The sequence below is a fragment of the Coffea arabica genome, chromosome 11e (genome assembly GCF_036785885.1).
Source record: "Coffea arabica cultivar ET-39 chromosome 11e, Coffea Arabica ET-39 HiFi, whole genome shotgun sequence".
Lineage (NCBI taxonomy): Eukaryota > Viridiplantae > Streptophyta > Magnoliopsida > Gentianales > Rubiaceae > Coffea > Coffea arabica.
This window is the reverse complement of record NC_092331.1, coordinates 39,208,747-39,280,835: the sequence shown is the minus strand read 5'-3', so window position 1 is coordinate 39,280,835 and position 72,089 is coordinate 39,208,747. Positions and strand designations below refer to the sequence as shown.

The 72,089-nt window shown below is 35.4% G+C and overlaps 2 protein-coding genes and 1 pseudogene across 2 annotated transcripts; all 3 read left to right on the top strand.

Moving 5' to 3' along the window:
* The first annotated feature begins 23,142 nt into the window (after positions 1 to 23,142).
* Positions 23,143 to 24,516, top strand: LOC113718242 (uncharacterized). The gene has a single exon (XM_027243157.1). It carries the CDS (start codon positions 23,143 to 23,145, stop codon positions 24,514 to 24,516), a length of 1,374 nt encoding a protein of 457 aa, XP_027098958.1.
* A 10,990-nt stretch (positions 24,517 to 35,506) lies between these two features.
* On the top strand, positions 35,507 to 55,500 carry LOC113718243 (cation/H(+) antiporter 20-like; annotated as a pseudogene).
* A 12,840-nt stretch (positions 55,501 to 68,340) lies between these two features.
* On the top strand, positions 68,341 to 69,264 carry LOC140021281 (uncharacterized). The gene is made up of 2 exons (XM_072072047.1): positions 68,341 to 68,517; positions 68,707 to 69,264. Exons 1-2 carry the CDS (start codon positions 68,341 to 68,343, stop codon positions 69,262 to 69,264), a joined length of 735 nt encoding a protein of 244 aa, XP_071928148.1.
* Positions 69,265 to 72,089: the final 2,825 nt, after the last annotated feature.

Genomic DNA, 72,089 nt, shown 5'->3' with positions numbered 1-72,089 from the left:
TCTTACAACCTCATCCACGTACAGTCGAGCCAATTTGTCCATTGAGTACTTCATGTTCACCGGCAAGAAATGGGCCGACTTGGTTAATCGATCAACGATCACCCAAACGGCATCGTGTCCTCTTTGTGTCCTCGGTAAACCGGAAACGAAGTCCATGGTGATGTTTTCCCACTTCCACTCGGGTATCTCCAAGGGTTGTAACAGACCCGATGGTTTTTGATGCTCTGCCTTCACTTGCTGGCAAATAAGACATTTCTGCACGTATTGAGCTATTTCCCTCTTCATATTATCCCACCAATAGGTCCCTTTCAGGTCCTGATACATCTTACTGCTACCCGGATGGATTGTATACTTAGACCTATGAGCTTCCTCCAGAATTTCTGCTTTCAATGCCTCATCCTTTGGTACCACCACTCGGTTTCGGTACTTTAAAATACCCTCAGGACTCAAATTGAAGTCCGTAGTTTCTCCCTTATCCACTTTCTCTTTCCATTTCTGTACCATCAAATCTTCTTTTTGTGCCTCTTTAATACGTTCCAGTAGAGTGGAGGTAACCCTAACATTGCCAAATATCACCTTATGGCTCCCTAGACAGGGTTTCCACTCGCACACGGATTCTAGCAAACCCCACTCCTTAATCATTAGCCCTGCTACTTGCACCTTACGACTCAAGGCATCTGCTACCACATTTGCCTTTCCCGGATGGTAATTGATCGTACAGTCGTAATCTTCCAGAAATTCCATCCACCTTCGTTGCCTCATGTTTAATTCCTTCTGGGAGAAAAGGTATCTAAGACTTTTGTGATCCGAAAACACTTCGAAGGTCACCCCGTATAGGTAATGCCTCCACTTTTTCAGAGCAAACACCACTGCGGCTAATTCTAGATCATGAGTCGGGTAGTTCTGCTCGTGAAGCTTCAATTTTCTAGAGGCGAAAGCAATCACATTCCGGTTCTGCATCAAAACGCATCCCAGTCCTTCTCGCGACGCATCCGCATATACTACAAACCCGTCCATTCCATTGGGCAAGACCAGTACTGGAGCCATGGTCAATCTTTTCTTTAATTCTTGAAAACTTGTTTCGCATCGGCCGTTCCAGATAAACTGGCCATGCTTCTTTGTCAAGTCAGTTAAAGGTCCTGCCAGTTTGGAAAAATCTTTAATAAACCGTCGGTAGTACCCAGCTAGCCCTAGAAAGCTGCGAATCTCCGTGGGAGTTTCTGGCCTTTTCCAATTTGTCACGGCCTCAACCTTCGCCGGATCCACCGAAATACCTTCGTGGGAGATCACGTGCCCTAGAAACGCTACTCTCTCCAACCAGAACTCGCATTTACTAAACTTGGCATACAGCTGATGTTCCCTCAATGTCTGCAATACCATTCTCAAATGCTTCTCATGCTCCTCGCGTGACTTAGAGTAGACCAAAATGTCATCAATGAACACAACGACAAAGCGGTCTAGATAGGGTTTGAAAACCCTATGCATTAGGTCCATGAAGGCGGCGGGAGCATTAGTCAATCCAAAGGGCATAACGGCAAACTCGTAATGCCCGTATCTCGAGTTGAAAGCAGTCTTCGGAATGTCCTCCTTCCTAATCAACAACTGGTAGTACCCCTGTCGGAGGTCCAACTTCGAGAAGACCACTGCTCCTTGCAGCTGGTCAAACAACTCGTCTATGTGAGGCAGTGGATACTTATTCTTGATGGTCACGTTGTTCAACCCCCTATAATCAATACACATCCTCAACGTTCCGTCCTTTTTCTTCACAAATAGGACCGGAGCTCCCCAAGGAGACTCACTCTCGTGAATGAATCCCCGCTCCAAAAGGTCTTGCAGTTGCAACTTAAGCTCCTTAAGTTCTGCAGGCGCCATTCGGTAAGGGGTTTTTGAGATAGGTGCAGTTCCAGGTAAAAGATCTATTCGGAATTCTATCTCTCTTTCCGGAGGTAAAGCCACTAACTCATCAGGGAAAACATCCGGAAAGTCCCTCACTATGGCTACATCTTCTACCTTTAACTTATCCGTAGGGGTATTAATTAAGAAGGCCAAAAATCCTTGTGCCCCTCTACTTATCAATTTCCTAGCTCGAATGCCCGAAATGAGAGCAGATGAGGCTAACCTACCCCTTATATCTAACCTTAAGGTTGCCTCGCCAGGAATGCGAAATTCAACTATTTTCGTTTTACAATCCAGTTGGGCGTTATATTTGGCTAACCAGTCCATACCCAAAATCACATCGTACCCCTTAATGGATAAGCTAATCAAGTCCCCTAAAAACCTCCTTTCACCTACCCATACGTCGCAATCCCTATAGACCATACTAGTCACCAAACGTTGATTCCCCGTAGGTGTACTAACCTCTAAGTCATATGGTAAGCTAGCAGGTTTTATATCGATGCCACACATGAAATCAGGGTTAACAAACGAATGAGTGGCACCGGGATCAATTAAAACTTTGGCAAAGCGGTGGAAAATAGGGATCGTACCTTCCACCACCTCGGAAGAATCTGGGACCTGATGGGGCTCTAAGGAATAAACCCTAGCTGGCACCTTAGGTTTGGATCCGTCTCCCTTGGCTGGTCCAGTGTTAGTCCTCGGCGGTAGCTGACTCCCCTTTCCATCTTGTTTCAGGACCGGACATGTAGCCAGCTGATGGTCCGCACTTCCACACCGCAGACATTTCCCCAGTTTCCTCCAGCAATTGTCCTCGGTGTGGTTTGTCTTTCCACAGTGCCCACAGGGACCACGAGGTGCCGATGCCGAGCCACTCTGGGTGTTCCCCCTCTGTCCTCGCCCAACTTGGCCGCCCCTGAACGGAGTCCCTCTGCCTGTTCCAGATTGTCGTCCACCCCCAGTTCCTCGTCCAAACTTGGAGGGAGTGCTCTTCTCACCTTGCCCAGATGTACTCCCAGGAAAACCACGCTTCTTAGCCTGGAAGTTTCGGACCTGAAGCCGTGCACTCTCGACCCGTTGGGCTTTTTCCATTGCCTCGCTAAAAGTAGTGATTTGAGCCGCTGCGAGATCTTTCTGGATCTCCACGTTCAAACCCTGAATAAAGCGCCTCACGCGTCGTTGTTCGGTCATAATTAGTTCAGGCGCGAATTTGGACAGGCGGGTAAACTGGCTCTCGTACTCCGCCACAGTCTGAGCCCCTTGCCGGAGCCGGATAAACTCGTCCTCCTTCCTTTCCTGGACTAGAGGAGGGAAAAACTTAGCATTAAATTCTCGGATGAAGTTCACCCAAGTCCTCTGTGTCTGCTCCCGCTCCCATTTCTGCCTAATTACGTTCCACCAGGAACGGGCAGCCCCCTCGAGTTGGAACACGGCAAAAGTCACCTGCCGTTCGTCCGGATAGTGTAAGGCCGCGAATATGTCTACCATCTTCTCCAGCCATTTCTCAGCAACATCAGGGTCGGGTCCCCCAATAAACTTTGGCGGGGAAAACTTTTGGAAACGTTCTAGTGCTCTATCTTCGCTCTCAATATGATGGCCAGGGTTTCCGGGGTTTCCAGGGTTAGGGTTTGGGTTTTGGCCCTGTTGTTGCACTACTTGTGCGAGTAGGTTTGTCATTTGCTGCATAGCGGCAGCTATTTGAGCATTGGGGTCTATTTGGGGTTCAGGAATTGGGCCAGTAGAAGCTTCCCCAGTTTCCCTAACCGGTGTGGGTTGCCTACCACGCCCACGTCCCCGTCCTCTCCGTGTTCCTTCCATTAGGTATACTTGGTCTAGGCAAAAGTACTAAACCAAAGCAATAACAAAGCATATAAGTAACACTTAAGTTTTTCACAAAAACACATTTATACAGTCCAAGCATACATGCCAAACACATATATACATGCCAAACACATATATACAAGCAGTCAGTCAGGTACGGCCAAAGCACGCACGTACACAAAAGATCCACCTGAGGATAGGCCTATCAAAAGAGATTTACACGTAGCTAACTCTACATCCAAAACGGTTAGCTAAAGCTCTATCCCTATCCCTATGTACATTCAAAAACCACCACTATCCAAAAGTGCCCTAAGATCAAGGCCTAATCAGTCGCTGGGGTCTGGGACCCAGGCGACGGGGTAGACTCCTCCCCAGCCTCGGCCCCAGCGCACGAGGCCTCATCACTAGACTCCTCGAGTCCGTCGTCGCACAAGTTAAGGATCGCCTCCGCACGACCCCTGACCTTGCGAGCGCGCTTAACCTCACGCTCGCGACCATCCCTCAGTTGATCACATAGGTCATTAACTCGGTCCTCCGCCTCATTCACGTCGTACTCTAGCTCCATGATACGTGCGGCTTGCTTCTCATTGGTTGCCCTAGCCTGAGTCACCTCAGCTTCCAACGCAGCAACCACAGCTTCAAGCTTAGTATTATCCTTAGCAAACTCCTCACGTTCCTTTGCCACCGCCAACACTAGAGTGTTTGGATAGGCGTAGTTGCTACGACACTTGCACTGTCGAACACGGCTGGCCGGGCTCCAACGCACCACGGCCCCCTTCTGCCTAAGTTGATACTTAATTGGCGGCAGCGGACTACGAGGACGATCTCCTGCCGGACGGTCACTCGGATCACCACTCGCATCCATCCTATAGCAAAGGAAGAAATAACATGATTACACTTAATAGGCATAAACAATAAACTCCTCAAATCGAGCACTTCTATTACACCCAGGCTAATTCAAACCTAGGCTCTGATACCACCTGTGACAGCCCCACCTTCCCCTAAGGCGAACCAAAGGGGTTAGCGGACTGCCTGCCCAGCTCTCGCCAGGACTAACGGTACGGTTTACGTCAATCTAAAACGTTCCGGAACATAACATCGCGCGCAAACAAGTCAAAACACAAAATAAAATAAAATAAAATAAAACGAAAACCGAAGCCGAAATTTATCTAAACCATAGCCAAGCATATATGTACAACGGAAAATAACATTTACAACCATAATGGCATGCCAAAACTATCCATTAAGGAGTACACATTCGATTTGCCTATCAAAAGGAAATGAACCCGTTATACATTAGGGTTTCACTTCAAGAGCTATACAAAAGACATTTACAAGCTCAGTATGGCAATTGACTATCCAGTCCATTTTCAAAAGCAATTATATCCCTGTAAGGAAAACAAATAACATGGAATGAGCCAAAGCCCAGTGGTATACTACCCAATAAGCAATCAAAGTCATATAAGAATGAACCTTCATTTAAAGTGCACAAATAAGCAATGAAGCAAACCGGTAAAAGGATACGGTCGGCTCTCAAGAGCCCCTTTCCACGCTTGCAATCTTGAACCAACCTCATTGACTCTCCGTCAATGTTAAAATACCAAACCGTAGACAACTCTTTACTTCCATTCCTTCCACCCAACATACCCCAACCGGGCCCGCACTCCATTTCAGTAGCTTTTGGTAATACTCGAGTTTACCGGAACCAAGGGTCTCATTACCACAAGGTTCCCCAATACAGTCCCCGTGGCAATTCAATGTTCACGACCAAGCCCTCGCCGGCTCGATCCAATTGACTACCAAACGGGGTTGAGCTCAGTAATGCAGTAAGGCCGTTGGACATCGTCCAAACGACATCAATTCAGTTTCCATGAAATGGAATTCACCAACCAATATATCAAGTTCAGTAATGCAATAAAACGGTAGCCAATCAATGACAATATCAAAAGAGGTGAGGGCGGTCAAGTACACCCTCACCTTAATCAATTCCAATATGCAAGTAAGCCATCAAGGCATCACATAACATTTAACAAAGCCACATAGTAACAATTTAGTGAGTGGTATACTCACCAAGCAAGTAAGTGGTTTTTCATGTACCACGATCACCAAGCCGTCGAGCACTACCTTCAAGCCCTAGAACATGTAACACATACAATGAGACTCGAGAACGAGTCACCAAACAATGCTAAACACAACCCCAATAGGGTTTCATATGCATAAATGAACACGATAGCAAACCAGAAATTAAAATTAGCAATAGTCTTGGCCCCGATTAGGAAAAACTGTTTTACACTTATTATGCGGTAATGACACAACTCTCACTACGAATATCGATTGGGGGTGTAAGACCCACCGTTTCGAAGCTATGGAACAGGGCTACAACAATGTAGAAGGTCACTCAATCCAGTTCCTAGCTTAACTAGGTCGAAAATACGAAATACTATACCAGAATTCCCAAAACAGGTTTGCAAAACGCAGAAAACTGTAATCGGTATATCTCAGTCCATACAAGTCCAAATGCCGAAATTCCAAAGGCATACGTTAGCTAAGACATTCAGCTACATTTCATCAGAAGACATCAACTTCAAAATCCAAACCAAAACCAGTCAAAATGGCCAATCACTATCGCAGTTTTCGCATTCTGTCCAAAGCAGAACAGCTACAGTAATTTCGTCATAACTCACTCCACACTAATCCAAATGCCCTGAAATTTTACAGGCATCTCCATCACATCAATACCTACAACTTTCATGTTTTGAGCAAAGTCAAATTCGGCCTCTAACCCAGTGATCAAAAACCGGACAGAATTGGGGAATTAAGAACCCTAACTTTTCAATTTCACACCAAATCCAAAATTAGTTGCATTTTCCTATCCAATACACCTCATAGAGTCATTATCAACCATTACAATTCATCATACAAGCCCCCAACATCAAGATCATATTAAACCAGAAAAATTCTCAATAAAATAAAAACTTCACCATAACAAGCCAAATCAAGAAACAAATCACATATTACTCCTCTCATGCCTCCATTAAGCACAAAATAAGCATCATTAGAGATAGTAGGGTGTTTCAAGCTTCACTTACCAAGAACCAAGAGAGAGAGGGATGTGGAGCACCTTAGTCTTTCAAACAAAGTTCACCAAAGCTCTCACTATCACTAAAAGGTGAGATTTTATGGAGCAAAAACTAAGTTAATCACTTGAGTTGGTGGATTTGGTCTTGTTAGAAGCTTGAATGTTGAAGAGTTTTGTCTTCCTTGAAGCTTGAGAGGGCCGGCTATGGTGGAGAGAAAAATGAAGAAATTTTAATGAATTTTGAGATATTTAACCTTTGGGTCAAAAGGTCAAAAAAATGTCAAAAGGTGAATAGTGATTCATAAAAGGTATCCAATAAGAAAGTGACATGTGTCACCCTATTAAATGCAATCTTATCATTCTTTTCTCTCTCACATCAATCACTCCACACACTCCACTTATCTCTTAACACCCGATAATTATACACAGTATTCGAAACTTAACCTTATTGGCCGACTTTTTCCGAACTTTTCGCACTAGTGGGTCCCACGTCCACTATTTACTCTTAATTTTCTAAAAATTCTCCAATGCTAGAAAAATCCTCTTAAAACTATAACTGCGCATAAAATCCTCTCAGAAAATATTTCTAAGCCAGAAAATGCAAAATTATGCAATTAAAGGGGAAATAACCCTAGGAAAAATATTAGGGTTTTTACGGGCTCTCACAATAACTCCAATGAAGAAGTATTTAGAAATACTTTCTAAAATACCTCCACTTATTGCTAAGAATTTCGAGTTATACTTCTACAAGTGGCTAGACATGAGATAACTCCTCTTCCATAAGGGGTGGTAAATCCTTATAAATTATTCACTACCTTTCCATATTTCAAATATATACTCATTTACTAATGATGTGAGCATTCTGTGTTACGGGAGCAATCATATAGTAAATAAAGTATAACCATTCATACTCAAGATTCCATGAGAACCTTAAGTCTAAGGATTGCTTACACAAACGTCACTTAGAGATCAGTCCTTTGGCACTTAAAGGACATCTTTATGCGGATCAATTTAGTGAATTTGATCATCCTATCAAACACCCATATACTAATTTTAGATGTTTCACGCACCATAGAAGATAAGGTCTATTACTTCTTAAATAGAAGTGGCATAGTATATGTTAGTTTAACCATATTAACAATGCCTTTTCTTATCTAGAGAAACTTAATAATGAACTTAACTATAATCGAATGAATCTTGCGATCATAATTCTTATGATTTTATTGATTAGATTTACTCTGGAGGCTTTATCATTTTTATACAAATATAAGCAATCAATATGATAAAGATGTCATTTATCATAACATTAATAGTTCAAGTGCATATTAAACTATAGAAGTTGATTGACTTTAGGGCATATGTACTTTCAAATGTTTCTATGTCTGCATAGGAAATAGCAATATATTGTCACTTGTTGCTAAGTGTGCACGTTAAGTGTTTTAAGTGTATTTTATTATTTAGTTTTGGTATATTTTATTTAGTTTTATAGCTAATTAACTAGGTTTTTAATGAATTATGCATTTTGTAGTTCAAAGTGTGAAAAATTGCATTCGTATGTGTTTAAATGGTGAAACTTGATGTTTTTATAGGTTTTAATGATTCAATCATCAAATGGAGTGAATTGGGAAGATATTTGGATGTGATGATTTGAAGTGATTTAAAGAGAATATGAAGAGTAAAATGTTTAAAAGATGAAATGCAATTAAGTTCTAAAGAATAAAAGTTTGACAATTTTGACACCTTTTAGAATTTTGACTATATCTTGAGTTACGAGTATTGAATTGAGGTGATTCATGAGCCATTTTGAAGCTAAGACAAATTTTTACATTTCTTATGAGACATCAAAATCTAGTTCATGTGTTTTCCTAGTTAAAAGGTCAAAATATTGTTGGCCATTTTTGCTATCAAAAGGTGAAATACAAGATTGGCTAGTCAAGGGTATTTTGATCATTTCTAAGTTTACAGAGCTCCAAATTGGATGATTCTTGATGCATTGAAAAGATAATTCAAAGGACTGAAATTAATATTTTGTAAAAGAGCTATTTCAGCTTCAATTATAGAGAAAATATCAGTTGAAATTGGTACAAAAACATAACAAAGTTAAAGACTGGTCAGAAAAGTTCAAACTTGCATGGGAGGCAATACCTGGGCGCAATATGCAACCTTACACCTATGTATTGACCCCGTGTATTCATAAGCAAGTTGTGAAATTTGCACAACCACTTGTTCGGATTTTTTACTACCTTTTTGCAGCTCAATTCCAGCAAGAATTTCAGCTGCAGCTATAAAAAAGAGCATGGAGACTTGTAGAAAAATATTTTGGAAATCTCAAGAAGTATTTTGCATCAGCTTTAACAACTTATTTGGAGATTGAATTCATCTATGAATAGGGAATTTGAAAACATATTTTTATAACTTTAGAAGGCCGAGACACTACAAAAAATGTAGTTTTCACTAATTTTTTTTAGTTAATTAGTTTAGTTTATTAGTGTAGTATAGAGTAGTATAGTTTCTATCCATTCTTGTACTAGCAAAACTTGGATGAGATAGAGAATGAAGATGGAGATGTGACTTCTCTCTACCACTTTGATTCTTGTATTAATTCTTATGTTTGGTTATAATACAAGTTTGTTGTTTGTTTTCATGTTTAGCTAAAGTTTCTGCCTAGAGTTATGGATGAACTTTCTATAACTTATTTGTAATATTTACTTGGTTATTTGATGATATTATTTTGATCAATTTATTTAGCACTTTTATTTATTTAATCATGATTAATTGTGATAATTTTAAGTTGTAGTTTACAATAAGAATTAGAATTTGATACTAGTTTAAAGAAGAGCAAAACTTAGGGAGTACACTCACGAGAGTAGAGGTGCATCTTGGTGACTTTAGTAGCTCGTTCCATATAATTTCATAGAAGAAATGATATTGTAGTTAATTTCGTAACCATGAGAGTAGGCATGGTTTAGCTACAAGTATAGTTGATTAACTACGAGAGTAGGTTTCACATACATTAGGAAATGACGCCATAATTAGCCAATATAATAACATTCAATTAATTAGTAATTTCATTTCCATAACTCTAGGAGGTTTCTATTGTTATTTTTATTACTTTTATTTCGTATTTGTAGTAAAGATTTAATCTTTTGCATTTGTGGTAATCTAAATAATAAAGGAATTCGAAAACCATCTGTAATTGACAATCTTCCCTATAGAATCGACACTCAATATCCCTGTACTCGATAAAAGACCGGTATACTTGGAGAAAATAGGGTATTTAGATTTTATTAAAATTTGGTACATGGTAGAACTTCATTAAGTTTCTTGGTTTGGTTTTGATCCTAAATTTGTTAATCTATGGTGATGTTATAATTGACTAGAGAAAGATACATGCTTATACTTAATATTCTAGGTAATTAAGGTGAAAATTTTATTGAAATGCATAAAGTTGGGGAAGTGTTATGTAATTTGTATCTTGAGTGGTTTCCTGTCTATTTTATATTGGTACAATAACAAAGGCAAGAAGTTGTTTGCAAGAACTATTCATGCCTTTGTGTCTTTTGCATCATTTGAACCTTACTGGTTATTTTAACGTGTTTGTTTTTAGATTTCTATTACTAATGACATCAAGTGGAACTCATGAAGAATTTGGAGATAAATGAACAATAGATCATGGAACTTCATGGTTGGAACACTTTAATCGCATCAATAGGGGAGTATTCTTTTCTTTATCTTGATTTTCCTTTTTACACATTGAGAACAATGTGTATTTTAGGTGTAGGGTGAGAATTGAGATTATATGCATTGCATATGATTGATTTATTGGCTGGAAGTAGTGGACTTGTGCTTGAAAATGTTATTGTGCTATAAAATTATTGAAAATTGGGTTGGTTGGCAGAGAGTTTTGTCCATTTACAAGTGAAAACGCTGCCAAAATTTTTTCTAAATCTTGTCCAAAATTACAGAATTGTTTCAAAATTTAAAAAAAAATTTCAATTTAATCTAAAGGGCAATATGCTCCATACCATTAGTAACTCAAATTCCTTTCACTTTTGAGATAAATATAGGTGACTTGAGAAATTTATTTCTTATTTAACTTGAAAATGGCTATTATGTGATTATAATTTTTGCTATTATAGGAAAGAATATTTTGTAAAGTGTAGGAAATTATATTTAAATTTTGCGTGTTTGATGAAGGTTCTTCTCTTTACTTAATTTTGCATAGTTGAGTGACAAATATGGTCAATAATTACAATACTTTTCCTATCATTATTCTTTTGAGGGAATGATTATTATCTTGACTTTGAAAAAAAAGAAGAAAAAAGAAAAGAAAAAAAAAGAAAGAATAAAGGTTCTTCTACTCCAATGGTTCTTGTACTTAGTAATCAAGAGTTTTCATCTACAAATGTCGACTTTTGCGAAAAATGGTACTTGAATTAAGAGTATGCATAGCAACATCGAGAATGTGAAGTGTTGAATAATCAGCAATCTTCATCTAAAAACATCAATTTTCGCGTCAAAAAGCACTTTCACAATTTGAATAATATTTAGATGTGTTATATGAATAAATCCGTCTTTAAGTTTGAGAAAGAGATGATCATGGGATTAAGAAACTATTATTTGATCATATGAGTCGCTTGTGAAATTGAGTAAGGATGATGAGATATTGAATTGAACTAGTTAAAATTACGGTATAATTGGCTCTCCTTTATTTGATATTATCAGTACTTGAGATTAAATAAATGATTGCACAAAGATGATTTGTTTTGTTTTGAGAAATTGAGTTTCAATCATGCACGTTTTATTTCAAAGTTTTAGATCATTGTTGGTTTGTATTTTTTATTGTTTGAGGACAAGCAATGATTCACTTGTAGCCAAGACACCTTGCTCTATGTGGTGTAGCCTAGCACTATTAATCCGATTGTAAGTATATCTTCTTGGGTAAGCATTAATTCATGTTGACAGATGTATCCATAGATTGTAACTCGCTATCACCAAATTATTCTATTTTATTATGTGGACTTGACAGAGCGCAAAGGAGGTGGACCACGGGCAGGAACGGTGCAACAGTTCCTGGCGGTTTTGTGCATTTTGTACACCGCGTAACTTTGTTTGCACACTGTGTAACTTTGTTTGCACAACGTATAACTTTAGAACAAAATTTTATGGACCCCACATACATTGTGAAAATCGAGGTACAAGAAGTGATCTGGACCATACAATTTTTTGTGGCCAAATCCTGGCCATGAACTACTCAGGGACGGTCCTTCTGATGACCCTCCCTGCCCCCTATCCCAAAGGAGGTCTAATTTGATTTAACAGTTGAGATTGAGGCATTCTAAATTAGAGGTCTTGAGATCGATTCATCTCTTCCCCTACCCAATTCCTAAAGCCCATCCTTTCCCTTCAAAAAAGTTGCCCAAAAAAAAAAAAGAAAATAGACACGCATCTTTGAAAAGAAACTTTGATTGGACTTTTAGCTAATTGATCATTTGCATGTAATAATTTGTCATTTTGGCATGTTATACATTATTGCACATAGATTCGACAAAAGTGCAAACAAGCCAAAAAAAATAAAAAATAGAAAGACATATTTGTAATTTGAAAAGCTGGACTAATAATTTTCAACATGTCCTAAACGCCTAAGCTTTATAGTTTCTTGACAAAAAATCATCTGGCTTACTTTCACTATTTACATCAACTAGTTTGCTTGCTTTCTACTTTTCAATTGTAATACTTCCATTCATCTTTGCTGATTTGGAGTAAGCACCTGGGGGATTATCTTTGCAGCAATTATCATTGATTGGAGGTAGATTTTTCCTTTAATTAATTAATTATTTATTTCTAATAAGTACAAGATGAAATTTGAGAAACGGAAAGATGACAAGGGGATTGAAACCTAAAATCTCTAATTCTCGAGTCTTTGGCCATTAGACCAATACCTTTTTGGCCATTAGAGGTGGTTAATATTAATAATCACTTTTATTAGGTAGTCAACTTTCAATCGAATCTCAAACATTGTAGATCATGACCATTCTTAAATCTTGTTGAATATGTAGTACTCCTCCATCGTTTTCATCATGCCAATGTCAAATCTTGTTTTGGTGACTGGATCAGGATCTAAGGTTGCACCCTAGCCTTTAATTCAAAGGTCACATTACTTTACCTAAAAGTGGATGACAAAATTATGTGGTAGGAAACTTAATACTATTAGGCCTTTTATGCAAGAATCTCATGGTCTTGGAAATGGATATTCATGCTTTGTCAATTTTGACATGGATTTGATTGTTTACAGTCACCAAAATGCCACAAATTGAATATTTAGTGGATAGTTTCCGTCCAAATTACGGAAGAAACGATTAGACCCTAGATAAGAGTGATAACAATGATAACGAAAAGGAGGTCACCATTGGCTTATTCCTTATGGATAAATTAGGATCCTAGAGCTTTGTAAGCTTTTGCATCAAATTATCAACCAGATGATCGTACAACAAGACAAACTTTTATTTGAAATGAAATAGTCTGCAGTTTAACGATTGCTTTGAAGAGTCGAGAGTATTTTAAACAGTCTAGTAGTATAGGTAAGACATTCAATTTTTTTTTCATTAAAAAAAATATTTATAATTTGCACGATTGGTGGTGGAGCCATATTGTGCTGAGAGTGGATAATTGCACCTCCTCGGCTTTAGAAAATTGAAAGAATAACCTTGAGATTTTTACATATTTTTATGTTTTTATTATAATTGCACCATTTCAATTTTTTTAAACAAATACTCTTTTCTCTTCATATTGTCCCCCTATACTATGAGAAATTCTAATTCCTCTTACATTACCTCCCCAAACAATGAATTTCTTTTAGACATCTCTATTAAGATACAAAATTGATTACTACTTAAATAAGAAAATAAGGAATAACTTCCATACTTTCAAATCACAAAAAACTCATAATAAAAATCTTATTTTTAGACAAAATTTTCTTTTCATAGTAACAACATCATTTTAGGTTCCAATGGCCATAAGTCTTGCCTCCTTCACTGTACACTATCACACTTTGGAGTTCCCTCGAACAATAAAGGAAGGGTTTCAAGATATTTGTTAGAATAGGAGTATACTGGCTTGGTGTTACATATTTGGAGTCAGATTTTTATGTAGGGTGGTAGTTTATATTAGCTTTTGGTGAAAATCATTACCTATTAAACTCCAGATCTTAATGTCGATTATTAAGAAATAAATTAACAGCAAAATTACGGATGCGTACCTGGATTCATGTTGACAAATTGGTACTTGGATCCTTAAAGATTTTGGAGAGGTCTTTCAACTCAACACGTATTTGCTATTCCCTTAATAGAGCCCTTTAATTTCTCTCTGGTATCTTTCCTGACGATGGAATAACAGAAAAGAGTTATTTTATGGTACTAGAGAATACGACAATAAGAATACGTGTGATTTGGGGACCATAACCCTATTTATAGATAACATTCCTGTTACCTTTTTGGATTGCTATTTTAACCCATCATGAAAATAGAAATTACTCTTAAGTCTCTACACATTAAAACTCACATTCTATTAGATACATTAAATTCCAAATCATAATTGATTACTTTAATTGGATTTAACCTTATTTGACAGTATGTAACGCATAATTATTCACATATAAGTCTAATGTTATTAAGGATCCAATAATTTCCTATTTGGATTATATGTGTAACCTTAAAATTATATTTTACAATTAATTGTATGAGATCAACTTTACTGTCATTATCAAAATGTATCTGTAATCAATTCGATCCATCAATTACAACAATATAGGATCAAAGCGGCCTTTGTTACAATTTCGTATCTTGACCTATCAATGGTCACATATATTGATACAATTGAATAACATGAATCATGATATGGATATATAGTATGAAAATTTCATGTAATGTAATCATAACATGTTTATTTCCAACTGATCCACCTTAAATTTTCATGAGATCAAACCATACCAAAATCAAAGTGTAAATAAATTCAAAGTTTATTTATGCATAAAATATTCTTAAATATTAATAACCAAAAATACAATATTATAAGAGCATTTAAAATAACAAACTTCTATTAAAACTGAACATCATTTAATAACATAATACCCATATGAGCAGTATGCTCATGAAATATTTTAGGTGACAATCTCTTAGTAAGCATATCCACAACCATATAGTTTATCTCGATATGCTCTTTCAATGACTGTCCACTCTATACTTTTTCTTTAACAATAAGGAACTTGATATCTATATGTTTAGTTTTATCGAACTGCTATTGTTATTAGAATATAGGACTGTTGATTTATTGTCACAAAATAATTTGAGTGGTCTTTCAATACCATCCACTACATGTAATCCTTTGACAAAATTTTGTAACCAAATTTCATGATTGAATGTCTCATAACAAGCTATAAGTTCTACAACTATAGTAAAAAAGGCTATAATAAACTGTTTAACACTCTTTCAGAATATGGCACCTCCAGCTAGTAAGTAAATATAGTTTGATATTGATTTTATACTATGTTGACATCCAGTATAATCGGAATCAGTATACCCACTGATTACGAGTTTATCTGATCTTCGATACGTGAGCATATAATCTTTTATTTTTTGTAAATAACACAAGACCCATTTGGTTGCCTTCCAATGATCTAATTTAGAATTGTTTAAATATCTATCCAACATTTCAGTAATGTACACAATATCCGGATGCGTACAGTTTTAACATATTTTAGACTCTCTACTGCTGATGCATAAAGAATCCTTTGTATTTTCTTTTCTTCAAAAGCATTCTTAGGACATTGATCGAGACTAAACTTGTCTCCTTTAGCCACAAGGATGTTGCCCAATTTATAATTTTGCATGCTATCTCTTTTAAAAATCTTTTCAATATAGCTCTTTTGTAATAATCCAAGAATGCCCTGAGAGCGATCCCAATATATTTGTATGCCTAGCACAAAAGCTGCATCACCAAGATCTTTAATCTCAAAATTCTTAGTTAGAAATCTATTAAGAAAATTCAACAAATCCATATTATTACTAGCAAGTAAAATATCATCAACATATAATATTAGGTAAATATACTTGTTCCCACAGAACTTATAGTATATTCAATAATTTATTAAAATCATTTTAAAATCAAATGAGATAATCATTTGATGAAATTTGAAATACCATTGTCGTGATACTTGTTTGAACTCATAAATGGATTTTTTAAATTTGTAAACCATATTTTTTGGATCTCCTAGTACAAAATATTTTGGTCATACCATATAGATCGTTTCATCAATATTACCATTAAAAAATGTTGTCTTTACATTCATCTGATGTAACTCAAAATTGAAATGCGCCACTAATGCCATGATAATTTTGAAAAAGTCCTTCGAAAAGACCGGAGAGAAGGTTTATTTATAGTCGATACCTTCCTTTTGTATAAAATTCTTAGCGACAAGATGAGTTTTGTATCTTTCTAAATTGCATTTCGATATTCTTTTGGGAATGGGACAAGATTCCAAACATCATTGTCTTTCATGTATTTAATCTTTTCATTCATGGCATCGATCCACTTTTAAAAATTTAAACTTTTTATGATTTGACGGAAGTTGATTAGATCATCTTTCATCAATCCAGTGTCAACCTCATGCTCTTGGAGAAAAATAATATAATCATCTGGCACTGCACTTCTCCTTTTTCTAGTGAATCTTCTTAATGGCACTAGTTCTTGAAGAGATAGAATTTGTTCTTCTATAACAGTTTGCGCTTTGATATTCTCTTGATTTGTTGTGTCATAATCAATATTAGGAATGAGATTCTGAACAAGATCAATGATACCTATGGGAATATTGACATATTTTTCTTCAAAGACAAGGTTCCTAACTGTATTTTCTCACCCAAACTTGACATCTTCAAAGAATCGAACAATTCCTATCTCGAAAATCGATTTAGTCGTGAGATCATAAAACTTGTAACCCTTGAATCTTTCTGAGTATCCAATAAAATAACAACTAACCGTTCTTAAGTCCAATTTTGTTCATTTGGCCTATAAGGCCTTGCTTCAATGGACATTCAAATATGTAAATGTTTCAAACTGGACTTTTTCCCTATTCAAAACTCATAAAGGGTTTTGATAGTTATTTTAGTTGAAACTCTGTTAAAAATATATGCTGAAATCTTAAGTGTTTCTCCCCATAGTAACTCTAGTAAGGTAGAATGACATATCATACTCCTTATCATGTCTTTAAGCGTTCTATTTTATCTTTCAACTATACTATTCATAGTGGGTGAACCCGACATAGTGTACTATCGGATGATATTGCATTCTTTTAAATATTTAACAAATGGCTCTGAACGTTATTCAGTTGAACTGTCATATCTGTCATAGTATTCACCACCACGGTTAGATCTGACACTTCTGATTCTTTTGTTGAGTTGGTTCTCAACTTCAATTTTAAAAATTTTAAACACGTCCAGCGACTGTAATTTTTCAAAAATGAGATATATGTAGTCATATCTTAAAAGTCATTTATAAACGTTATAAAATATTATTGACTATTTCAAACAAATGTAGAAAGTGACCTACAAATATCTGTATGTATAAGTTCTAAGACGTCCAATGACCTATTGGGTTCAAATCTCTTTTTATTGGTTTGTTTTTCATTTATACAGTTAACACAATCACCAAAATCTATAAAGTTCAAGGGATCGAGAATTTCTTTTGGCACAAGTCTTTCCATTCTCCGATTGGACATATGACCCAATCTCTTATGCCATAATGCAGCCAAATTATCATTGGCTAATTTTCTCTTTACTCCTCTAGTCCTCAAATGCAGGGATTTATTAAATGAAACAATTTTATCAATTAAATATAGATTATCGTAGTGCATTAAAGAATCCAAACTAACCAATTTTGAACTAACCAATTTTGAATCATGAAACAATTTTGAACTAACCAATTTTGAATCATGAAACAAATTAAACTTTTCATTTCCAAATGAACAAAAATAACCAAATTTGTTTAAAGCAGAAATAGAAATCAAATTTCATCGAAAAAACGGTACAACAAATGTTTCATTAAGATCCAGAAAAAATCTGGTCTTTAATAATAATCTAAAAACTCCTATTGTCTCAACTTGAACAGTTTTGTCGTCACCCGCATAGATATATCTTTCATGATCATTAGGCATTCGGTAATTCAGACAACCCTGCATAGACACACTGATATGAGTTGTTGCACCTGAATCTAACCACCATGTGTATCTAGATACCAAAGTTAAATTAATCTCAGAACAAACCAAATTAAGAAGTATACCTTTCTTAGCACGCCAAGTATGATGGTTGGTACAATTCTTCTTTCCATGCCCCTTAGCTTCACAGAATAAATAACTATTCTTTCCCTGATCAACTTATTTCTTTTGTTGTTTCTTTTGTGGTATCGTACCCGAAGCTTCTTTATCATTTTTCTCTTAAATCCCTTACTTTTATTATTAGTGGTTGAGACCAGATGAGCACTCTCTGTCTTATCTTGCTTCAACCTTTTCTCTTTCTATACATAATATGAGATGAGTTTATTTAGAAACCAAGTCTCTTTTTTACAGTTGTAACTCACCTTAAACTGGCTAAACTGTGCAGGAAGAGATATTAAAATCAAATGTACCAGTAACTCTTTAGAGAGTACCAATTCAAGTACATTTAATTTTGAAACAAGATGAGATATCTCCATAATGTACTCTCTAATATTACCTTTACCACTATATCTCATTGATACTAGGCGCGTCAATAGCGTACTGATTTCAGTCTTTTTGTTCTTGACAAACCTTTTTTCAATGTCTTGAAGGAATTCCTTAGTGGTAACTGTTGTTTCTGATATTGTTTCTCTAAATGCTTCTGAAATGACATTTTTAATGATCATCAAATACAAGCGATTTAATCTCTCCCACATTTTCTTATCCCTCTTTTCGTCAGAGGTATTCTGATCTGTAAGAGGTGGAGGAAAATCAACCCTTAATGCAAGGTTGAGATTCATTACTCCAAACACTATCAAGAGATTTTCTTTCCATGACATGAAATTTGTGCCATGCAACATAAGAATATTATTGACATTGGTAGTAATATTTGTAAGATCATTCGCAACTGAACCGAATACATAAAATAATTAAATCAAACTCATATATACCAAAATAATAATAAATTCAAATAAAGGTAACCCCATCTCAAGATACCAATGTTTCTTTAATATTTTGTCTATGAACAAAAATATTAACTTCTAAATAATATCTTGGTGCAATAATAAATACTGACAATAATAACATGTCGAAAAATAAATTTTTCTTTGGACCAATTTATAATTCACATGTAAAAACCTAAATAATCATCACGTATTTATTACCACAAGTGTACATGCAATTTTATTAAATATTGACCTTCTTTTGGGCCGATCAATATTCACAAAATTACAATTACCCAATTAGTTATATTCTAAAATAAATTAATTTTCACAAAAGAGACCACTTTGGTGGCATATTGTTTCGATTAATTTATTCTAATATATATATATAATCATACCAATATTCAAATTTAAAATTATACAAATTACACAAAAATTTTGATCAAGGTCAACTTTGGTCAACTCTAGTCAAATATAGTCAAACCAATCAATTCTGGTCAAATTTGGTCAAATCAGTCAAATAGGTCAAGACTTATTGGACTATAAGTTCATATCCATAATTTGACACAAATATATTATTCAAACTCAAAATTTTCTTGAAACTCATAATGCCTTATAAGACTATATATTTAATGGGTTAACCTTATGGATTTTATAAGGCTTGAATGTCTTATTTAACTTTATTAGGGTTCATTCAAATTGGAAAAACTCTAATTTCCTTAACATATTAATAAGTTACATATCATGCAGGTTTTACCAAATATTATCTTAATCAAAACTCTTGAATGAATAAACTAACAAAACAAGTTAGGAAAAAGACGAACTACTTCTCGAAACCAGAAATCAAGTTAATTTATATCGTGAAAAGTATGTGGGTCCCACATATCATGACATGTGCCAACATATCAAGATATTCACAAAATTCAACAATCAAGCAAGACAAGTACACGTGATCTTGGAACCATGTGCTAACTAATCATAACAAGCAAAGCAAATATGTGTACTTGATTGTGCATCATACTTATTAATTTCAACAAACCCATGCATTCATATGTAACAAAAAAAATAAATTGGACAGTACGAATTTACCAAAAACATAAGCAAACAAATTACATTAAAACCACAATTCAAGATTGTTAGCTGCCACACAATCCAAATAAAAATAATTCTAGTTAAAAAAAACTTGAAAACTATGAATTATTTAAAATTAAATTTATTTCCTAATAATCAACCATATCCTACTCTATTACCACTTGTAGGGTGGTAGTTTGATAAATCGCAATTTTGTTGTTTATTTTATAATTAATTTCCTCTATTATCTTATCAAATATAGATTAATTGTCAGATTCTACTCACTTTTAGAAATTTGTGGTTATTGCAGGGAGTAGAACAAAATACCATAAAAAGGTGCCAATTTGACGGTAGCCAGCAGAAGAGTTTGAGTAGCAGTCAACAAGGTAGAGACTAATTCGATTCTGTTTCCTTGTCTAGTGGAGAATATGCGGCGGCCAGGGGCAATTTTGGAAGACTGGACCACTTTTCTTCTTGTTGGCGGTTTCCAAAGAGGAGAAGTCAGAAGCGACTAGGGGTCTCTTCCCTTTCTTTTTGGGGAGTAACCGTATAGTAGTAGGAATTAGAGAGAAAAAGTAGCTGTCAATTTTGACTCCTTTTTGGCAATTGACTTTCTCATCTTTTGGTGTCTTTTTATTTTTCCTTGGTATGTCAAGAACCAAGAGGGCACAATTAGTCATCTCTAGACTTTGTAGCCTTAGACATTATTCCTAATTACATCGGCTTTTTCATCGCAATTTTGGAGGCAATGTATGCAACAATTACTTCTACAATTGTGCGTGGGTTTTTCTCAACGGAGATGAACTAAGTCTATACTTCTAGTCAAGGAACTACGGAGGAATTGGTTCGACATAAATTTGAGATCTAACTGATTTTAGTTTTCCTATTATTTTATGGTATTCGTATATTTTCTGCTTTATTTTCTTATGGTTGTTGTATTATTCAATTGTCCCGGACCCAGATGTTAGATTAATTCAATAACCTAGAGTCAATTAGTATAATTAAATCCGTAATTGTTTGATTGTTCTAAATTAGTGGCAACTGGTATAATCGGGGTTATGTCAGAAAAATATACGGGCTAATTTGTAAACAACCCTCGTAGCGTATTGTTTGGTTAGAACAGGGTTTCTCTGAATCTTAAAGCAATTGTGAAATTTAATTCTACGGTCGTACCTAGGATTATTTTACGATTAGGGCAATGGCTAACGGTCGTACCTTAACTATCGATAATTACGGAGAAATTGATTGTCATCGCTTGTTTGACAATTATAACTTGTTTATCAGTTTATATGTGAAATTATTCTTGCATCGATGATCAATTAGAAGAATCTTTTCTGAAGTTGCTTCTTGACTAGCGTTGTTCAATACTATTTGAGGTTTTACCTTATTGCTATTTAATTTCTATTTACTTTTTATTTGATTGCAATATTTGATTAGTATAGCTTATTGTTAATTTTCCTAAAATCCCCCATTGTCAGTTTGAACTTCAAATAGACAAATATCCCCCATCTCTGAGGATATGATCCTGCTTGCCCTGTATACAAATTAACAAGTTTTCGTGAATAGATTCTGGTATATCGGATTAAACAAACTCTTCGGAGTCAAGATGAATCCAGTAACCCATTGCACATCCAGATTCCGTGCTCCAGTACTAGAATTAACTCGAAACTGTTTTTGTTGGCAACTAGAATTTTCATTATGATTATTGCACAGATATCGACAACTTGTCAATATTTGGCGCCGTTGTCGGAGACTGACGTTAGTTAATTTATTTCTTTTTAAGTTCATGTTTTTTTAATTTTCTGGTGCCTTTTTTAGTTTATGCCTCGTTCTTCTCGTACAGGCGAATTAATTTTTTATCTTGAAGTAGAGAAGGCTGCGCGTAGAACAAGGAAAGAGACCAGGTAGCTTAGAGAAGAGCAATCTATTGCTATATCTCAGAGACCTGATCCAGAAGTTGAATTAACAAGTTTGTCTGGTGATACTTCGAGTGACCCGGATCGAGAAGAAGTCACTATGGCTAATGCATAGACATTAAGGGAGTTGGCTGCTCCTAATTTAAATCAGCAGCCCTTATGCATTACTTTTTCCACATCTAAATGAAAACACACCATTTGAATTGAAATCTGACCTAATTCATCTTTTACCATCCTGTCATGGTTTGCCAGGTGAGGAGTCTCATAAGCACTTGCAAGAGTTCGATGTTGTTTACAATAGTATGAAGCCCCTGAAAATTACGGAATAACAAATAAAAATGAGGGCATTCCCCTTCTCTCTCAAGGACTCGGCGAAGGATTGGTTACTACCTACCTCCAGGTAGCATCACCACTTGGAAGCAGCTAAAGAAAAAATTCCTGAAAAAGTATTTTCCTGCATCTCGAGTTGCAAGTTTGAGGAAGGAGATATGTGGTATCAAGTATCATCCAGGAGAGTCACTCTATGATTAATGGGAGCAATTCAAGAAGTTATGCATCAAGTGTCTTCAGCACTAAATAAGTGAGCAATTGCTCATGCAGTATTTTAACGAGGGCCTACTTTTCCGAGATATGAGTATAATTGATGTTGCAAATGGAGGGGAACTGGTGAACAAGACTTCTCGAGAAGCATGGGAGTTGATCGAAGGGATGGCTAAGAACTCGCAGCAGTTCGGTACAAGAAAGGATCTCCCTATACACAGAGTGAATGAGGTAGAGACATCCTCTATCCAATAACAGTTGACTAAGTTGACATCATTTGTTAGGCAATTGGCTGTGAAAAATGCTCCACAAGCTAAGGTGTGTGGGATTTGCACTGCTATGGGTCATTCTATAGAGATGTGCCTGATGATTCAAGAAGAGAGTGCGAAGCAAGTAAATATGGTTGGTCACGCACCCGCGCCAAGAAAATCATATGACCCGTACTCGAACACGTACAATCCGGGTTGGAGAGATCACCCTAACTTTAACTATGGAAGAAACAGGCAATCAGATTTTGCACCAAATAGGTAGTAAGGGTATCAACAGCAGTATCAATCTCGCCCACCACCACCACCTCCAAGCTCAGACCCATCTTTGGAAGAAATGATGAAGCAACTAATTGCTAGCCAACAAAAGATGGAATCTAACATGCAAAGTCAAATGGGTCAGATACAAGCATTGCAAAATCAAATGAGTCAGATGGCAGTAGCAATCAACCACCTGAAATCCCAAGTTCACGAAAAATTGCTGTTTCAACCTGAACAGAACCCGAAGAACGTAAGTGCAATGACCTTAAGGAGTGGGAAAGAAATTCAGGGACCTGAATCCGTGACTTCAAAGGACAAGGATGAAGAGAAGATTGAGAAAGAACTTGAGGCAGAAAACATAAGTAGCAAAAATCCAGTAGTATTCCCTAACCCGATCATTGAAGTTAAAACTAATCTGCCTCTCTTTCCTAACAAGTTGGAGAAACCGAAAAAGCAGGACAAGGAGAAAGAGATCATGGAGGTATTTCACAAGGTAGAGATCAATATTCACCTGCTAAACGCAATCAAACAAGTGCCAAAGTATGCGAAATTTTTGAAGGATTTGTGCGTCAATCGAAGAAGGCTGAGGGGAGACGAAAGAGTTATTATAGGGGATAACGTGTCAGTGGTTCTACAGAGGAAACTCCCACCAAAGTGCGGGGATCCAAATATGTTTACTATCCCCTGTAGCATAGGTAATACTTTGATTAGAAATGTCATGCTGGACTTCGGAGCATCGATCAATGTAATGCCAAAATCTATCTATGCTTCTTTGAACTTAGGTTCTTTAAAAGAAATTGGGATAATAATTCAATTAGCTGACCGAATAAATGCATACCCTGATGGGTTGGTGGAGGATGTGTTGGTTAAAATTAATGAATTGGTATTTTCAGCTGATTTTTATGTACTTGACATGGATGATGATCATTCCTCTGATCCCTCACCTTTGTTATTAGGTAGACCCTTCTTGAGTACAGTGCAAACTAAAATCGATGTTAACAAGGGTACCTTATCTACGGAATTTGATGAAAAAATTGTTTATTTTAATATCTTTGAAACTATGAAATACCTCTCGAACTCTAATTTTAGCTCCATTTTTTCTATGAATGCTATTGACGCTGCGGTGCAAGAAGTGTTTGAAATTGTTGGCAGGGAAAAATTAGAGGTTGCTTTAACCAAGCACCTCGAGTTGGAAACAACTCTTGAGGTAGAGTTGAGTGAAGAGCTTAAGTGTATGATTGGGGCGTTGCAATCGCTACTGATCACGACGACAAGGTATGAACTTGCATCTATTTTCATATCTGAATCTCACCAAAGGGTGTTACCGTCTGTGGTGCAGGCACCTGAGTTAGAATTGAAGCCTCTGCCGAAACATTTGAAATATGTATATTTGGACGAGAAAGAAACACTCCCGGTGATTATCTCAACAGGATTGTCGGAGATACAAGAGGACAAGTTAATCCGAATTCTTAGAAAGCATTAGGAGGCGATAGGATGGACCATCACCAACATTAAAGGAATCAGCCACTCTATCTATATGCACCGAATAAGGCTCGAAAAAGATGCCAAACCTGTACGGTAAACTCAAAGGAGGCTTAATCCCCTCATGATGGAAGTGGTGAAGAAAGAGATATTGAAATTGTTAGATATGGGGATTATATATGCAATATTAAATAGCCCATGGGTGAACCCAGTACAGGTACTTCCAAAGAAGGTAAGAGTGACAGTGGAGGCCAACCAAACGGTGAGCTCGTGCCAGTGCGCAAACCCACCGGATGGAGACAGCGTATAGATTATCGCAAATTAAATGCTGTCACAAAAAAGAACTATTTTTCTCTTCCATTTATTGACCAAATGATTGAGCAATTAGCTTTTCGAGCTTATTACTATTTTTTGGATAGATTTTTAGGGTATTTTCAAATTGCAATAGCACCAAAGGATCAAGAGAAAACGACCTTCACGTGCCCGTTCGGGACCTTTGCATATAGACGGATGCCATTCGGGTTGTACAATGCACCTGCAATATTTCAGAAGATGTATGGTGAGCATTTTTTCAGAATATATTGAGAAAATTATTGAGATTTTCATGGATGAGTTTAGTGTATATGGTGATAGTTTCGATAATTGTCTAGATAACCTGAAATTGATCTTGTTGAGATGTATAGAGACTAATCTCGTGCTTAATTGAAAAAAATGTCATTTTATGGTTCAGCATGGGATAGTTCTAGGTCATGTAGTATCCTCTAAGGGTATTGAGGTTGATCGGGATGAAATAGACATTATATCTGTTTTACCTTACCCCGCGAGTGTGCGGGAAGTGCGTTCTTTTTTTTTTGACATGCAGGTTTCTACCAGAGGTTCATCAAGGATTTCTCAAAAATTGAAGCCCCTCTGTTCAAGTTTTTACAAAAAGACGCAACCTTCGAGTTCGATGTCGAGTGCGAGAGAGTTTTGACAAGTTGAATGAGCTCCTGGCATCGCCACATATCATCCAACCCCCTGATTGGAGTCTACCTTTTGAGATCATGTGCGACACTAGTGACTCTGCAGTGGGGGCAGTGTTGGGGCAAAGAGTAGGAAAAATAGCTCACACCATCTACTATGCGTCCCGAGCCTTGAATGGAGTTCAACTGAATTACTCCACTACTGAGAAGGAGCTTCTTGCAGTTATTTTTGCTTTAGAAAAATTTAGGTCATATTTATTAGGTGCTAAAGTTATTGTATTTTCTGATCATGCAGCCTTGAGGTACCTAATGACCAAGAAAGATGCAAAATCGAGGCTCATAAGGTGGATATTGCTCCTGCAAGAATTCGACCTGGAGATAAGGGATAAAAAAGGCTCAGAAAATTTGGTAGTTGACCATTTAAGTCGCATACCAGATGGAGAAGAGAACGTGCCATTGAGAGATACATTCCCTAATGAACAATTATTTTTTTAAAATTCTCAATTGCCTTGGTATGCTGATCTAGTTAACTACCTAGTAACTGGTAATTTCCTTGCAGGTTGGCCGAAAGCAAAGAGGGACAAGTTGAACAGCGATGCCAAATATTTCATATGGGATGACCCTTACTTGTGGGAGAGGTGCGCTGATCAAGTAATGAGATGATGCGTAAGTGAAGCTGAATTTCAGTCAATTTTAACTTTTTGTCATACTTTTACTTGTGGGGGTTATTTTGGATCGAAAAGAACGGCGCATAAGGTATTAGAAAGTGAGTTTTACTGGCCTTCGTTATTTAAAGATGCATATGTATTTTGTAAATCCTGTGATCGATGTCAAAGGGTAGATAATATAGCCCGCAGAGACCAAATGTCCCAAGTCCCAATGATTTTCGTAAAAATTTTTGATGTTTGGGGTATAAACTTTATAGGGCATTTTCCTACGTCGTTTGGTTTTATATATATATTGTTGGTAGTCGATTATATTTCCAAATGAGTGGAGGCTAGAGCCACCCGGACTAATGATTCAAAAATGGTTGCAGATTTTATTAAATCCAATATTTTTGTGTGTTTTGGAATGCCAAGGGCCATTGTTAGTGACAGGGGGATGCACTTCTGTAATAAGACCATAGCTACGCTATTTTAAAGGTATGGTGTGCTCTGCAAGGTCTCGACATCATACCACCCTCAAACCAATGGTCAAGCGGAGATCTCGAATAGAGGATTAAATCGATATTGGAGAAAATGGTTCGCCCTGATAGGAAGGATTGGAGTCAAAGGTTGGAAGATGCACTTTGGGCCTATCAGACAACGTATAAAACCCCTATAGGGATGTCGCCCTATAGATTGGTATTCGGGAAGCCATGCCATCTTCCAGTGGTGTTCGAGCATAAGGTCTTTTGGGCGATAAAGTAGTGTAATATGAATTTAGAGGAGGCTGGTGTCCATCGAAAATTGGACCTGCAAGAATTGGAGGAGATCCGAAACGAATCGTATGAGAACGTAGTAATTTATAATGAGCGGAGTAAGGCGTTCCATGACCAACAAAACTCTAGAACGACCTTTGAAGTAGGTCAGAAGGTTCTCTTATACCAATCCAAGTTTAAACTGTTTCCAGGTAAACTGCGTTCCCAATGGATTGGTCCTTTTATTGTTACTCAGGTCTTCCATTATGGTGCAGTAGAAATCCAAAGCACTAAGACGGCCAAAAAGGTTTGTGGTGAATGGACATCGTCTCAAACACTATTACGAGGGTTTTTCAAGTGGAGAAATGGAGATGATACATTTGGACACCCCAAATTGCACCAATTAACGACACCTAGCCATGTCTAGCCAAAGACGTTAAAGAAAGGCATTTATTAGGAGACAACCCAATTTCTTTTAAGTTGTTTGTTCAATTTTAGCTGGTCGTTTCAGTGTATTTTCTGAAGTTTTCACAAATTTTTTGTTTAATTTTTCATTCTTGATGATTAATAGGTGTTCTCCAAACATGACGCGCCCGTGTCACTAGGATGCGTGATAATGTGCAACTCCCAAGTCGTTCGTCAGAAGGGTTTGCTCTCTCATGACGCGCCCACGTCGTATTGCCTAGAGAGCTCTTCCTTCGATCCTGGAGCGGACTGACAGACATGACGCACTCACGTCAACAGGGCGCGTGGTGTCTTTTAATTCAACATGCCCGCACCACCAGGGCGTGTGATAATGAACAATTCTCAAAGTCTTCGTCAGAAGGGTTCTGACCCTCATGACACGCCCACGTCAACAAGGCCCGTGGTAATGAGCAATTCAACGATGCATCATCAGAAGGGTTTCTATCCTCATGACACGCCCGCATCAATAAGGCCCGCGACAACTTTCAAATCTTAACTCCTTCGTCAGATTCTGGCTTTCTTGACGTGCCCACGTCATGTTCACGGGAAAGGTATGTACTTCACAAAAACTGAAAACCATTTTTTCTACCTCTTTTCTTTCTTTTTCTTTCTTTCTTCCTCTCTTTTTCTTTCTTTCTCTTTTCTTTCCTTCTTCTCCCCTGTTTCTCCTTTCCCCTCTTGGCCGAAACTCGAACACCCGCTGCTGCATTCTCCTTCTGCGCGCCTCCGCCTTCGCCATCCGCAACCTCCACCCATGATCACATCCTCCTCTCTCTCTCTTCGATCCAGCCGCGCGCCGCCAACTTCCACTTCCGCCACCGACGACCGCTCCCGCCCGCTAGCCCACGCCGCCGTCTTTAGCCGCTTCCCTCGCAAGCCTTCAAGACCGCTGTTGCGCACCGCCATCCTCGCTCAGCCCACGGTCGCGCAGCCCCCCAACCCCTCTCTCTCCCTCGCGTGGGCAACAGGACCTTCGCAAGCAGCCCCAGCCATCGCGGGAAGTCCAAGCGCCCTCACCTCTGTCGCGTCGCCTCCACCCAGCCACGCCGTCCTCGTGCTTCAGGGACCGATCTGGTATTTGCACCTCTCAAATCTTACCTGAGTATTTGAAGCATCACTTACGGGGATTGTTTGTTGGACTCACTTGAGATTCATCTGCTGCATTATTGCCTGATAGAGTCATCACTTGAGATTTTCTTGGCTCCAGTGTGCCTATGACTGCTTGTTTGTGAAACAACAGCTATTGTTAAGTCGATTGTTGCTATAGGTTTAGTTGCCACTTCTTTTTTACTACGGTCATTCAATTGCTGGAAAGAATTTTTGCCCTCGACTAGTGATTGTTCTGCTGCATTATTAATTGATTGAACTGGCGTGATTTGCTGGGAGCAATCTGCCTAGTTGATTTGGCTTGTTGATTTGTGGGGCATTTGTTAAAATTTTGAGTGGCCATAGTCGGCTTCTTACTGATTCAAATTGGACCACATCAGTGTTTATTTAAGTCCCTTATTGGCTTCATTGAACACAATTACTGCTCTTGGTTTGTTTGATTGCCATATTCGTTGAAATTGTTTACCTTGAAGTGACCTGTTGGACATCCTTTGCTTATTGATTGAAATTGCTGCATTGTTGGGAAATTTGTATAGACTTTGGGGGACTAAATTGTGTAATTTGTTGATTGGGTTGAAAACGGGAGACACTTGTGGCTATTGAATTGTTATTGATTTGAATTTGCTGGCTCCTGCATTTGTTGGAAATTCTGTCTCTTGTTGATTGGGTTGACTACTAGCGAACATGGTAAGACCAAAGTCCACTTCTAGGTTTAGAGCCTCTCAAACTCAGCCTACCCCACCCCAACCCACCATTCCTGTGAATGAACTTACCAATCAACCTTCCTCTTCAGGTGTCCGAACACGTTTAGGTAGGGGTAGGGGTGTTCATGTGGCTATACCCGCTCACTTTGGGGGGCATTTAAACTTCACTAGACCTGCCGATCAGCAGAGATATGCTACGTGTTGTGAGCGGCATATCATACCCTGCAAATATTGTGACAAAATTACTATGATGGCACTAGGTATTCGGGAGGAGGTTGAGCGGATGTTTACCGCCATTGGGTGGCGACCTTATCTTGATATCTTCTGTCCCACCTTTGTCGAACTAGTTAGGGAGTTTTACTCTACTTTTGAGTTCGACTTGCCTACGGGGTATACTGTAGATACCCCTAACGTGATTCACTTCGCCTCATGGGTCAAGAGTTCAATTTCTCTATCACTCAGTTTAATTTGGCTTTTGGATTCATTACTCAGGAGCATACTGAGACTAGAGAACACGTCGAGAGTGCCTAAGATTACGTAGAGCCATTTTTCTCCCACTACCCCGATATTTGGAAGGACATGTCTGTCGACAGGGACCGCTATGACCCTTCTAGATCTAGGAGCTCCTATCTTAAGGATCCAAGTGCCCGATATGTTCTGCAATTCCTGGCTTATAGTTACTCGGGTATACTTTCTCAACCCGAGTTCTTCTTCATCTGGTGTATGAAGAACAGTATCAAGGTGAATTTGGGGTGTTGGTTGGCAGCACAATTCAAGACTGGCAGCACAATTCAAGACCGTTTTAGCTAAAAAGAACAAACCCTAAATCCTCGGGTCGTATATCACGCACCTGGCAATCCAGCTGGGGGTTCTTAAGCTGCAGGACCACGACCTACATTCGGCATTTGAAATGGAATTCTTGGATGCGGAGGCTCTTGAAAAGATGGGAGTTATGGAGTCGGCTGACGATTACTATCGGTTTATACTTCCCGGACCCATTCAGGCACCTGGTCGACGCCCTCCTACACGCCTGGGATCCTCTTCGACTCCTAGACCTGTCGATGACACTGCCGGACCCTCTTCGTCTGTGCCTCCTCCGCCGATGGCCTCTGATGCTGAATGGCACCACTTGCAAGCACAGGTTCACCATATGGATGAGAGAGTGACGAACCTCGCCAACCAGGTGGCTCAAATGTCTCAGAACCTGGCCGCTTACTTCCATCATATCGACTTCACTCCACCATTCCCACCTATCCCTTAGCCACTCGAGAGGGAAGTTTCGTTGCCCTCTTTGCTTTATTTGCTCCATTACCTCCATTAAGGACAATGTCGGATTTAGGTATGGGGGGGGACAGCTGTGGTACTAGTATTTCTAGTTTTTAGTTTTTAGATGTTTTTCCTTTATTTTTCTATTTTTTCATTTAGTTTCTTTTGACTTTTATTAGTGATCAACTCTCCTATGGCTGCCAAGGTTTGATGTTGGTTGTTGATTCCAATTCTACTGTTGTCAAGTTTTAGTAATAAAATTGTATCACGTTGATTCGGTCAAGTCCGGAATGTCTCTTTGGTGAATATCGATGATTTTGTGACCCCTATAATTTCTGGTTACCTTTTCTAGGCGTAGGGAATAACTGTTTGGCATTTTGATGTGAGTTGATCCAATTATTAACTTTAGTTCTCCATGTTTGATGAATTGAGGCTAGCTGTTGTTATTTTATGTGACATTTTGAGTTACTTTGTTGCCTGGTTGTGAATAAAAGTTGGTTGTACTCCGCCAGTTATTATTGCTGAGTAACCGGGGATCTTTACCACAAGTGTCGATTCTCGCATCAAAAAGTAGTAATTTCTATAAGTACGTGGTCGTATAGCGATAAGAGCTGAGTAACCGGACTCCTTCATCTGACAAATGTTGGAGTTCGCGTCAAAAGGCTCTAATAGCTAGAGACTAAGTCTATCATTACTATTGAAACGAAAAAAAGAGAAAAATAGAAAAGCGTGATAAAAAGGTGTGAAGGTTGTGTCAATACGTGATTAAAGTCAGCTTGCTGATTTATGGATTTAGTGTTGAGATTTTAGTTAATAGTTGGACCATTTGCTGATAAATGTTGAGCGAGCATTCCTTTTTCTTAGAATAGTTTGCCTTAAATTGGAGGAGTCCACGGTTTAGAAGCTAACCGAGGTGATGTTTCTTGGATCTTAACCATTGATGCTTGATAGGTGTTTTTCTTGGTATCTCGGTAATAAAATAGATGGAGCAATAGCCATTATCAGAAATTGGTGTCTGTTTGTTGCTCTCGTGCTTGAGGACAAGCATGGTCTAGGTGTGAGAGGAATTGATAGGTCGCAATTTTGTTGTTTATTTTATAATTAATTTTCCCTATTACCTTACCAAATGTGGATTAATTGTCAGTTTCTACTCACTTTTGAAAATTTGTGGTTATTGCAGGGAGTAGAACAAAATACCATAAAAAGGTGCCAATTTGACGGTAGCCAACAAAAGAGTTTGAGTAGCGGTCGACAAGGTAGAGACAGATTCGATTCTGTTTCCTTGTCTAGTGGAGAATATGCGGCAGCCAGGGGCAATTTTGGAAGACTGGACCACTTTTCTTCTTGTTGGCGGTTTCCAAAGAGGAGAAGTCAGAAGAGACTAAGGGTCTCTTCCCTTTCTTTTTGGGGAGTAACCGTATAGTTGATACGAATCTCGTTGGTGAAGAAGATTCGTGACCCAAGATCGTTTGTCGGATTTGTGATCGAACAAAAAACAAGGCAGCAGCAGAAATCCTACGATCCCTCTAATCCCCGTGATTACGAACTTATTCATACTATCTCAACCCGTAATGAAACGAATTAGCGAACCTCAGGCAAGTGTAGAAGGCGCCACAATTCAAGTGTGATTCTTGAGTTGATAAGCCAAACAAGAACACTAGAGTATAACTCTAAGTTGTTCAAGGGTTGCTCGAAAGCTATGGAGAAAGTTCTCACACCAATTTTTTGGATAAAAAGTCTAACCCCTTCATTAATGTAATATGATTCCTTATATAGGCTACAAGTAACAACCTAATCTAATAAGCAAAAGAGGGCTATGGTGCAGCTGGTATGGAGCCCTAACAAGCGAAGGAAAACACAAAAGGAAGCTACAACCTCACCCCTCAACGGATAAGGCTTCGCGCGGACTTTCCTTCCTAGGCAGCCGACCTTAACCAACATATAATGACTAACAAAATGTCAATTCTACCCTTGGCGATTCTATGTGCAATATGCACTTAACCAATTATTCAAACAAATCAAGCTAATACGTAAATAACTGAAACTACTAAAATTGGAAACTAGGGTTTGGCAAAAGAATCCTAATCCTCGGGTATAGCTTCAATGCTCAATATAGGACCTCGATCACCTTCACTAGAGTGTGTGAATCCCTCAAAGGACTTATGTATGGCCTGAACAAGTACATTGAGTTGCTCACGAAGTCTCCTTGCGCGAGCTCTAGTGATGGGTCCGCTTGAAGCGTGCACGCGATCCTCAGCCCCTCGATCACCCAAGCCACCGTTAGCGTACCCATGCACCATGATGCTATCAATAGTAGTAGGAATTAGAGAGAAAAAGTAGCCATCAATTTTGACTCCTTTTTGGCAATTGACTTTCTCATCTTTTGGTGTCTTTTTATTTTTCCTTGGTATGTCAAGAACCAAGGGGGGACAATTAGTCATCTCTGGACTTTGTAGCTTTAGACATTATTCCTAATTCCATCGGCTTTTTCATCGCAATTTTGGAGGCAATGTATGCAACAATTACTTCTACAATTGTGCGTGGGTTTTTCTCAATGGAGATGAACTAAGTCTATACTTGTAGTCAAGGAACAACGGAGGAATTGGTTCGACATAAATTGTGAGATTTAACTGATTTTAGTTTTCCTATTATTTTCTGGTATTCGTATATTTTCTGCTTTATTTTCTTATGGTTGTTGTATTATTCAATTGACCCGGACCCGGATGTTAGATTAATTCAATAACCTAGAGCCAATTAAAATAATTAAATCTGTAATTGTTTGATTGTTCTATATTAGTGGCAACTGGTATAATCGGGGTTATGTCAGAAAAATATACAGGTTAATTTGTAAACAACCCTCGTAGCGTGTTGTTTGGTTAGAACAGGGTTTCTTTGAATCTTAAAGCAATTGTGAAATTTAATTCTACGGTCGTACCTAGGATTATTTTGAGATTAGGGCAGTAGCAAACGGTCGTACCTTAGCTATCGATAATTACGGAGAAATTGATGCCATCGTTTGTTTGACAATTATAACTTATTTATCAGTTTATATGTGGAATTATTCTTGCATCGATGATCAATTAGAAGAACCTTTTCCGAAGTTGCTTCTTGACTAGCGCTGTTCAATACTATTTGAGGTTTTACTTTATTGCCATTTAATTTCTATTTACTTTTTATTTGATTGCAATATTTGATTAGTATAGCTTATTGTTAATTTCCTTAAAATCCCCCATTGTCAATTTGAACTTCAAAGAGACAAATATCTCCAGCCCCTGAGGATACAAATTAAATTAACAAGTTTTCGTGAATAGATTCTGGTATATCGGATTAACCAAACTCTTCAGAGTCAGGGTGAATCTAGTAACCCATTGCACATCCGGAGTCCCTACTCCAATACTAGAATTGACTCGAAACTGCTTTTGTTGGCAACTAAGATTTTCATTATTATTATTGCACAGGCATCGACAACCTATCATAGTTTATCTTAGCTTTTGGTAAAAATCATCACCTATTAAATTCTAGATTTTTATGTCAATTATTAAGAAATAAATTAACAGCAAAATTGCAAAAATGTACCTGAATTCATGTTGATAAACCAGTACTTAAATCTCTAAAGATTTTGGGGTGGCCTTCCAGGTCAACACATATTTGCTATTCCCTTGAGACAACTCTTTAATTTCTCTCTGGTATCTTTCCTGACAATCGGATATCAGGAAAGAATTATTTTGTGGTACTAGAAAATACGACAATAAGAATACGTGTGATCTGGGGACTATAACACTATTTATCGATAATATTCCTATCACCTTTTTGGATTCCTATTTCAACCCATCATAGAAATAGAAATTACCTTTAATTTTCTACACATTAAAGGCCCACATCCTATTAGATATATTAAAACCCAAATCATAATTGATCACCTTAATTGGATTTAACTTTATTTGATAGTCTGCAACACATAATTATTCACACATAATTCCAACGTTAGATTAAGGATCCAACATTTTATACCAATCAAGCTAAACCAAAGTTAATTTTAAAGCTCTATTAAACACAAGGTGTTCTTTATATTTCGCTTGATTAATTGATGAATGAAAAACTCAAATGAATCCTTACCAAACTGAACTCCTCACAACATGGAGTAATTTAGTTTGGTTTTTCTTTCCAACAAACAGAAGCCAAAAGCACTATAGTTAGATTTACTTGATTTGACAATGTTTTTGTAGGATGGTATTATCCCCGTCATCAATTTGTTTTCGCTTTATATGTTTTGCCGCACTTTCAATTTGCCAAAAAGCATCAATGCTAATTGGCGCAATCATTAATACTTGGATGTGTACAAATTACACGAATTAAACAATGACAAAATAGTTTCGAAGAGGGTAGTGGTGAAAAAGTTCAATCCCATCATATATTAGGCACCAAGATGAATGCTCCTTTTTATACAGATTTACATTTTTAGGACACGTGGTCGCATGTAGACCTTTAGTTTTTGGCTTTTTGCAAACCATGCGATAGCCAAAAATCCATGAATGCCTTGCATGCGTTTTCATACAAATGTGTCAAAAGAGCTAATATTAGACGGGGAAAATCCACTAGTCTATAAAATAAAGATTATGATTAAAAGGATTTGGCTAACAAATGTCTAATTATTAGGAGTATTTATTTTTCTAAAGAGTGCAGTTAATTTTTAAAAAATATCTAATATAAGAATAGTAAATGTGAATGGGTGTATTCATGTCACAATTTAAATCTACTTTAAGTATATTAATGAGTAGGCACCCGATAAAAAATCCATGCTTAAATGATGTACACTTAAAAATGGACATTTTGTGATCGATGTCTTCTAAACTATAGAAGTTTGATTTTCCCTTTTGTTGTTAGTGTACGTGTCTGGTCATTTCATTATGCAGATCTAACAATCTTATAAAGATTGAAACTTCAAGATTACTTGACACTATATATACTAGCCATTTGGACCTTTTCCATTCAAGGACAAGAAGTTCATCTCTCTTTTTGCATTGAGTTTGAGGTTCCTTATATTTTGTTGAGTGCGTAGAACATAGTTTCTTCTTGTCATCATCAAAGATGCCCGTCAATATAACCTCCATCAAGACCTCCTCAAATGGTGCTTGGGAAGGTGACAATTCCTTGGATTTTGCATTCCCCTTGCTGATAGTCCAAACAACACTAATTTTAGTGGTCAGTCGCCTCTTTGCTTTCCTTTTGAAACCCCTCCTCCAACCGAAAGTCGTTGCCGAGATACTAGTATTTTTCTCTGACTCCTTTTACCTAGCCAGCAACCTTCAAATTATTCTTTAGAAGAAACAATAGAACATTAATCAATTCTACAGAAAGACTAAACTCATTTTATTTTATTTCATTTTGTTGAACATTTGAGTTTGAAGTAGGTAAAGGTAACATAGATAACATAAGGAGAAGCATAATTATGATAATGAATTGCTACAAAGAGCATGAGAATTTCAATTTAGTTGAGCATTACCATTTTATTGAAAGACTAACTGTTCTTGACTATTCTCCAACGGGGAAAAAAAATCTCTTTGGAGAGTTGGAGTAACAGAGTACTAGTTATACAAATCGATTATTTTATCTGATTCTAGATTCTAATTTTGTATTATCAATTTTTTTGATATTTCATTTGTTTTTAATGTAAAATATTTAGCTTTTGTGATAACCAAAATAGTTAAAATCCAAAATACTATGAGCAACTTGATGGATTGTGGTTATTCTCTGCAATAACTCTTCATAATCAGTTTTTGCAAAATTTGCCCCAAAATAAAACAAGTCCATAGTAAAGGTTACCTCAATCACCAAAAAAACAAGAATGAGGACAAATGACAAAAACATCATGTTTGATTCCTTGACTAGGGTGGAATTGTTCTTGCACCTTCAGCTTTGGGACGAAACCAACATTTACATGCACCGAATATTCCCAAAATGGAGCACTCCAATGCTAGAATCCGTAGCAAGCATTGGTCTCCTCTTCTTTCTCTTCTTGGTTGGCCTGGAACTTGATCTCTCTTCAATACGCAGAGGTGGAAAAAGCGCATTAAGCATAGCCGCTGCCGGAGTTCCCCTGCCCTTCGTCCTCGGCATCAGCGCGGCTGTCATCTTCCGCAAAGCCATAGATGGGGCCGACAAAGTCGGCTACGCACAATACCTGGTTTTCATGGGCGTCGCACTCTCCATCACCGCCTTCCCAGTCCTTGCTCGCATCCTGGCCGAGCTTAAACTCATCACCACTCGTGTCAGAGAGACCGCTATGGCTGCGGCCGCGTTCAACAACATAGCTGCATTGTAGGAATATTAAACCAAGCATCAATAATTAATGGTCACATGTCTTTGTTTTATTGGTTAATTAGATAGTTGCATTGTGAGTTGGTAAAGTTGGCCACATTAGATTATGCCCATATTACTAGTACTAGAAGTTAGCCAACACGGTACCTAGTACTATATAGCCTCTCGTTCGTCCTCTTTAAGGAGTGGCTTTGTTGTTTTGTATTTTTGTCTGAGTTTCGTCTGATTAATAGAAAACTTCATTTGCCTCAATATTGTTCTTTATTTGATTGTTCCTGTGGGTTGATAATTTATTATTTATTTTGGATCCTATAAAGTGGTATTAGAGCTATAGTAGATTGAAGTATGGCAAACCCTAAATCCAATATTATTTGTTCTATCCAAAAACTCAAAACAAAGGCGGAGTTCAATTTTTGGCAGAAACAAATGATAACACATCTCAAGGCATGTAAATTACATCGATATATTGAATCTGCACTTACTCAGGATGCTAGCGAGGATGATAAGGCAAAAGAAAGCTTGACTTTGTCACAAATTCATCAGGCAATTGACATGTTAGTTTTTGAAAAAATTGCTATGGCTGATATGGCAAAGGAAGTTTGGGATATATTGGAGAAAACATACAAAGGAATTGACACGGTCCAACAAAATAATTTGATGATGTTGAAGAGGAAATTTGAACTTGTGACGATGGAAAAGTCGGAATCTATTGAGTCATATTTTTCTCGTTTGTCAGATATTAAAAACGAGATGAAAATCAATCAGTATAATCTTCCTGACAGAACATTTGTTGAGAAAGTTCTCAATACCCTACCCATAAAATTTGATCATGTAGTAGCTGTAATCTAGGAAACGAAAGATTTGGAGGATTTGAATATTGAAGATTTGCATGGGTCATTAATTCTGCATGAGCAAAGAATTAATGAAAAATTGGAGGATACAGTAGAGAAGGCATTGCAGGTACAGTTGAATTTGAGAAGCAATAATGATATCAGGGAACAAGGCGAATCCAGTCAGAGGAGCAAAAGTGGTTACAATAACAGAAGTGGTCGTGGCAACAATAATAGAGAGCGAGAAGGTACATCAAATTCTGGACGCAGTAGAGGTAATAAGTTTAATTTTAGAGGTGGTCTTGGTAAAGACAGAAATGGTAATTTTGGCAAAGGAAATAATTTTAATCAGAATAATTTTGGACAGAGAGTTCAATGTTATAATTGTGGAAATTTGGGCCATAGACAATTTGAATGTAGATTTGGAGTAAATGTAGACAAAAATTTTCAGGCTAATGTTGTTAACAATCAGGTGCAGGATAATAATAAAAAATCTGAACTTTATTCTTAGCCTGTAATGTTGTTAATGTAGTTGATAAAAATAAATGGTACTTGGATATGGGTTGTAGTAACCATATATCTGGCAAGAAAGAATTATTTGTTGAGTTTGATGAATGTGTCCGTGGTGAAGTTAAATTTGGAAATAACACTATTTTACCAGTGATTGGCAAGGGAAAAATTCCTATTAGCCTGAAAAATGGATCTACTGATTTTATTTCTAATGTTTTCTATGTTCCTAGGTTGCATCAAAATTTGTTAAGTATGAGCCAGTTGTCTGAGAAAAAATATGATATTCATATCAGGAATGAGATTTGTACTATTTTTGATAAAAATATTGGAATGATTGCTTGTGTACCAATGACTTCAAATCGCTTATTTCCACCGAATTTGAGTAGTGCCAATTTTTCTTGTTTGAGTACAGTGATAGATGATAGTAATTGGTTGTGACATATGCAATTTGGTCATTTGAATTTTGATAGTTTGAAATTTTTGGCCAATAAAAGAATGGTTAGTGGATTGCCTAATATTGGAAATCCCGGTAGAGTCTGTGATATGTGTATTTTGGGAAAACAACATAGGGATACTTTTCAGACTAGCACATCATAGAGGGCCAGAAAACCATTAGAAATTATTCATTCAGATTTATGCACTGTGGATGTTCCTTCTAATGGTGGTTGCAGGTATTTTATTACCTTTATTGATGATTTTAGTAGAAAAGCTTGGGTGTATTTTTTGAAACAAAAATCTGATGCCTGCGACACTTTTAAAATTTTTAAAACTTTTGTTGAGAGGTAAAGTGGGTGTCAGATTGAAATTTTGAGAACAAATAGGGGTTAGGAATATTTAGTGTGTGATGATTTTCTTGAGAAAAATGGGTAAGAGTATCAATTGACTATTAGGTACACTCTCCAACAAAATAGAGTGGCGCGCAGAGAGAAAGAATAGGACAGTTATGGATATGGTGAGGTGTATATTGAAGGTGAAAAATATGCCAAAATCTTTTTGGGCAGAGGCAGTTTCTTGTGCAATTTATCTGTTAAACATGTGTCCTACCAGAAGTATTCCCGGAAAAACTCTTGAAGAAGTTTGGAGTGGTAGAAGACCTTTTGTTGGTCATCTCAAAGTTTTTGGGTGTATTACCTATTCCCATATTCCTGATCAATTAAGAAAAAAACTTGATAATAAGAGGAAGAAGTATGTATTTATTGATTATAGTGAAGTATCTCGGGCTTACAGGTTGTATAATCCTATGACAAAAAAGGTGATAGTGAATAGAGATGTGACTTTTGACGAAAGAGGTCTTTGGGATTGGTCTACTAGAGATCTTTAGACAGTAGAGGTGACTCTAATTATCAGCAAGAGGAGGATAATTATGATATTCAGCCATCAGCAGCTGTTCAGGGTCCACAAACTGAGTTAATTGGACGTCCCCAGCGTCAGCGACAGATGCCAGCTTGTCTGCAAGATTATGTGATTACACCAGATGATATTCTTTCTAACGAAGATATTGTTAATTTTGCTTTGTTTGTAGATTGTGATCCAGTTGTATATGAGGAAGCAGCCAATGATGATCATTAGGTGAAAACAATGGAGGAAGAAATTCATGCAATAGAGAAGAATGACACCTGGGAACTCACTTCTCTTCCAATTGGTAAAAAAGCCATTGGAGTGAAGTGGGTGTACAAGACAAAATTTAAACCCAATGGAGAAGTAGATAGATTGAAGGTAAGACTAGTGGTGAAGGGATATAAGCAGAAACCCAGGATTGACTATTTTGAAGTGTTTGCACCAGTTGCCAAACTTGACACAGTCCGTATGATAATTTCTCTAGCTGCTCAAAATAACTGGAGAGTTTATTAAATGGATGTCAAGTCAGCTTTCCTGAATGGAGTTCTTAATGAAGAAGTGTATGTGGAGTAGCCAGCAGGATTTGTCAAAAGAGGTAAGAAAAATAAGGTGTATAAATTGAAGAGAGCCTTATATGGATTGAAACAAGCCCTAAAAGCGTGGTATACAAGAATTGATTCCTATTTTTTGACTCATGGTTTTCAGAGGTGTCCATATGAGCACACTTTATAAATTAAATTTTCTGCTCGTGGTGATATTCTTATTGTGTGCTTGTACGTAGATGATTTAATTTTTACAGGAAATAATTCAGAGATGGTTGCAGAGTTCAGGGAAGCTAAGATTAAGCAGTTTGGGATGACAAATATGGGACTCATGTCACATTTTTTGGGAATTGAAGTCTTTCAGTATGACAATGTAATTTTTATATCTCAAAAGAAATATGAAGGTGACATTTTAAAAAAAAAATTCAAGATGGATACAGCAAAACCAATTATGACACCAGTTGAAGAAAATTGAGATTAACCAAGGAAGGCGGTGGTGGATATGTGAATCCCACATACTTTAAAAGTTTGATAGGGAGTTTGAGATATTTGACATCTGCAAGGCCATATATCAATTTTACTATTGGTTTGATTAGCAGGTTCATGGAAAATCCATGTCAGTCACACTTGTAGGCAGCCAAGAGGATTTTGAGGTACATTGGAGGTACTCGCAGTGATGGCATTTTTTATTCAAAATATGATCCGGTTGAATTGTTAGATACACAGATAGTGATTGGGCAGGTGATGCAGTATAGAGGAAGAGTACTTCAAGTAATGCATTTTTTATTGGTTCTGGCGTGTTTGCCTGGAGTTTGAAGAAGCGACAGGTGATTTCATTGTGTACAACGGAAGCGGAATATATTGCAGTAGCTAACAGCGCTACTCAAGCTTTGTGGTTACGCCGCATACTTGGTGTTCGACAATACAAGCAGGTTGATTCTACGAAGATTTATTGTGATAGTAAGTTAGTAATTGAGCTGTCCAAGAATCTAGTGTTTCATGGGCGTAGCAAGCATATTGACATCAAATATCACTTCATACGTGAGTTGGTTTAAGAGAGGAGATTGAAGTTAATTATTGCAGAACTGAAGAGCAAGTGGCTGATATTTTCACCAAGGCATTGAAGACGGATTTTTTTGTCATGTTGAAGAAGATGTTGGGTATGTCCAGATTAGAGGTGTTTGGTTTAAGGAAGGTAGTGTAGGAATATTAAACCAAGCATCAATAATTAATGGTCACGTGTCTTTGCTTTATTGGTTAACTAAATAATTGCATTGTGAGTTGGTAAAGTTGGCCACATTAGATTAGGCCCATAATACTAGTACTAGAAGTTAGCCAACAAGATACCTAGTACTATATAGCCTCTCGTTCGTCCTCTTTAAGGAGTGGCTTTGTTGTTTTGTATTTTTGCCGGAGTTTCATCTAATTAATAGAAAACTTCCTTTGTCTCAATATTGTTCCTTATTTGATTGTTCCTGTGGGTTGATGATTTATTATTTGTTTTGGGTCCTACGTGCATGGATCTTGCTAGCTCTAGCATTAGCACTAGCCAGTGATGGAGCTGACGGGCGCACAAAATCCGTTAATATCCTTATGGGTTCTGCTCACGGGGGCTGGTTTTGTTGTTTTCACGATGGTTTTCATTAAGCCGGCCATGAAGTGGATTGGTCGGAGATACTCGCCTGAGCATGACACCGTCGATGAGGCCTATATATGCTTAACCCTCGCGGTGTTATGGTGGCTGATTTGGCAACTGATTTTATCGGAATACATGCAATTTTTGGTGCATTTGTTTTTGGATTCACTATACCCAAAGGTGGACATTTTGCTGAGAGGCTGATTGAAAGGATTGAGGATTTTTTTACCGGTTTGTTGCTATCTTTGTATTTTGCTTAGTGGGTTGACGACTGATGTTGCCAAAATACATGGTGCTGAATCGTGGAGTCTTTTGGCTCTGATGATCGCCACGGCTTGCTCTGGCAAGATTTTGGGAACGTTTTCGATGGCCATATTGTGCAAGACACCTGCCAGAGAAGCGTTAACGCTTGGTGTGTTGATGAATACCAAAGGGTTTGTGGAGCTCATTGTTCTCCACATTGGCAAGGAGAAAAAGGTACCTTTACTTCCAAATTAAAATTACTTTTTTCTTATACTGCAAATTTAAAGAAGATTGTTTTACAAGGATAGGAAGTGTATGTATTCACATCATAAAATGTGCAAAAGGAGAATTTTCTTTCATATATTGTCAAATGTACAAAAGAAGAATTTGAAATCTAAATTAAGTTATATATCATGCATTTACACTACTAGTGTGAAAAAGATTCATATATATGAAAGATTAATCCTTCAAAATAAACTTCTGTTTCAATTTTATCCAAACAAATGGTAGCAATAAAATCATCAGATTTATTGGAATAACGATCATATAAAGGGATATACAAGTAAGGAAATTTTCAGTTTTGATGAAATGCTTTCTACATTACATGCTCTTACTGTATTTTATTAGATGTAAAGTCTTTATAATTGACAAACACCAAAACCAAAATGTCTTTCTTTTCATGTTTCCCAAGTTAGAAATTATTTGGATGCATTCACTTATAGTCGGGTGCGACTGCATTATAATAATTGTGAATAGTTTTGCTAAATTTTGACTAAATAAAATATCGTATAACCTCCTGAATATAAGCGCAATTTCTGGAATCTTGAGGTAAAATTTGTAGAATACTAAAGATTCTTTAATTGATATATTATTTATTTATTTCTTTCTTTTAGTAGGGGAAGGGTGAAATTTAAGAAACGGAGAGGGTGAAAGGGAAAACTAATCTCAAAATAATTAATTTTTGAAATATCAATTTGAACCACTAGATGAATGCTTTCTCAGCTTTTAATTAACATGTCAAATGATGTTAAATGAATGATTCAGCCAGTGATAGTTCTAATAAGGATGTGGAACACTTCGTGAAAGACAGGCAAAAGGTGACAAATTTATATTCCACTACTTAAATCTGCATGGCATTCCAATAAATGAACACCTAGTTTTTCTTGGACCATAATAAACGAAATCGCTGACAGTCAATTGTTCAGGGCTAAGTGGGCGGAGTCATAGGAAATGAAGAAAAGGGAAGAGGAGGGTAGACAAAAGAACCCTTTATCTAGAAGGAATTTGTCCATTTACCGACACTAACGTGGAGATTAGACACATTTCTCTTTACCTTTTACTTTTAGAAAACATCGTAATGCTAAAAAAAAATTGATATGCCTGTATGCCTAGTAAAGCCTGTGGTATTGAGGTTTGAAGTTAACCCATGCACCAAATCTAATTACTCATCTTTGCCTTTTAATGTTTGCAAAAATCATTCAAAATATCCATTACATTTTATTAAATGAATTTTTTCGTCATTTACTTTTAAAATAGCAACTTTACATCCTTACAAAATCAAGCTAATAAAATTTATTATCAATATAAATTTTTGATTCTAAATCCATCACTTAACCTATGCATTTTTTTTTTGTTTTTTGTTTTAAAAAGAAAGGACTTTTATTGCTCCACAAGACCAAATTACTATCACGTAACCCATACATTGTTATTTTTTTAGGGGAAAAAAGTTAGATCCCATTTATAATTAAACAAATGATCTAATTCATATATATTTTTGCGCCTAAAAATTAAGATTTGACTCGAATCATATTTATTTGTTCCCTAAAAAGTGGAATTTGACCTAATTCATATTTATTTTTGTCACTAAAAAAATGGGATCTCATCTTTTTGTACATAAAATTTATTGCATGTGGGTCATGTGCTGATTTTAGACTAAAAAGTGGTCGAGAACTTAGGTTAGAACCAAATTTTATCAACTTAAAATTGTATGAGACATAAAGTTAACATTTTAAAAATGAAGGACGAAAAAATTCATTTAGTGAAATGTGAAAGACATTTTGAACGATCCTTAATGTTTTAAGTTTTTCTGAGGAGTTCGAAATACATTGGGCAACTTTTAAGGTTCAAAAAATTTGGAGGGGGCGAGGAGGGAGACTGCATACAAGTTTTAGAAAATTTGATTTTGCTCATACAAAATTTAAAATTTTTATAAACTATTCAATAAAAATTAAAACTCTCGCCCCCCCTGCACAAAAATTTTAATATATATATATATATTATGTTCACATTTAGATATGTCGAAATTTGCTTCCGTAATGATGGGAAACAATAAGAACAGATTATGACATGTCGAATAATATTACAACTAAGCACACAAATATTAGGAATATACTAACATTTATTTACAAAAAACCTCAAATATCCCGAGATTTGAACTTGAATTCAAGAATTCTAATCTACAAGATCTCAATCTTGACCATTAAATTAACGTCAAAAGACTTAGGTTTAAGTTCAATTTATGAAATTTTTAATCGGTTAACTAAGATCAATTGATGTACACTCAGCTCTTAATAAACTCGGAGGTGATTAGACAAATCTTCAGTTCAACGGATTAATCAAAAGCTGCCGCGTGCAAAAGTTAACCACGTAAAACATGCCTCTAATGAGAAAGGTCTAGAGTTGCATGAGCCAGGTGGAAGTTTAGAGTCAAGAACGTGCACAAAATCACATAAAGTTGCTTTTTCCAAAATGATCCTCCAGTTTGATGAAAAGGTGAAGTTGCAAAAGTTGGCCACAAGCTTTCTTGGAGATGACTTTGTTTTATTTATTGTAGCTTCATACTTGATGGTGAGAAAGATTGATAGTTACTTGAGCCGAAAACAGGAAATTTAGATACAAAAATAAAATTCCGCAATCTGACATATAGATAGCTGTACGAGTCAAAATGGATCCATAAGGTATCCATGACTTGGAGAGAAATTGTGTTCTACTAAACCTCTTGAAATATTCGGTCCAACTTTGCTGACCAAGTCTAACTTTGAATATGCCGCAATACAAATTTTACCATACACTTGGTAAATACTTCTGAATTTTTTATGTTAAATTCTCGTACTATAATGTTTGATAAATTAAATTACCAACTCCAACTAACTTTTGAATGTACGTAAACCCTAAAATTTTTGCAAAATTATCCTAACATAATAGTAAAGATATGACGGGTTCTAGATCTTCGGCAATTATTATCAGTATCAATTATATCGTGTAATTTTGATAGCAAAAAAATTATATCGTGCAATGTATGCATAAGTAAGGTCCGTTTGATAAAACTGAATCTGAATACTGAAACAATTAATTTGTTGAATTTTAAGCACTAAAAAGATATATATGAATGTCTAAATTTTAATACTAAATCTATTTATATTGTTTGATAAATATTTATAACTGAATGCTTAATAAGTTTAATTTGACAATTTTGTCCTTATATCTTTTCATTCAAAAAAGAAATAGAACCTATGATTTAATTAGTTTAAAATTATTAGATATGAAAATGATAATATTTATTTTTAAATCAAATTAATATAAAAGATGAAATATATTATATGAGAAGTATAGAGAATAAGTGAAAGTCATTAAAAAGGGAGAAAAGAGAAACAGAAAACCGTTAGATAGAAAATATTAAGTTGTTTAATTAGATAAGAATTTTGAATATAATTAACAAATAAGGGTAGATTTGGTAGATAAGATAAGATAGTTGAAGTAATTCTATTGATTTTATCAGAATTAAGCATTCAGTTAGGATTCTTGTGCTGAAAAAAATACACAAAAGTTCAGCAGATAGATTTTCATTTATCAAACACTCAAAACATCTGAATGTCTAAAAGGATTCAGTTTCAATACTTTTTTATGTTATCAAACATACCCTAAAATAGATATAAACACTTAAATAACAAATGTGAATAATGAAAAGCTGTATCCCACGATTAATCTCATTCATCTAAATTCAAATCAAATGCATTAAAACCATCATTTGCACTATGCAATTATTTATAAAATTGTATGTTCGGACATGAGATATCACAAATGAGTATTGACTATTAGGCTATGCTGTGGCATATATGAAATTTAGACAAGGATTAATCTAATCTCTATTCTCCGGTGCCACGTCCTCAACGATGAGGCGTTTGCAATATTAGTCCTGATGGCACCCTTTACAACGCTCATAACAACTCCAACAGTGATGGTCATCTACATTAACCGGCCAGGAGTGGCGGTTTTGTTCTCTCCAATGTTTTAAAAGGCGCCCCGTGGCGGGATGCATAAGCCCCGTGAATTTTTTTAAACAAAAATATATAAATATGATATATATTATAAAAGAGTCATTTGAAGATATAAATAAATATAATAAAATTAGATCAATTTAAGAAAATTTATACAAATAAAGAATTATTATTGTATAACTCTAACTAATAATTTAATAAACACACATATTAATATTAGCTGCACAAAAAAAGCAGAATAATTATTAATACAGAAAGTTCAATCTTAGAAACAAATTAGTCACAACTCAGAAGTCGTCACATTATCAAGCACTTAAATTACAAATACATAAATTCAAGTAGACACAAATTTCAAAGGTTAATTGTTTCAATAAACACACTTAACTAATATAAAAAATAAAATATCAAATTAGCAACAATATTACTTATAATACATAACAAGGAATACCACCAATAATTAGAAACAAACTGACAAATAAAATGATACTATTCATTAAAGTCAATATCATTCATGTCATCATCTTCATCTAGTGTATATACACTAGGTCATTTTCTTTCAATAGTTGATGGTGATTCTGGAAGTTCCATCACATCAAAAAGATCCAATCTATAGGTAACAATCTCTTTTCATTTACCTTTCTTGCCTAACCATATAATGTATTTCAAATAGATTCATATCAAATTCACTCAATGTCTCAATATAATAGATAATAAATTAATAATAAAGTTTAATATTAAAAAGTTAAAAACTTAATTAATGAAGTTAAATCTTTTGTTTAAAACAATTTGTGGAGCATACGCTTTTAATGCCCCACTTCAGAGGCGCGCCCAAATGTCTGGACGTACACTTTGATCTCTTGGGCGCATGCCCCAGAACATTTTCACCTTGTGCGATCGCCAAGGGCAGTATTGGAATGCCCCGCCCCGGGCTTACCTCGCGAACGGCTTTTAAAACATTTCTATCTCACCGTAAGCTACAGTCAGTTTCTGCGAAAAGTGTCAATGACAACGAGGAGGAGCTTCGAATCCTGGCCTGTGTCCACGGCCCTACTAATGTTCCTTCCCTCATCAGCCTCATGGAGTTCATCCGTCCCACCAATGTTAACTCCCGTCTCAAGCTTTACGTGATGCACTTGGTGGAGCTGACTGAACGATCCTCATCAATTGTCCTGGTGCAGCGGCTGCAAAAGAGTGGCTTTCCATTCATCAACCGTCTCTGGCACACTAATTCAATGTCAGACGGGGTGGCGGTGGCATTCCAAGCCTATGGCCAACTGGGCAAAATCAGTGTTAGACCGACAACTGCAGTGTCTGCATTGCCGACTATGCATGGGGATATTTGTCATGTGGCCGAGGATAAGAAGGTAGCAATGATCATGGTCCCTTTCCACAAGTGGTGGAGGAAAACAGTAACCGAAGATCCTGAGAATGATCATGATCAATACGAAGAATTAGTGCAAAATGTACTTGGACATTGTTGGAGAGGGGTTCACCAGAGGGTGCTCAGGGAGGCACCTTGTTCTGTTGCTATGCTCATGGACTGGGGATTCGGTAGCGAGTCGTTGAAGTCTCTGCCACCCGCCTCCTCAGCTAGAAAATGAGTTTGTATTCTCTTCTTCGGTGGGGCTGATGATAGAGAGGCTTTAGAGTTAGGGGCACGGATGGCGGAAAATCCTGTTGTTAAAGTCATAGTTCTTATATTTGTCATCCCTAGAGATGGCAGAATTGATCAAACTACAATAACAGCAAAGAAGGTGAAGGAAAAGGTGATAGGGTGGTTGCCTAAATTAAACCTTTGATGAAATTATCACCTATTAAACCCAAAATCTATATGGCAATTATTAAGAAACAAATTAACAGTAAAATAGCGGAAGCGTACTCGGATTCATATCGACAAACTGATATTTTGAATATCCAAAGATATTGGGGTGACCTTCCAAATCAACACGTAATTGTCAATCCTTGAGAGAGCCCTTTAGTTTTTCTCTGGTATCTTTCCTGACGATGGGATGTCAGGGAAGAGCTATTTTTGTGGTACTAGAAAATACGACAAATAGAATGATACGTGTGATTTAAGGACCATAACCCTATTTATAGGTAACATTCCTGTTATCCTTTGGAACCTAATTTCAGTCCATCATAGAAATAGGAGCTCTTAAGTCTCTACACATTAAAGACCCATATCCTATTAGATACATTAAATCCAAACCATATTTGATCACTTTAATTGGACTTAACCTTATTTGACAATTTGCACTATATAATTATTCACAAATAAATCCAACATTGGATTAAGGATTCAACAATCTCCCACTTGGAGTATATGTGTAACTTTATACTTATATTTTGCAATTAACTGTATGAGTTCAACTTTACTGTCATTACTACAATGTATCTGTAACCAATTCGGTCCATCAATCATACCAACATAAGATCAAAGCGGCCTTTGTTACAATTTCGTAACTCGACCCATCAATGGTCACATATATTGATATAATTAAACGACATGAATCATGATGTGGATGTGTAGTATGAAAATTTCATGTAATTTGATCATAACATGCATATTTCCAACTGGTCCATTTTAAATTTTCATGAGATCAAATCATACCAGAATTAGAGTGTAAAATAAATTCAAACTTTATTTATGCATAAATTATCCTTAAATCATTAATAACCGAAAGGTATCATAAGAGCATCTAAAATAACACACTCCCACTAAAACTGTACATCGTTTAATAACATGACACCCATACGAGCAGTATGCTCATGAAATATTTTGGGTGGTAATCCCTTAGTAAGCGGATTCGCAATCATGGAATTTGTCCCAATATACTCTATCAATAACTGTCCACTCTGTACTTTTTTTTTTAATAGTCAGGAACTTGATATCTATGTGGTTAAATTTTGTCAAGTTCCTGTTATTATTGGAATATAGGACTGCTGACTTATTGTCACAAAATAATTTAATTGGTCTTTCAATACTATCCACTACACGTAATCTTGTGACGAAATTTCGCAGTCAAATTTCTTGATTGGACGCCTCATAACAAATTATAAACTCTACAACCATAGTAGAAGATGTTATGAGGGACTGTTTAGCACTCTTCCAGGATATGGCACCTCCAGCCAATAAGTAGATATAGACTGACGTTGACTTCATAGTATTTTGACATCCAGCATAATCGAAATTAGTATACTCAAGGATCTCTAACTCATCTGACTTCCGATACGTGAGCATGCAATTTTTTATTTTCTGTAAATACCGTAAGACCCGTTTGGTTGCTTTCCAATGATCTAATCTAGGATTACTTAAATATTTACCGAACATTCCAGTAATGTACGCAATATCCGGACGCCTGCATACTTGAGCATATATTAGACTCCCTACTGTTGATGCATAAGGAATCTTTTGCATCTCTTTTTTCTCAAAAGCATTCTTAGGACATTGCTCAAGACTAAATTTGTCTCCTTTAATCACCGGGGTGTCACCTAATTTACAATTTTGTATGCCATACCTTTTAAGAATCTTTTCGATATAACCCTTTTGTGATAGTTCTAAAATATCCCGAGAGCGATTCCGGTGTATCTGTATGCCTAACACAATAGATGCATCACCAAGATCTTTCATCTCAAAATTTTTAGTTAGAAATATCTTGGTTTCATGCAATAGACGCATATCGTTACTGACAAGCAAAATGTCATCAACGTACAATACCAGAAAAATATACTTGCTCCCACAAAACTTATGGTATATATAATCATCTACTAAATTTATCTCAAAACCAAATGAAATGATCGCTTGATGAAATTTGAAATACCATTGTCGAGACGCTTGTTTGAACCCATAGATGGATTATTTAAGTTTGCAAACCATATTTTTTGGATCTTCTGATACAAAGTTTTCTGGTTGCACCATATAAATCTTTTCATTGACCATATAAATCGTTTCATCAATGTTACCACTGAGAAACGCTGTCTTTACATCCATATGATGTAACTTAAAATCGAAATGCGCCACTAATGTCATGATAATTCTAAAAGAGTCCTTTGAAGAGACTGGAGAGAAGGTTTCTTTATAGTCGATACCTTCTTTTTGTGTAAATTCCTTGGCTACAAGACGAGGTTTGTATCTTTCCACATTGCCTTTCGAATCTCTTTTGATTTTAAATATGCATTTACAACCAATGAATTTCACTTCTTTTGGCAATGGGACAAGATCCCAAATATCATTATTTTTCATGGATTTAATCTCCTCATTCATGGCATCGATCCACTTTTGAGAATTTAAACTTTTCATGGCTTGACGGAAGTTGATTGGATCATCTTCCATCAATCCAGAGTCATCTTAATGTTCTTGAAGAAAAATAATGTAATCAACTGGAATTACACTTCTCCTTTCTCTAGTGGATCTTCTTAATGGCACTAGTTCTTGGAGAAAAAGAGTTTGTTCTTCTATAACAGTTTGTTCTTCGAAATTGTCTTGATTTGTCATGTCATGATCAATTTCAGGAATAGGATCTTGAGCAAGATCAATGACACGTGAGAATATTAATATATTTCTCTTTAAAGACAATGTCTCTTACTGTATTTTCCCCCCAAACTCTACATCCTCAAAGAATCAGGCATTTCCTGTCTCAAAAATCGATTTAGTTGTGGGATCATATAACTTGTAACTTCTGGATCTTTCAGAGTATCCAATAAAATAACAACTAACTATTTTTTAATTCAATTTCTTTTCATTTGGCCTATAAGGTCTCGCCTCAACTGGACATCCCCAAACATGCAGATGCTTTAAACTGGGCTTTTTTCCTGTCCAAATCCCATAAGGGGTTTTGATAGTTGCTTTAGTTGGAACTCTGTTAAGAATATATGCTGCAGTCTTAAGTGCTTCTCCCCAGAGTGACTCTAGTAAAGTAGAATGCCATATCATACTCCTTGCCATATCTTCAAGCGTACTATTTCGTCTTTCAGTTACACCATTCATAGTGGGTGAACCCGGCATAGTATATTGTGGGATGATACCGCATTCCTCTAAATATTTAGCAAATGGTCCTGGACGTTGTTCACCTGAACCGTCATATCTACCATAATATTCACCACCATGGTCAGATCTGACACTTTTAATTCTTTTGTTGAATTGATTCTCAATTTCAGCCTTAAAATTTTTGAACACGTCCAGTGACTGTGACTTTTCTGAAATAAAATATATGTAGCCATATCTTGAAAAATCGTCCATGAACGTTGTAAAATATTGTTGACTATTCCAAGCAGATGTAGGAAATGGTCCACAAATATCTGTATGTATAAATTCTAAAACGTCTGAGGACCTATTGGTTTCAAATCTCCTTCTATTGATTTGTTTTCCCTTTATATAGTTGACACAATCATCAAAATCTGTAAAATTTAAAGGATCAAGAATTTCATTTGGCACGAGTCTTTCCATTCTCCATTTGGAGATATGTTCCAATCTCTTGTGCCATAATGCAGTTGAATTCTCATTGGTTAATTTTCTCTTTACTTCCCTAGTACTCAGATGTTGAAATTCATTAAATGAGACAATTGTATCAATTAAATATAGATTATCGTAGTGCATTAAAGAACCAGAACCAACCAATTTTGAATCATGAAACAATTCAAAATTTTCATTTTCAAATGAATAAAAATAATCAAATTTGTCCAAAGCAGAAATAGAAATTAAATTCTGTCGAAAAGACGGTACAACAAATGTTTCATTAAGATCCATATAAAATCCGATTTTTAACAATAATCTAAAAAATCCCTATTGCCTCAACTTGAACTGTTTTGCCATTGCCCACGTAGATATATATTTAATTATCATTAGGCTTTCGGCAATTCAAGCAACCCTGCATAGACATACTGATGTGAGTTGTTGCACCAGAATCTAACCACCATTTGTGTCTAGGTACCGAAGTTAAATTAATCTCAGAATAAATCAAATTAAGAAGCATACCTTTTTTAGCACGCCAAGCGTGATAGTTGGTGCAATGTTTCTTTTTATGCCCTTCAACTCCACAGAAGAAACAATTATTCTATCCCTGATCATCTGATTTCTTTTATTGTTTCTTTTATGGTGCTGTACCTGCAGCTCCTTTTTCTTTCTTTCTCTTAAGTCCCTTGCTTTTATTATTAGTGGTTGACACCAGATGAGCACTTTCTGTCTGATCTTGCTTCAACCTTTTCTCTTCCTCTACACAGTGTGAGATGAGTTCATTTAGAAACCAAGTCTCCTTTTGACAATTGTAACTCACCTTAAACTGGTTAAATTGTATAGGAAGAGATATTAAAATCAAATGCACTAGTAACTCTTCAGAGAGTGTCAATTTAAGTGCATTTAATTCTGAAACAAGATGAGACATTTCCATAATATACTCTCTGATATTGCCTTTACCACTATATTTCATTGAAACTAAGCGTGTCAAGAGCGTACTAATTTCAGTTTTTTCGTTCTTGACAAATCTTTTTTCAATTTCCTGAAAGAACTCTTTAGCGGTTACTTTTGTTTCTGACATTGTTCTTCTGAATGCTTCTAGAATGGCCTTTTTAATGATCATTAGACACAAGCGATTTGATCTCTCCCACATTTCCTTATCCCTCTTTTCATCAGAGGTACTCTGATCTATAAGAGGTGGGGGAGAATCATCCCTTAACGTAAGGTCGAGATCCATTACTCCAAGTACTATCAAGAGATTTTCTTTCAAGAACTTGAAGTTTGTACCATTCAAGATAGGAATATTATTGATTTTGATAGTAATATTTGTAAGATCATTTGCAACTGAACAGAAAAAACATAAAATAATTAAAACTATGCTCACATAAACCAAATAATAATAAATTCAAATAATAGTAGCCCCATTTCAAGATACCAATATTCCATTAATATTTTATCTTTGGACAAAATATTAACTTCTAAGTAATATCTTGGCACAGTAATAAACACTGACAATAATAACATGTCAAAAATAAATTTTCTTTTGGGCCAATTTATAATTCACATGTAAAAGTCGAATAATTATCACATGTTTATTACCACAAGTGCACATGTAATCTTATTAAATATTGACCTTCCTTTGGGCCGATCAATATTCATAAAATCACAAGTACCCAACTAGTTATATTTTAAAATAAATTAATTTTCACAATATAGATCACTTTGGTGGCATATTGTTTCAATTAATTTATTCTAAAAAATATATAATCATACCAATATTCAAATTTAAAATTACACAAATTAAACAAAAATTTTGATCAAAGTCAACTCTGGTCAAAACGTGGTCAAACATGATCAAACCATTTAAATCTAGTCAAACCAGTCAATTGGATCAAGACTTATTGGACTAAAAGTCCATATCCATAATTGAACCAATTTTATTATTTAAGTCCCAAATTTTCTTGAAATCCATAATTACTTTATAAAAATTTATATTTAGTGGGCCTAATATATGAACTTTATAGGACTTAAATGTCTTATTAACTTTATTAGAGTTCACTTAAATTAAAGAAACTCTAATATCCTTAACATAAATATAACATATTGTTTCTCAAACAAGAACACAAGTCACGAGAGCTGTATAATCAAATTGCTTAAAAAAGGAACCCACGGTAAGCGAGACAATCCACTGGTCATCAGGTAAATAAGAGTAGTGCCTTTAACATATAAATCATATGGGTCCTACAATGACTTGTGCAATAACAGAATGGTACCCGTAACATGCCTTATGCAAACAATCATAGATATGAAAGCTTTATAAAGACTTGTCCATCATGGTGGGATCCACAGATTCATATGTAACAAAAGAATAGTAAATCATGAACGGCGAAACATGAAACCGAAACATATAACCAAGAGCTTTCTTGTTTAGCCGACAACCATATAACCAAAACCCAATTCGTGAGACATAATAATATATATATATAAATTATTGAATCCAAATTATTTCTCAATAATCAATCATATTTAGCTCTGATACCACTTGATAGGGTGGTTGCCTAAATTAAACCTTTGATGAAAACTATCATCTATTAAACCCAAAATCTATATGGCGATTATTAAGAAACAAATTAACAGTAAAATAGCGGAAGCGAACCTGGGTTCATATCGACAAACTGATATTTTGAATATCCAAAGATATTGGGGTGACCTTCCAGGTCAACACGTAATTATCAATCCTTGAGAGATCCCTTTAGTTTCTCTCTGGTATCTTTCCTGACGATGGGATATTAGGGAAGAGTTATTTTTGTGGTATTAGAAAATACGACAAATAGAATGATATGTGTGACCTGGGGACCATAACCCTATTTATAAGTAACATTCCTGTTATCCTTTGGAACCCAATTTCAGCCCATCATAGAAATAGGAGCCCTTAAGTCTCTACACATTAAAGACCCATATCCTATTAGATACATTAAGTCCAAACCATATTTGATCATTTTAATTGGATTTAACCTTATTTGACAGTTTGCACTACATAATTATTCACATATAAATCCAACGTTGGAATAAGGATCTAACAAAAGGTACTTAGACATATCTCTCATCATATCACACTATTAGTTGCAGCTCCAGTAATTGTTTTCTGTGTGAGATAATAAAGATAAAACTTTCTCACATTGACAGTGTTATACGGGCCTGGATGTACATTTCATGTACAAAATTTAGAATTTAAATTCATATTTTGGACATGTCTCGTGCATCAAGAGTCACAACTGTACACATCACCAGTACGAAAGATTGATTACTATGTAATTCAATCTCACAAAACCTAAAAAATACTATAACTAAAACACAAATAGTATTAAAATCTAGTTAAATGACATGATTTTAATTTATGAAACAGTTGTTAGACAACGTGAGAAAATATTGCTAGCTTGATTAACGATAATTCAGAGCCATAGGAATGCTTAAACCAAAGATAGAGAGAAAAATAATGGAAGATTGAGTTTTCAATCTTATCTATTTAATTACACACAGTCGCATAGTTTCTTTTATGTTTTTGGGTATAGTAAATGATTTTTCTTATGAAATGCTTAGGATTTGGACGAGGAGGCTGTGGCAGTGTTCCGAAGTCGGTGGAAAGGCATGGCGGACTACAAAGAGAAGGCGATGAGCAACACTGTGGAGGAGGTGCTGAGAATAGGAAGGAGTGGAGATTTTGAGCTAATTGTGGTGCGAAAAAGGAGGTGTTGCCCTCCAACTGGGCTTGCGGAGCTGGTTGAGCGGCAGCCAAAGCATGTGGAATTAGGACCCATCGGGGATTTATTAGCCTCATCAGACCAAGGGATAGTGTCTTCCACTCTTGTCATTCAACATCATGGTGACACAGCCCATGAAGAGGATGTCCTCCAATCAAAACTGTCGAATACTTAGACCACAAAAATGCAGCCCATCTGGTTTAATCAAGTTATTTATTTTTTTTCTAGTAGGGGAATGATGTGGAATGAGTTGCTCCGGATGCAGCGTCCCCATCTTAACAAATTATTTAGAGTCAAAATTAGGGTAGATTTTATGGTTTTATTGTTATTTTCATTTAGTTTTAGTAGAATTATTATAACTAGTATTTTGATCCGTGCTATGCACGGGGTTATATTTCAAATCAAAATAATATTTTATATATTTATATATTGTCGTACAAAATAATAATATATATATATGGACTAAAAATTTTAAAGAAGTGTATGCTTAATATTTAAAAAAAATTAATCTATAATGATTTACATGATAAAAGAATTGTTAACGCATTTAAGGAGAGGGTTAGGTTGAGTAGTAAGGTGAAAAGAGTTTTCTAAAAAAAAGTCAATTTATCAATATCCGACAAAACATATTATATTATACCCATATATCAAAACTTATAATATAAAAAAATAAATTACAACCAATTTATTTTCTTCCATTTTTAGAAAAAAAATCTTTCTCCTATCTTGTGCCCCTAAAATTGTTGATTGCATTTAGACTAGCATTTTTCATAAATTTTAACGTATATTTTTAAAAAAATTCTCCATAATATGTGTTGTTAGAGTTTTCAAAACTATTAAAAATCACCATCATTTTCCTCTTCTCTTATATGTCAGCTAGTCATCAGATGCCTCCTACGACTTTCATATCTTCTATCATGGTACCACCCTCTCTATTATTATTATTTTTTTGTCATTTCTGTCATATCCCTGTAAGCCCCTTTCTTCTTCTCTACCTTCTCCGCCCATCCTTGTAACTCATGTTTCTTCTTCAACCTTTCCTGCTACTTTCAACACCTCACCATTTTCTTCCCTCCCGCCTCCCTTTATACCTAACCTCTAAATTCATATCCCTGCGACCCAATATATTTAACTTTATCTATCATAATAAAAATATAAAATTGAAAATTAATTACAATGGTTGCAATTATTAGTATCTAAAAGTGGAAATGAAAAACTGATAATATCTATAATATCCTCAAGTACTACAATCAATATATATATATATTTAACATAGCAAATACATATTTACATATGAAGACAGCAATAAGAATACAGAAAATAATTAATGATACCAAAAGTTATCCTTAGTGTTTGGGTTTTGCACTCTTATTCAATTCTAATGTCAAATTTGGGCCAGATATATACAAATTAAGTAGTATTTTAGGGTTAAATGTTCTATATCTTTCTCTTAAACTATAATATTACTTTTTTAAAAATTTGTAGTAGAATTGGTGTTGTTATTATCATTATTTTTCTTATCAAAAATGAATATTTCAAAAAAAAATTTCCACGTTAAAAGGCTAGTAGTACTTTGTTTTTTATTTAGTGATTTCATAATTTGGATTTCATGAATGGTACCATTCTTGATTTTTTTAAATCCATGACATTATTTTCTTTTTGTTTTCTATTTAATTTTGCCCTTTTATTTATGATTACTAAGCTTAAAGATAAAATATTATCAGTTACTTTTTTACTTTTACTAAGTTTGGCAATATTTTCTTTTTATTTACCCTCCCACTAATAAACTTCAAACCAAATTCCTATATAAGCGGAGCCACTATTTTTTTAAATTAGAAAGGTATGGGGGCCACTTCTTACTTAAGAAAATGTTATTTGCACTCAATTTTTTATTATTTGCAATTCCACCATTTGTTTTATCATATAGTCTAATTAATGAAAATTATATGATCAAAATGATTATTGAAGTATGAATAACAAAAATGGATTGTAAATAATCTTACTTATTTAAATTAATAAGAAAGCATGAAAGGATGTTATATTTGTTATCTCTTCTTATGGTCTTATAGAAGTTTTAATTGTTGTAGAATCATAAATAACGCAAGGCAATCAGAAACGTGATGGGTTGAAGTTCAAATAGGATAACATGCACATTAACCAACAATTTGAAATGAAATGATTTTAAAAAGTAATCAAAAATTTCAAATGTGAATAGTAGATGTAAAAGTTGAGAGGAATATATTTTATAAATTAAATTAAATGTGAAATGCTAGAAAAATGGAATTGGTAGTGGGAATTGGTTATGGCATTAGAAGAGTAGAAACGGCAATATATGGCATTGGCAAATTCACAAATTCTTGATTGGAAGGGTTTTAATTGTAGTGGGAAGGTGTGTGTGGAGTGAAATTTAATTTGAGGGCTAATAAGGATAACAACATGGAGTGGAAAGAGAACTTGCGTAATCTTATGATGGAATTTGAAGAGTTTTAATGTAAGTGAAATTCTGGATTGGAAGAGTTTTAATTGTAGTGGGAAGATGTGTGAGGAGTGTTAATTGGAGTAAGATGTGTAAGGAGTGTTAGTTGGAGTTAACTTCTTGTTTGAGGGAAACGTGGGGGTGTAATGTGCCCATGATGTTTTTTACGAAATAAATTAAATGTAGAATGCGAGAAAAATAGAGTTGAGAGTGGGAAGGTTTGTGAAGGTTTGTTGCTAAAAATCCCTTCTCAAATTTATATAGATATAGATTATTGTTGGCGACGAGAGAGTATGAAAAGGGGAAGAAGAAGAAAGCACCGCGACAAGACTTCAGAAGTCTGGCACTATAAACGGCTTCATCACCGGCGCCGGACTTCACATCAGAAGACATCCTGCCTAATGGCCGGCACTGAACATCGTCAAATAGCAGTTTTCTATTTTGAGTTTTTTTCCTATTTTTTTATTATTTCGTTTTGTATTCTAATTAGATGTGTAGAAGTTTCTTAGCTATCTAACTTGCTAGACTAGTACTTCTAGCCTATAAATAGGAATATCTAGAGTCTATTTAATTATTAATTCTTTATCAATTAGTAATGAAACTTTGATTGATTATTCCAATTTTGAGAGTTTTTTCTAGTTGTCCTCGAATCTTTGATTCGTGTTTTGGGTTAGAACATGATTCTTTCTCTTTGTTCCTACTATAGATTTCATTCAGGGTTATTATCACTTTACCTCTTTAAACTATATCACTACGATTAGTTTACTTCCTAATATTATCTTTTAGTCATTTCACCCCTATAAGTAATTCAACCCAACATATTAAGAAATTTTGGACAAAAACACTCCTTTATTCATTATTGTTATCACTTTATTCCTTGAAATTATAGAGATACAATCACTTTAATTTCTAACATTATTTTGTAGGCATTTATCTCATCGTTAATCTAATTGGTATCGTCAAAATTTTTTTAAATATATTTACCCCTTTTTATATATAATTAAAAATAAAAAAGTTAGAATGGTTATTATTTTTTTTCACCTTAAGAGATCAAAAAATATAAAAATAAAAAGATTTTCTCAAATTTCTTTTTTCACACTTATTAATACTAGGAAAAGAAAATGAGATAGGAAAGAAGGAGACAAAAAATTAGATTTTGCAAAAAAAGAAAATAAAGAAGAGTCTAACATTATCGTATTACTTTAAGGTTGTTGCTAATAGGATTGAAATTTGGCGGTAAACAAAAAAGTCGAATAATTTTTAAATAATAAAAGTATTTAATTCTTTCTTATTTTTTTTATAAAAAGAATTGAGCTATTTCTCTTTCTCTCCCCTTCTCCCTCCCCCTCCCCACCTTTCTTTTTTTTTTTTCAATATTAATAAGATTGTCTGTAAGGATCGAAAATCACAAACCAAGTGGAAGAGATAAACAATGTACGTACAAAGGAAGGTTCACCTCCTCCTTGCCCCGAACACCACTCGGTTAAACCAGGAAGTTTTACTATCCCTCAGGACAATCCTCACGCCTGCCCAACTCTCGCCAGGACTCAGTCGTTCACAAAAGTTGTTTGAAACTCCTCAAATTAAATTACAAGATATATCTCAAAGTCCTGTTTTTTGCTTACATCAAATTCCCCAAGAATTACATATCACAATCCGCAGCGGAAACTAATTTCCCAACTAAACATAAAATAAAAATTCCAAATCCAAAACTGTACAAGATATATGCCATCCAGTCACGTGAATAAGTACTACAAGCCTTCCTTCGCCACGAGCCCTGTGGAGGGGAATAAAATATTTTTGGGGTGAGCTAGAAGCTCAGTGAGTAACCAATAAAATTAGTAATCAAATATATTTCACAATAATGCATTTCGATGATGTTATGATTCCAAGATCAAATGTACGTATTTTTGCTCTCGTGAGCCAGTGAAATCATTGCACTTAAACACCCAACGCTCAAATAGATCACTTTACGTTAAACAATAAGGGGGAGCAACGTTGGTGCTCCAGATCATGTCATGAACAATAAACAGCGTGGAGACGTTGGTGTTCAGCTCAAGATTCCCCAAGAACTCATTGAAGCCAAATCATGTCATGAACCCACATGCAAGCACGCATGATATGCAATCGAGCACATAATGCAAGAAACATTTCACAAGTACTTTGGAAATAGTTTAAGGTCACTCACCTTCACGACTCAGAAACCATCCATCATATATCATTACCTTGCCTGAGTCCAAGCCCTAAATCACAAATTCAAATCAATCATACATGCTCAAAGTTCGGACAGTATTTCCCCATAAATGCTTCATTTCCAACCTACAATATATTACCAATCACACATACGGTTAATAAGCAATAAAATATATCCAATTAGACCACAATATCCCTCAATAAAAGCTAATTAGAAGCTTAAGAGCCACCATTAGAAAAACCCCCAATTAAACCCTAGAAACCGGAATTTATTCCCTCAAGCGTAACTTTTCCGCAACGATCGCAGTTAACGTATAAAAGTTCCGTTTAACACCTTTTGGTACAATATCCATAAGTGAAGCTACCCTTATCGGATTGGAATGAAATTTATACCATTTCGAAGCTAAGACAAGGACCTACAACTTTCATGAAAACCACTCAGTCCAGTTCTCACCCTAACTAGGTCAAATTTACCAAAACAACTCCAGATTTTCCAGTTCGAAACTCACTGTGAAATTCAACTAGCAGTCCTGATTCATTCACTCATATCTCAGCACACACAACTCCAATTCAGGTAATTCCAAGGCCATTTGAAAGATAAGATACAAGGCTATAATTCTTAAGAAAACATCATTAACCAAATCAGTAGTATTCCTGGTCAAACTAACCACTTACAGAGGCTGATTTTCATTTTCGGACAAAAATAGGGCATCAGGGGTATTTCGGTCTTTTCACAGGCTACGTTACTTTGATTAAGCTGAAATTTTGTAGGTAACTATAAAACATCATTCTATATAACTTTCATGTTTTGTGCTAAGGCTAGTTCGGCCTCTAACAAGGTGAAATAGAACCGGACAGAAGCAGGACAGGTTATCATCCAAGCTGGAATTCATGTATTCAAGTGCTAATCCTCCACAAAACAACATCTAAAACAACTAAAAACCACTAATAAGCAATGAATTGAAGTAAAGAGGATGTTCTTGGCAAAATACCTTAAAACCACAAGAAAGGTAGGAGCTTAATCTTTCCTCCTCCAAAACAACTCCACCAATACCTTTAACCTTCCCTAATGATCACTTGTATGGTGTAATTTGTGATTTGGTTGGTTGAAACTCAAGATTTGGACAAGAATTGAAGTAACAAGATGAAGGTTTTCCTCTCTTTTCTCTCTACATGTCTCAGTCAAGAGGGGTAAAGAAATGAGAAAATGTTGGTCAAAATTGGAGTTTAGGAAAGTTAAATAAAAGTTAGGCAAGTCAACTTCCAATCGGATCGCGACACTTGGCCCTTCTTAAGTTTATTCTTATCCCTTTGTCTCTCCAAGATTAACCATCTAAGTAACCTCTAATTATCTCTTAGCACCTTGTAAAATAATATCACTTAATACGAAACTCTAACGAGTTGTCAAAAATATATCGCATTTACCGTACTAGCGGGTCCCACGCCCATAATACACTTCAAATTTAACGTGGACTAACTCGTATCAAGAAAATGATTTGAAAACTATATTCCCTTATAAAAATGTATAGGAAATTAATATATTGAAGAAAGGCATAAAATTATAGACAAGGAAACAAAATAATGTCTAGAAAATATATAAAAATTTTCGGGTTCTCAAACTCATTCTTTCGGGGCGTCACACGAAGGTATGATGTAAAACTGGGAATTCTTCTTCAATTCGTTAGGACGTCCGGTAGGCTGATTTTCTGCGTCCGAAGATACTCAATGGTTGTCGGACGGCCGATGCAGTCTTTTTGTGCATCCGACAGTTTCAGCATACTTTGTCCCTTTCAAATGTGCTTAATCTTTGAACCTGATTTGTTTCATTTATAAAAAGGCCTTTGAGGAGATGTTAGTAACATCCATTTGTTTTGTAATCATCAAAAGTTTGGGACCAAGGCCAACATTCTCCCCCTTTTTGATGATGACAAAACAATAGATGGAAGAAAGAAAAAGATTGAGCATAAGAGCATAAGCTCCCCCCTCACTCATTGCATCCAAACTTATAATTTCAGAAAAACTCCCCCTTACACATAGCATCCATCTCTCCCCCTTTTTGTCATCATAAGATGAGAGTAAAAAATCAACTATCATAATCCAGTAACAATAACAGAGTATAAAAACAGAAAAATGACAGCAATCACCAACATATCACAGAGAATTTGATATCAAAAGAAGTATCAACATATGACAGAGAGTTTTGACAAAGCAAATCATCATTAAATCAGAATTGTTCTTTTCTCTCCCCCCTTTTTGACATCATACAAATTCAGTAATATCTAAAAACATCAAGGAAAACTCAGTTCAAAGCATCAGAAACATCAAAAGAGAATTAAAAAAAAGCATTATGAGCAAAATTCTCACCAATCTTACCAATATCTCCTACTTGTTAGAGCTAGTATCATGTCTAACTATCCACATACATTTCATGTCTCTTCTCATGTTTTTTCTTACATAGCAATCACTTTTCATGTGACCCTTTTGACAACAAAAATTACACATAACCGAAGAATTATTTATATGAACAAATTTAACAAATCTAACTTGCCTTTTTTTGTAAATGGCAAAATCATTTGTAACAGAATTTATCTTCTTCTCATAAGTGTCAAAATGAGGTTTTGCTCCATTTTCTTGAAAGCAGATTTGTTTCTTATATTGGAGTGACTTATTTAAATTATCCATTCTTCTTTTCAGATCACCTTGTTCCTCTTTGAACATTTCACAAAACCTTATTTTTCTATCAAGTTTATTTTGTAAAGCAATCTCATTCTTTTTCAAGAAATCATTTTCAGTTTTCAGCTTCTTGTTTTCTTGAAAAATGCGTGTATTGTCCTGAAGAAGAAAACTAATTTTGTGTTTCAATTCCTTATTTCTAACACAAGATTCTTTCAAACTATCATGCAATTTTATAATAAAAGATTCAAGATCATCATCACTTTCATCATCACTTTCAAATTGAGAGTTAGAAGATGTTACCTCATCATCTCCAATGGCCATAAAAGCCAATTGAGCAGATTCTTCTTCCTCTTCAACTTCACCTTCTGAGTTGCAGTCATTCCAAGTGATATGGAAGTTGTTAAACTTTGGTTTTCGTTCAATTTTTTCTTCTTTCTTTTTCTTCATTGGACACTCGCTCACACAGTGTCCAGGTTGGCCGCACTCGAAACATTTGTCCGTTTGCTTCTTATTGAACTCTTGCTTCATTTTGTTTCTTGAGTTGTTAAACTGATTTGGGAATGAATTGCTAGGTCCTCCTTTTCTGAATCTCCTCTTGTTGAGAATTCTCTTGAAATTTTTCGTGATGAGTGCAATATCACTGTCATCACCTTCCATGTCATCTTCATCTAAGGAGGCTGAATCATCTTCATCATGAGATGTCTTTAGAGCAATGTTCATTCTTACTATCGCATCCTCTTTCTCTTGCATTTTGGACTTAAGTTTCAACTCATAAGAGGTTAGAGAATTAATAAGAGATTCAATAGATAAGGAATTTAGATCTTTAGCTTCTTCAATGGCAGTAACTTTGCTCTCCCAATTCTTGGATAAAGCATTTAGAATTTTTTTATTTTTCTCACCTAGAGAGTATTCCTTTTCCAACACATCTAAATCCTTAATAAGATCGTTGAATCTACAATACATCTCATCAATATTTTTATGAGGTTCCATCTTGAACGATTCATACTTGGTAACCAGAATAGATTTCTTTTGTTCTCTAACATTCTCACTTCCTTCATGAATTTCTCGCAGTTTGTCCCAAATTTCTTTAGCTGACTTACATCCCTTGACTCTAATAGATTCATTTGAGTCTAAAGTACAATATAATACATTCATGGCCTTTGCATTTAAGGTGAGATGAATTCTATCTGCAGCAGTCAGTTCACTTCTTATTTTTGGTCTAGATCTATGAGTATTTTCATCTATAACAGAGGCATCATATGGACCTTCACTAATAATAAACCACAATTCAATATCAATAGATTGCAAAAAGATAATCATTATTTCTTTCCAACTCACATAATTTAACCCATTAAGCATAGGTGGTCTAATGACAGAATGTTCTTCAAAAAACATGACATTATTGGTTGTCATTGTTACTCCAAAGCCGATTAAGCTTAATCTCTAAGAGACCAAGCTCTGATACCAATTGTAAGGATCGAAAACAACCAAGTGGAAGAGATAAACAATGTACATATCACAAACGTAACAATAAGTAAATAGAAAGGAAAGAATTGTAAACCAATTAACTACCCAACTCCTCTTGAGCTTGTAGATTAATTCAAATAATCTTCTTCAAGTTGATGAATTACAATCACTCTTGCGTACAAAGGAAGGTTCACCTCCTCCTTGCCCCGAACACCACTCGGTTAAGCCAGGAAGTTTTACAATCCCTCAAGACAACCCTCACAGAGTTATACTCATGAAGTATTCACTCACAAATGAAAAGCTTACAATGAACCTCACACCACTAAAACTACAAATCTTCTTTGAAAAGTATTTTCTCACTAAAATCACTCTAGATCTTTTGTATCTTCAGTGTGCAAAAGTTGTTTGAAGTATCTGACCAACCACTATTTATATAGGACCAAGAAAGTGCCTTATTAATGCTTCCAACGGATAGAAAGTAGCTGAAGAGTCAACTAGTCGTTGGAGTATCGGACGTCCTGTGGTCCTGTTTTTTGCGTCCGATAGCAGGCAGTGAGATAAAGAGTTTTTCTTCAATTCTTTCGGACGTCCGGTAGGCTGATTTTCTGCGTCCGAAGGTATGATGTAAAACTGGGAATTCTTCTTCAATTCGTTAGGACGTCCGGTAGGCTGATTTTCTGCGTCCGAAGATACTCAATGGTTGTCGGACGGCTGATGCAGTCTTTTTGTGCGTCCGACAGTTTCAGCATACTTTGTCCCTTTCAAATGTGCTTAATCTTTGAACCTGATTTGTTTCATTTCTGAAAAGGCCTTTGAGGAGATGTTAGTAACATCCATTTGTTTTGTAATCATCAAAAGTTAAGGACCAATGCCAACATTGTCAAAAAGAAAGAGATTAGCACTTTGACTTTTTTCCTTGATACTAAAATAGAGAAGAGCCTCTCTAAATTTTTTATTATTTTTATTATACAAAGAGGAGGGTACTTTCTTCTAAAGTTCTTTAACTTGCTAAGTTAGTTTAATGGTGGAATGAATTGCTTAAAAAATAACTTTATGGGGTAAATTGATAATGAGATTATAGTTTATGGGGGCAAAGTGATAATAATTTTAGGAGCTAAACATGTCATTTCACTTTAATTCCGTTAAATTTGATCATAGTCTTGAGGATAAATTTACTAAAAGGTAATGTTAAGAGGGAAATTGACAGGGGCACCGAACGTTAAGGGGATAAAGTGATAATAACCCTTTTATTCATGAAATAAATCCTATTTACATGCTTCCACTATGGTATTAGGAAAGATGAGATTTAAGAAATAGCGAAGGGACAGAAGGATTAGAACCCATGATCTCTATTTTTAAAAAAAAATTCTTAATAGGAGAGGTGGTGTGATTTAAGAAACGAAGAGGGAGAAAAGCAATTTGAACCTAGGACTTCTGCACCTTGAGATCTCAACCTTTCGATTAATAAACAAACCATGAAATTTTACATAATCCAAATTGTTAGTTTTCCAACCAGATGTACGCTAATGCATATTGACAACATTCTGAAATTAAAAGAGCACATCTTCACAGGATTTTTTTGCATGATAATAGCATTAGCTTCCCTTTTAAGTAGTTCTAGTAAAGTTTCAAATTTCCAGTAGTTTAAAATATAAACCAAACTATTTAATATTTGAATTAAACTTAGCTCGATAAGAGTTTGTTCAAGTTTGGTTCACCAACTAATCAAGTTAAATATGAACAAAATTTTGTGTGCACTAAATCTTCAAGTTTGGATTGAGTTTGGCTCATTCATCATAAAATTTAAAATTTACATGTTAAAATTTTAAGCTAGTTGAGCTTGAATCAAGTTAATCTCTACAGAATCTCATTTAAATTTGACTCAATAAATAAATAGGAGAAGTTTGAACACAATATCAACTAGTGTGAATACCCGTGCTATGCACAGTACTAACATTATTGAAAAAATGAAAATAAAAGGGTGAATTAAAAAAGGTTAAAAAATTGTAACAACACAATTAAAATATAATATCTGTCTAACAATAGTTTGAAATATGATAGAATGTGTATATTATTCAAAAATTACCTTTTTTTGAAAGATAGATCTTGAAAAAATAATAGAAATTTATATTAGAAAATGAATGATATATGAATAAAAATGAATGTAATTAAATGTTGTTAAAATGAAATACTTACAAATATTATGTATTCGATTTGATAATCTTGTATGAAAGTGCGAACACTCTTCACACCGATCAACTTTTAGTACGAAAGTTAAAATTGGTAATTTAATTAATTCTGTTAAATTTTGTGGAATGCGTACTACAAATGAAAATGCACGATCTTTGCATGAATTGATTCGTTGGTTGAACAACCTATCACCATTGTCCTGAGAATTGAGTACGTGCGAAATTCAAAATTAGTGTATTGTTTTTACATAGTTTATAAATAGCATTATAAAAAATAAACATATATCAAGAAATTCTACCTTCCTTTGTAATTCTCAAAATAAGAAACATCACAACCAAATACAAATCGTGCATGTTTATCATGTAGATTAAGATACATGTTACCATTGAAATCTTTGATTTGTATGTTTATATTGTACCTGTTTGACAAATAAAATGTTATATACAATACAGAAATATTTGTTGAAATTAAAGGTACATGAAATTAATTACCTAACAACAGTGTCGACCACGTCATTACATTACATACACACTGTTTTTGAAAAATGACCTTCACATAGTTGTCCACAATTTTTGCATAACTCATAGAACATGTTTTCTATGTTAATGCTCTGAATGTAAGCAAGTATTCAAAAATATTTAATCTAGTAAGAATGAACGAAGGTATATGTAATAATTATAAATTTAAAAAATTTATGCAGTAATTAAATTAAATAAAGTAAGTTTACCATATGCATGATTGTATATTCGGATATCCATATTCTCTTTGAATTTGCTATCAACAATGCTTGTGATGTTGTAAAATTGTTTGACCTCAACCACGTAACTAACTTTCGAGCACATGTATTATTTTCAAACCTACAATTTTTTGAAATACATGTTGATAAAAGTATGAAACAACATTAAAAGTTTGATATAGTGTTACTGATGGAACTCACCAACTGCGCAAGTATCAAGCAAAATCTAAATTGTGATTGATATTGAATTTGCTAGTTTCAATTGTACAAAGTGATAGTCCTGCATAGTATGGTTATATTCGCTAAAAAACTATTCAAATTATATAGAGTATAAGTAAAAGTATTTGATTTACCTCTGAAATTTCGTACACAAATACCACATGCTAGTAAAATATTATTTTTTGTAGCAGACTGATATTATAGGATTTGTAGTATATTCAATAACTTGATACTCAAATCACCGATGAGGCAACGTTTGCCTAAATAAGTTTTACAGTGTCCTAACTCCTTGCAAAAAAAAAGCGCTAAATAGTCCTAATTGGCATTGCAAGTTACGGCAACGTGCTAGTGGCATCTAGGCCTAATTTTTTTTTTTTGTCAAAATCTAGTCCTAATTGGTTCTGCTGTTTTTTGATAATGTTGTATGCTTCCGAATTAAAATTGTATTAAAATAGCATGTAAATGATGTTATGAAACAACTAAAATGTGGATGTCCCTTTGTATTCCCAAGAGGATTAATTCATGATTTATGGCTATATTATGTATAGAAGTTACAATCCATAAATCTATTCATGTAGTGGAGAAACCGTTTCATAGGTTTCTTCATATTATTGTAGTAGTGGGTGTTCAATAGAATTGATGTACCTTTAATCTTGTAGTACCTATATATAGAGGTACATTGACACCCTTTGAGATGACTTTTGTATCTTATTGGAATATAAGAATATCACTCTCTATTTCTCTACTTCTTTCTCCAATATTTCACTTGATATTATAGTAGCTTATTTTATTAGTTTTATAAGACGTTATCAGCACGAAATCTCTACTTTTGAGCAAAAGGTGAAAACGGAGGCTCTACCTTGAACAAAGGTGAAGCACAAGATTTTGTCAAAATTCTGCCCATATTTCTTCAAGAAAATTCTAAGGTAAATTTCTAACTCAAAAACTTATTTCAATTTCTTATGGCTAATCTTACAAAACAAGAGTTCGTACCTCTTGATATTTCTGGAAAAAATTATTTATCATGGGTATTAGATGTTGAAATTCATCTTGAGGTAATGGGTTTTGGTAATACTATTGTGGAAAAAAATGAATCCTCAAGCCAAGACCGCGCCAAAGCTATGATTTTCCTTCGTCATCATTTAGATGAAGGATTAAAAATAGAGTATCTTACTATTAAAGATCCTCTTGTCCTTTGGCTAGATTTGAAAGAAAGATTCGACCACCTGAAGTTGGTCGTTCTTCCAAAAGCCCGATATGATTGGCTTCACTTACGGCTGCAAGATTTTAAATCTGTCAACGAATATAATTCAGCCATGTTCTGAATCACTTCTCAATTATCATTATGTGGCGAAAAAGTCACTGATGAAGATATGTTAGAGAAAACATTTTCTACTTTACATGTCTCTAACATGCTCCTGTAGCAGCAATATCGAGAGAAGGGATTTAAAAAATATTCTGAACTTATCGCATGTCTTCTCTTGGCTGAACAAAACAATGAATTATTGCTGAAAAATCATGAGTCCCGACCAACTGGTGCAAGTCCATTTCCTGAAGCGAATACGACCCAATTTCAAAATTCTGGTCGAGGTCGTGGACGTGGCCGTAGAGGTGGCCGTGGCCGTGGACGTGATCGTAGTAAATTTGTGCCTCCTGAAAATTTTAACCGTGGCAAACAACAAAATGTTTCTCAAAAGAGGAAAAATAACTACGATCAGAAAAATGGAGAAAAGAAAGTTTATGAAGAAAAATGCTACCGATGTGGTATGGAAGGTCATTGGTCCCGTACCTGTCGTACGGCTGAACATCTTGTTGACCTCTATCAAGCATCATTGAAAACGAAAGACAAAGGTGTTGAGACAAATTTCATTGATCAAAAGAATGATTATGATGATGGTGATGATGTTGAGACAAATTTCATCGATGTAGCTGATTTTTTTGAGCATCCTGAAGATGTCAACAAATATCCCATGATTATTTAGATATTTTTATGATGCTTTATATCTTTCATGTAATTTCCTTTCCATTGAATATTTATTTTCGCATCTTTATTAATATTTATTTTTATTTGAAATTTTCTTCTTGAAGAATAAATGGATGTCAAATATTTGGGATTAAATAATGGTGATGATAATATTTGTCTTATTGATAGTGCTACTACGCACACCATATTGAAAATAAAAAATATTTTTCTTATTTGAAAATGGGAGAAACAAACGTTAATACCATTAGTGGTAGTACAAAATTGATTGAAGGCTCCGGAAGAGCCACTATGAAGGGACTAAAATTATTGTAAATAATGCACTATTCTCTCCCAAGTCTCGAAGAAACTTATTGAGTTTTAAAGATATCCGCGAAAATAGATATCATATCGAGACAATGACTGAGACAAATGGTGAATTTTTATTAATCACAAGTATCATTTCTGGAAAAAAATGCGTAGTAGAAAAATTACCTTCTTTTTCTTCTGGGTTATATTATACACAAATTAGTGCAATTGAAATTCATCACCTAGTAGACCAGAAGTCTACTCTTCTTAATGATTTTATGGTTTGACATGATCGTCTCGGACATCCCGGATCTATAATGATGAGACGAATAATTGAGAATTCACATGGCCACTCATTGAAAAATCAAAAAGTATTAACAGCCAATGAATTCTCTTGTGTTGCTTGTTCTCAAGGAAAATTAATTATTAGACCATCACAAGTTAAAGTTGGGACTGAATCCCCTGCATTTCTAGAACGAATTCATGGTGATATATGTGGGCCTTAAATTGCGAGCACAATTTTCAGATTACCCAATAAAGAAAATTTGTCTAGATAATGCTGGTGAATATTCGTCACATGCTTTTGACGATTATTGTATGTCTATTGGAATAACTGTTGAACATCCTGTAGCTTATGTTCACACACAAAATGGTCTAGCCGAATCACTTATTAAACGGCTACAATTAATTGCTAGACCATTGTTGATGAGGTCTAAACTTCCTTCATTTGCTTGGGGACATGCTATTTTACATGCAGCAATATTTGTGAGAATTATGCCGACAAGTTATCATATTTATTCTCCCCTACAATTAACTTTTGGTTATGCGCCCAATATTTCTCATTTACGAATATTTGGTTGTGTGGTGTATGTCCCAATTGCACCGCCCCAATGTCGTAAATTAGGCCCCCAAAGAAGATTGGGGATATATGTCGGATATGAATCGCCTTCAATCATTAAGTATATGGAACCATTAACAGGTGATTTATTTACTGTGAAATTTACAGATTGCCATTTTGATGAATCACATTTTCCGACATTAGGAGGAGATAAAAATCAACCTAAAAAGGAAATTACTTGGAAAAAATCGTTGAATTTCCTTGATTCTCGCACTAAAGAATGTGAACTAGAAGTTCAAAGGATTATACATTTGTAAAAAATTGTAAATCAATTACCGGATGCATTGAATGACTCCAGAAGAGTTACTAAATCACATATTCCTGCTAAAAATGCTCCGATTAAAATTGATGTCCCTGAAGGACAAATTACAAGTGCTAATGAGTCTAAAGCACGCTTGAAGCTTGGGAGACCTCTTGGTTCCAAAGATAAAAATTCTCGAAAGAAAAGAGGAGTAGATGAATCAACAATTAGTGACAAAATTCAACCTCCTGAAGAGGTTGCTCCTAAAGAGCCAATTCTTGAAGAGAATGAAATTATAGAAAATTCAATAAATTTTGTCACTTCAAGAAAAAGTTGGAACCGAAAAGAAATAATTATTGATAGTATTTTCACATATAATGTAGCACTTGATATTATGGCAGAGGACGAGGATCATGAGCCTAGATCGGTTGATGAATGTTGAGGTAGAAATGATTGGCCAAAATGGAAAGATATGATCCAATCTGAATTGGACTCACTGGTTAAAAGAAAAGTTTTTGGACCTGTAGTCCAAACACCTAAAGGTGTAAAGCCAGTAGGATATAAATGGGTATTTGTGAGGAAAAGAAATGAGAAAAATGAAATTGTGAGGTATAAAGCAAGACTTGTAGTCCAAGGATTTTCACAAAGGCCTGGATTTGATTATGATGAAACGTATTCATCTGTAGTGGATGCTGTCACATTTAGATATCTCGTGTGTTTTGAAGTACATGAAAAATTAGATATGCGTCTAATGGACGTCGTTACTGCATATTTATATGGGAATCTTGAAAATGATATTTATATGAGAATCTCCGAAGGGTTCAAAATGCCTGAAGCATGCAAATCAAATCCTAAAAATATTTATTCTATTAAATTACAAAGGTCTCTGTATGGGCTTAAACAATCTGGACGTATGTGGTATAACCGCCTCAATGAATGTTTAACTAAAGAAGGTTATACAAATGATCCAAATGTCCATGTGTTTTTATCAAGAAAAATGGATCAAATTTTGTGATAATTGCTGTATATGTTGATGATCTAAATTTGATTGGAACTCCTGAAGAGATTCAAAATAGTGTTGAATATTTGAAGAAAGAATTTGAGATCAAAGATTTTGGAAAGACAAAATTCTGCCTTGGTTTACAAATTGAGCATTTGAAAGGTGGAATTTTTGTCCACCAAACTGCTTATACCCAGAAGGTATTAAAGCGATTTTATATGGATAAAGCACATACATTAAGTACCCCAATGATCGTCAGATCATTAGATCCTAATAAAGATCCTTTTAGACCACGAGAGGAAAATGAAGAGATACTTGGTCTTGAAGTACCATATCTCAGTGCAATTGGTGCACTAATGTATCTTGCTAATTGTACAAGACCTGATATATCATTTGCAG

Coding starts and splice junctions, on each gene's coding strand:
- LOC113718242 (XM_027243157.1), top strand. CDS start 23,143: ATGGAATCTAACATGCAAAGTCAAATGGGTCAGATACAAGCATTGCAA.
- LOC140021281 (XM_072072047.1), top strand. CDS start 68,341: ATGGGTTTTGGTAATACTATTGTGGAAAAAAATGAATCCTCAAGCCAA. Junction 68,518..68,706: donor GATTCGACCACCTGAAGTTG/GTCGTTCTTCCA, acceptor ATGCTCCTGTAG/CAGCAATATCGAGAGAAGGG.